Source organism: Populus nigra, chromosome 1, assembly GCF_951802175.1.
Source record: "Populus nigra chromosome 1, ddPopNigr1.1, whole genome shotgun sequence".
NCBI classification, from domain to species: Eukaryota; Viridiplantae; Streptophyta; class Magnoliopsida; order Malpighiales; family Salicaceae; genus Populus; species Populus nigra.
Genome location: NC_084852.1, coordinates 43,360,093 through 43,431,025, shown reverse-complemented (window position 1 = coordinate 43,431,025; position 70,933 = coordinate 43,360,093). Strand labels below are relative to the sequence as shown.

Genomic DNA, 70,933 nt, shown 5'->3' with positions numbered 1-70,933 from the left:
CGACTCTTAAAACTTGAAGTTAAAAAATTAAATATAGGCACTTCTTACCTGTAATTTGACAAGGCAGATTTCCTTACGAATTCTATCCTGGCGAGATGAAATAGGCCCGTGGATGGATCATGAATCCATTGGATCTTCCAGCAAATCTGAAAATTTAAAACACTGTCTTGGGCCGCGAAGCCTATTAAATCCATAATTATCAATGCTATATTTTGTGTTGATTAATTAATTTACCACACAAAAAAATAACTAAAGGAGCTTCTCTTTATGTTTTTTGGATTTTGGGTTAATGAGTTCCTACTCTGGACTCGAACAAGTAGTTAATTATTATCCATTTGAATTTTGCTTTGTCGCGGGCTAGTTTTTTTTTAATATAAAAAAAGTAAATATAATAACATAAAAATCTCAATCATAAAATGAAAAATTGATGTATATATTTAATTAAATAAATCAAAAATTATTTGTATAGTTCAAAAAAAAATATAAAACTCGATTTTTAGTCAATCAAAGTTAACTAACCAAACTCTTGATCTAAATTATAGATTCAATCGGGTTTAATATTTTTTTTTCATTTAAAATTGACACTTGTAAAATTAAGAGCCAATTAAATATCAAGGTGTTTGTTTAAAATTACGATAAACCTATAAATATCAAACTAGAACAAATTACATTTCCTAATGAAAAAACAACAAATTATTAAATGATGAAATTGAAAAAAAATTAATCAAAAAAATCAATAAAAATTCAATTGTGAAATATCAAATTGAAAAACAAAACAATCAAAAATGAAAAAAAAAATCTAAGCATACATATGCCTCGACGTAAGAAAAAAATGCCCAGGTACGCGGGCATGAAGCAACCCACATGCCCAAACATATTTAATTTATATTTTTAATGAGGCAGACAACCTGAATTATTTTAATAAATTTGTAAGCAACATGTCATATACTTTGCCCATATCTCAAATGATAAAAGGTTGTTGAAAAGTTGAGTCACTAGTATTTTATATTTTAAAAAATTTATTTTTAACTATTTTTTATTCAAAAGCACTTTAAAGCATCATATATACCTTGAAGAATCTATTTATATCCTCAAACAACCAAAAAAAATAATCAAAATCTACCTAAAATTAAAAAAAAATAATTAAGCTCGGATCTATCATCTCAGACAAGGTTAAAAACAAATAACACTTGGACTAAACTCTTTTTTTCAAATGAAATCAATTGACACCAAAATCATTTTTTCTTTGCTAACTATCATGAAACCCATCTCATCTTATGGAGCTCGTGAACACCAATTAAACTCATTTTACTATCCAAAAATAGAGTAAATAATGACTCTCTCTTATCATTGGAATCTAGCAACCCCTTCTCTTTTACCTCTCTAATCAGGCACTGAAAAATAACACAAATAAAATCGTGTATCAAAATTTATTTTTTAAAATTTAAAGAACCTAAATTGTATATATTGTGTTATTTTTAAATATCGAAGACTTAAGTGTATTTTCATTTAATCATTGGCGTGCCATCCATATTTGACATCCTTTTCATTTCATCCGCTTCTTTCAATTTAATCATTGACTAAGAATTTAGAATCGATTAGTCTTTAATTATAATTAAATCACACAAAAAAAATTTTGATAATCAAAATAAATTATTGAAAAATACACAGTATGTCCACAATGTTTTGTGTGCATGTGAATAGTTACAGCTCAACAGTAAACACCAATTTTTATCATAGTTATCAAATCCGTCCTAGGGGTTGACTTAGCCAAGGGGTCGGGTTTTGGGTTATATGGGTTGACCCGGGTCAACCAGAAAAAATTAAAAAAAATATTTGAAATTTTAATATTTCATATAAAAAAAATTAAAAAAACAATCTATGTGAATATAGATTATACATGCTGTAAATAATGAAATTTAAAAGATTTTTTATCCTACATTGAAAAAACATAACTTTTTTCTTGTGAATATAGAGTATATATACCAAAAGGTTTCAAATTTCACATTGAAAAAAAATAAAACATTCTTTTAATATTTATATAGTGAACTTTGAAATAGTTTAATAACCAACTGAAAAATATAAAAAGAGAGAGGTGAGAAAAAATGTATTTGAAAAAATAAAAATAAAAACAAGTTTCTATTTAGTTTTGTTAGGTCATCCAGATTCCGAGTTGACAAAAAATTAGAGGATTTTTTCTAAACCAATTATTGATCCGGATTTTGAATACAACAGACCGGATCAAGGCCTCGAGACACCCAGCCAAGGCACAATCTAATCAATGTATAATTTGAAGAAAAAGTGTCTGAAAATTAAGTGCTGGGCACATTAAAATAATTTAAATATATAAACAAAATATGTAAAAGGATGCGGTCACCAGGTTGGTATTTTGTTGATGTTAAAAATTGCCCTGGCTCTAGGAACCAACTTTTGTCTTTCTTACCTGTTAAAATTGCAAAGTTTACCGTTTTTGTTACAAATTAAGATTCTTGGAAACTTTTTATGCATAAGATCCTCTAAATTTATCGAATAGGGGGTCTAAATTGAATTTCTAGGATTCTAAACCTAAACATAGAAATAGAAACATTTATTGGGACCTGACTCGAAAACGAAAAAGTGGACCCATCATAATTTAGTTATTGCGTCACATCAAATTCCCCGCGGTCCCCCACGAAAACCAAGTGGACCCCTCTGTATTTCGACTCCCAATGAACACACCAGCTAACGCCGTGTTTGACGGAAAGCGACCCTTCTAGTCAAAACAAATTACGCTCTCCCTCTTTGCACATCACAGCCAATGGAAAACATGCACGTGGACGGGAGATTTCAAGTAAAACTTGACTGTCCAATGCTTCGGTGAAATTGTTATTTTAGTTTTTCTTCTTATTAATTTTCCACATAAATTATCATCTTGCCTCGAATTTTACAGAAAGTTGAAAAGGGAAATTTTTCATGTGCACGCAGCGCGTGTGACTAAATTCGTTAGAGAAAGGAACTTGGTATTTATTTCATTTACATGTTGACTTATTTTTAAATTTTAATATGGTTCTTAAATATTATTATTATTTTCTTAATAGATTTTTAGCAATTTATTCTTAAAATTATTATGTCATGGATATGACAATAATAATAATAATGTTAAATTACTCTTGAGAATTTGATTAAAATTATTTTTTTGTTATTGAAATTTTTAAAAAGATTTTGGACATGATTTTATTGTACATATAATTTTTTAAGATTTCAACTGCATATAAAATATAGATATACTATTTCGATATGTATTTTTAAGTTTTCTTCAACAATTATGAATTGTTTTTATTTAAAAAAAAACAATAATTTAAGTTAAGAAACATGTTTTCACTAAGATAAAAGATAAACAAAAGATATAATAATAAAAAAAAATTAAACTTGAGAAAGATATGTTTTATACTTTCTTTTTATGTTTTAAAAAAACCCCTAGCATAGCAATGCCATGCTATCTAGTTTTTAATAAATGAACAGTGAATAAAAATTTAAATAAATGTTCTAATAAAAAAACATTGATAAAAAAACAAAGAAAGTATTCGACACTCTCATATACAAATAAAAGAAGGTTTAATTATGAAAATTACCGAATATATCAAGGTATATATGTTCAAATAATAAGAAAGAGGTTAAAAAGAACTCAAACCTTAAACTATGTTCCTGGGATCGTTGAACTTGATGGCATTCGGTCTTAAATCCGATGCATGTGCAAGACTCGTTTAATTTTATTTTTTTGGGATAATTACAAAAAAAAAAACCTCGTACAAGTGGAACCAGATTCATTTTTAAACAACACAGCTTCTTCTTTTTGTGTGACTACTTTAACTAGATTGCCTCCCCAGTCCACCAATTTGCGGCCATACAAATGAACAGGACATCGTAGGCTGTCTGCAGAATCGCCCTCGGTTAGCCTAGATATGCTGGAAATAACTTTTTCCTTCTTCAAGTTGTAATTAATGACGGGAGCATCGGAGGCATGTTCACAAGAAACTCCAGTACTGTCCGAGATATTATTAATTGCAATAGAACAGTCTTTTCAGATTTTTTTTTTTAAAACTAACATAGTTTTAAGAAAGATAATAAGAAATAACAAAGTTTGAAAATTCTTAAGGAAATGATATATTTTATAAAGAATAGTAATTTAGAATCATGGTTCTTTAACAACTATGATTCAGAATAGTGATTTTATAACAAAATTGCAATTTAAAATTATATTTACATTGTATTTATAAACATTTTTTTTTATTGTCGCCGCTTTTTAAAAAATCCCCCCTAAAAACTAGAAAAAACCAAGAGAAAATAATCTTCAATCATCCAAAAATACCGTATATTTTTTATTCTTTGTTAAATATATTTTTTCAAAATATATTTTATTATTGAATTAAATAGAGTTGATTGATTGAATAAAAACAAATATTCACTTCACTATATTTTATTTGGTTCGCTTTTCTAGAACATTGCTCCAGCGACCCAAGCAGCTTCTTTCGAGATCATATTGCATCTTTTTGTAGTGGAATTTAAACTGTCTCAATAAATTTTTTTGATCATAATTAATATTCGCGATGGAATGATGGTGAGTCTTCAATGATCCTTTCTTTTTTCTCTCTACATGTATGATGATACCAATGATTTATTTTTTAAATCAATTATTATTAAATATTTTTTTAACTATTTATTTGTTATTGTTCCATTTAATTTAAATCAAACTATTAAATTAATTGATATTATATTATTATATACAATCAAATTAATGACTCAAGTGGTGAATTATTCTTGTTTTTTTTTAAAAAAAACACTATCCATTCCATTCCTTTTTTTATGTTAAAAACAAATTGAATGTGCCCACAACGGATGGCGGTTCCAGACTTCCAGTCTAGTAGTTCCTAATTATAATCTGTCTTGATGCAGGGGGGTGTGTGTAAAAAAAAAAAACCCTTTACTAGGCTAGTTCAGCAGTGAAACTTAACGTGAAGAAAACGTTAAACTATGTGTTAAGTGCGTTATAATATATATATGTGTCAGTAGTGACACAGCGACAGAAGGGATTTTTGTCTTTAATCCAAAAGGAGTGCAGATGTTGGAAGCCAAGGAAGCAAAGCAAAAAACTCGTGGCTAAAAATGGCGGCACCGCTCCACCATAACTTTATCAATAACGCTTGCAAATCCAAGCTCACAAACAGAGAGAGAGAGAGAGTTTTGCAGACTTGCACCGGCTAGCGTGAGTTCTAAGGCTGGCTTTGTTTTTATTTTCGGTCCAAGTCGTACTAGTGAAAGAGCCCTTGGCCCTTTTGTTTTCTTCCCTTGATAATATTATGAGAAGTAGTTGGAGTAGGACTCGTAGTGGGGTTTTTGTGGATGATACTGGATTGGGTTTAAGGATGCAAGATAACCTGGAATCTTGTAGTGGTAGTAGTAAGAGATCAGTGACGGCGATGTCTTGTGATCATGAACCAGCAGCTCATGAGTTATCATCTTCTTCTTGTAGAGGTGGTGGTGGAGGTAGTGGGCCACTGTTTTATAGCACAAGCAACCATGTTACTTGTCTTGGTGATATAAACGACGTTGTAGCTTCCCTTTCTGCTTCTGGGACTGGTACTCCTGATGCAATAGCAGAGTCAAAATCGTTGCAGTACCCCTACTTTACCTCTGATTCTTCTCTTTTTACCTTCAATTCCTCAGGTAAAGTCTCCTCCTTTTTTAATTTCACCTTTTGTTTCCTTGATCTAAGATACAGGGAAGACTAATTGATTTAATTTCTGCTGTGCGCGCTCGCTTGTGTTGTGGTGACAGGAGAAATGACACCATCTGTGAATGAGAGAGTGCTTTTTACAGCTGCTCAGTGGCAAGAACTTGAAAGACAAACCACGATTTACAAGTACATGATGGCTTCTGTTCCTGTCCCTCCTGAACTCCTTATACCCACCACCAAAAATCAATCAAATGTCCTTCCTCCACAGTCTAACAGTAATATCACCAACAGTCTTTTTGTCAAGTTCACATCTTTCTGCATTATATTAGATTAAAATTATCACAAATGGCTCTTATTTTACATGTTTATTAGTGTTAACAGGTTCACTAGAACTGGGAATTCCTAGCCTGAACTCATCAGATCCAGAACCATGGAGATGCAAAAGAACTGATGGGAAAAAATGGAGGTGTTCAAGAGATGTGGCACCTGACCAGAAATACTGTGAGAGGCACTCTCATAAGAGCCGTCCCCGTTCAAGAAAGCCTGTGGAATTACAGACTCATGACTCCCCGAGGACATTGACCAACAACAACTCTAACACCAACAATAACAATTACTCCACTAATCCACACCTGTTTAATCAAAAACCTTACTTTCCAAGCCATTTATTTATGTTTTCTAGTGCCATGGCCCCTTCTGCCAGCTCATATGATCAGCCCAGGTGAGAGTTATGATCTTTAATATTCTAATAAATTGTTGTGGATCTTAGGACCATGCATTGAACAGACCTCTTTTACGCTGCCTGACAAAGTTCACTTTCATAATTGACACACCCTTTGTTCTTATCCATTATTCATTAACATGAAGTTGGTGTCTTTTTTCTCTTTTGTGCCGTATAATAAATAACTGATGATTTGTTTTTAACCTGTGAAGGAGCTTGGAATGGCTCTTGAAAGGCGAGAGTTTACCCGTTGCCAGTAATTACAGCCAAGAATGGCAGCATTTGAAGAGAGACAGCATCAAGGGTAATGGCAAAGTGGACAACTTTTATGGAGAAGAGCAGCCGCTTTGCTCAAATACATATAGGGGTGGCCATTCATTACAAGCTCAGAGGCTAAATGATCATTGCAGCGTGTTATCAAGTCCCAAAGCAACTACTTTGGAAAGGGCTTTAAGTCCTAGCCTGACCCAAGAACAAGAGACAAGGCACTTCATTGATGCTTGGTCAACTAATTCATGGAGAGACGACATTGGTGGGATTGGTAAAAAAAGTTACGTTTCTTCAAGTGAGAAGTTAGTATTGCCACATTCAGCTCTTACATTGTCAATGTCATCTGGCACTGGAAGTGAAACTAATAATGAAGGAAATGGGAGTGCTCAACTGAGTAGTTTTGGGATCATGGGATCATCAGATAGAGATCATCAGAATGCGAGTGGCTTGAGACCTCAGTGGATGATGAGTCATGGTGGTTCATGGATGGTATCACCACCTGGTGGACCATTAGCTGAAGCCTTATGTCTTGGCATTTCCAGCAATGCAAAAACTGCTTCCAATTTACCATCCCCTTGCAGCAGTAGCTGTGGCCCCAATGTCAACAAAAACCAACCGCTGTAGTTTGTGTTAATTCTGGCTGGGTAGAGGCCAGAAGGTAGAAGCTAATGTGGCCCAAACTCATCCCATTCCCATTTCGTGTCTTTTCGGCACAAGAGGATAGTTTCTGTGCGGAATTTGAGCCTCGTGATGGATTGTCTGGCCTGGTCCTTACAGTGTCTCGGTTCCCCGATTGAATGTGTAGATCCTTTCCCTATGTTACAAAGTACAAGTAGCGGTTGATGGGAAGTTATAACACGATATACAATTCGGTTATCCAACTAATTTCCGTTTCATAGTTGATAAATTATGACTATCCTTTTACACGATCCAAGTCGATGGATGTATTCGGTAGGGCCGATGTAGAAATCATGTGGAATTCACCATCGGACCATCACTTTGTGAATGCGGGTCGATGAGCATGACTCGTAATAATTTCCCGACGTGCATGGAACTCATTTGCATCTGCCGTTGGTCTTCAAACAATTCGATTGTGTGTGAGATCTTCTTGCTGGGATGTTTTGCTCCTTGAACAGCTACTGCGTGCGCGTGTATTCAGTTTCTCATGGCATGGTTTCACAACAATTCTCAAGGTGAACAACACGCTTCATAATTCACCCTTCACAGGAGGCCCGATACAGTAGGAAAAGGGGCTACACCATGATATGTTCCAGAAAGAAAAACAAAATGAGGCCCATCTATTTCGAGCCTCCTAACCCACAGAAACAGACCACCAAATGTCCAGTTAAAATGCCTATCTCTCTGGTCTAGCTTTATTAATTTGAATTTAATAAAGAGTCTCTTCCGCTAGCAGCAAAGGTGAGAGACCCTCTGGTAAAAGGAGGGAGTCCTTGACTCCAAACCATGTCCATCATTGAAGCCAATTTGCACAGCGATCCCCTCCCTTGAAGCTGTGGCAAACGCGAACCTCCCAGCCTCTACTTAGATACTCCCAAATCTCGATCATAAAAGTTGGCCTCCTGATGCCATTTTTTCACCCTCATCAATTAGTATTTCTTGTCCCTGTTGGTACTGAATAAATTTGTTGTGTTTCAAACTTTTCGTTGGATAAATGGATGCTAGCAGTTTAACCCTTTGAGGCCTTGATATTTGAGGTTCGGAACGAATGTCCATATTTTTTTATATATATGTAAAAAAAAAAGGTTTTTAGGAACATGATGCTAGCTAAGCGCCTCTAATTATGGATCAGACAAAGACTACGATTTCGTGAAAGAGTGCACTAAAATGTTCTTATAATTGAAATACTAGGATTTAGTGTTCTAAGATTTTGAAGAAAGTATCGACAATGAATCATAAACTAAAAAAAAACCTTAATTTTTTGTTCTAGTTATTTAGAATCTTCCTTGTGTTAACAGTTTATTCAATAACATGATGTGATTGTTAAGTTGACTCAATAATAATATATCATCCAATTAATCTATTTATTATATTTAACTAGAAATGATCATTTTCGATTCGATTCGATTTTTATAAAAAAAATATAACAAAATTGAATTTTTTAAAAACCGAACCGAAACCGGTTCAAACCGACCGGTTTTGGTTTGGTTTTTTTTAAAAAAACTGGTTTGACTCGGTTTTTTGGTTTTGGCTCTGTTTTTTTCCGGTTTGGCTCGGTTTTTTTCGGTTTGGGTTTGGTTTGGTTCTATTCAGTTTTTTCAGTTTCAAACCTATAAAATCAAAATCGAACTAAATTGGTCGGTTTTTTTAAAATTTTAATCAGTTTAATTAGGTTTTTTTCACTGTTCGGATTTTTGGTTATTTTTTATGGTTTTCTCAGTTTTTTTGCTCACCCCTAGATTTGAGACGGACAAGTGGAAATCAAATCATGATCAATATCTCTCTCTCTCTCTTAAATCATGAAACACAATCATATATTAAATAAATAAAAATTTATTAATATTAATTAAAAATTAAAGTTAAAATTAAATATAGATCATGATATTTGACTTTACAACTCAAATTTTTAACACGGTTGAATTTAATAACTTTATTCACAAATATCAATTTTTTATTTAATTAAGTGATAATAAAAATAGATACATATAAAATTGATTAAATAAAATAAAAAATAAAAAAATATTATGTAAAATTACACATATTAAAAATATTATTCAAAAAAAAAATATTTTTAATTTTCTTAAAATAAATTTCATATATATAAAAAATAAAAAAATTATTGATGAATTATAAAAATATCTAAAAAAAATAAATGTATACAAGATAATTAAAAATAAATTTAAAAATAGGCTATTTAAAAGAAGCTAGATAAACAAAATAAAAGAGAGAACGTGTATTAATTTAAATATAAATTTAAAAATTATTTTGAATTAATTAAAAAAACTTTTTTTTTAAAAAAAGTTAGGTATATATTGTTAGGTTTGGCAACTTGTCTAGATCATCTAGTAAGAGTTCGTACACTAGCCTTTTAGAAGAGACCCGCGTGCTTGGGTCCTTAATGTTTTCTATTTTTAATGAGGCAGATAGCATGTTGTTCACCTTATTTTTTATAATAAGTTAGACAATGTATTGTTTATCAATACAGATAACACGTCGTTTGATATTGCCCAGTTCCGCCCACAATAGTGGCTGGAAAACCGAGGAAAAAGTTTTTTCAACCAATAAAATGATTTGCAACCCTTTTTTAACCTAAAAACCCTAGAAAACACTCCAGGAAACTTAATAAATCTATTAATGGCCTAAAATACCCTAAAAAACCATCTCAAACTCGAAATAAAATTTTTTATTGAGCTCAAATATGTTTTTATGCAATTTCAAGATTAAGAAAAACCTAACGTAAACTCTCTTCATCAAATGAATAAATTTGACACCAATATTGATTATTTTTATGATCGGAATTGGTGCCAACAAAAATTTATTCTTTTTAATGCCGGATTTTAGTGACTTTCTTTTACCTCTCTCAAACTACGAACAAAAAAAAATAATTTGTGATCAAAATTGATTTTATCCTTGAATTTCAAAAAGTATGAAGGTGACAATAAGTATTTTATTCAAACTTTGTTAAAGCCATTCATTTCCTTTGTGTTTTTTTACTTGAGTTTTTTATCTTTTAATTCCATCCTCCCTTTACAAGCGGCCTACAATTTAGTTTAATAGGGGCTAAAAAATAAGGAAGAACAATAAAAAAAAATATATTATAAACAATTCATCAACAATACTATAAGAAAGTATTCACAATGCATTTTACATAATAAACTCACGAATTTTAGATTTATAGTTAATAGTTAATAATATAATTTATAGCAAATGACAAAGTACTGGATCTACAAATTAGATTCAAGGATTTAATCATATTTTTTTTTGGGGTGGGCAGACTTGGAGGTGGTTTTCTAATTCAATCCACTCCATTTATCTGGGCCGAGTAGTTTTATTTGACGGGCTTGATTCTTTCCAATGAAAACCCATCCACAGAACCCTTATAGAACACAAGCGGCAAGCAAACCGACTCGCTTGGCTTCAGAATAAAAGTAGCCGCGCAACAACTCGTAAATTTTGAAAACGCTTCCAAGACCTGAGATTCATCGTCTTTTAACGATCTCGGCTTTCCGTTTCTCTTCCTGCCCCCCCTTTTTTTCTCTTCCAGAACCCATCTCTCCCATGCTCTCTAACGGTATGCCCTGTTTTCTTCTTCTTCTTCTTCTCCTTTTTCATTTAATAATTTTGTTTGTACAGTCTTTGTTTTGGTTGTCATTATTGATTGATTTATCTATGCTGCTGTTTTTATTCATGAGATGATTTTTTCAATTTCTTGATTGGTTTCTGGTAAATAATAATAATAACAATCATCATCATCATCATCTAATGAAAGAACATAAGTGATAAAGTAGAATGGAAGAATTATTTTATTTTATTTTTAGAGTGAGGTTGTGATTGCTATATACAGTGTTGATTTCGGGTTAAATAAAAAATGATGTCGTTCTGTTCAGATTTCATTGTTAATCCATGTGCTTGTGCTTGTGGATCTCACATGCGTTTCCCATCAGTTGCGTCTGTCTTTGTATTTTGTCTCCACATACAAGTCAATGTGCCCATTTAAACCCCCTGCTTATTGATGAATCATAAATTTATTTGTAATGTAATTATTGCCTCATGGGCAGGTTTCCTGTTAGACATTTTTCATTTGCTTTTAAATTGCTATTTTGTTACTCTGGCTTTTATAAGATTTTAGTACAATTTCGGTGGAAAATGAGGGGTGATAATCTTCTTTCTTCTGGTGAGATAAGTGTACTAATCCACATTACTTGCATATGTTTTTATTTCATGGACGAATGACGGTCCTCCTAGCTTTGGTTTCTATTACATGATGAAATTTTTGAACATGTGTAAATGAGGATGCTATTTAGCTGTCAAGTTGTTGCCTTAAGACTATTTTTGTTGGTTTATCTGTTTTTTCTGCAAAATGGTGAAATTGTTCTGTAAAGTTAACTTGGTTTGTGCAGAATAGGATGGAGGAATGTGCGTTATACAATGTCTTATTATGGTTTCTCAGGTTTTTTAGATGGAGAAAGAAGTAAAATCTTCTTCCAAGACGTGTCTAAATTCCATCAAAGGTGGAGCCTCAGCATTGGGACAGTCCAAGAGAACTGGGAAGTTTAAAAGAAGTAAAGGTAAGGGAAGCCTTTTTATTTATTTGTTCTGAAAGGTGGAAATTCAGCTTTTTTGGATCTATATTGATCAAATTGCTGTTCCAATGGTTCAGTAGCTTCTGTTTTCCACCTAAATGTGGAGAATGCCTCTAATTGGTTACAGAGAAATCAATCGAGGAGTACTGCAGCTGCTAATGACTCAGAAGATCTTAGTGACATCGATGATGCTGAGGTATGCAATATTTCATTTTTTAAAATTGCTATAGGAGCTCAATCTTCCGAATGATGTAAACAAAAGGGTAATGAGGCTGGTTTAATTCCCATAAAGGAACTTGGATGTGCCACCTGATTGAAAGAACTTTAATGTTACAAAATTATTGTTTTCTTTGATGCGTCTCTTGTAAGCCCATCCAGCTTATGCCAACGTAGAAAACTGCCAATATGAAAAGCTATTCCTCTGGCTTGAATGCCTTGTTTACTTAGGTCTTGTATCCCTAACATACAACCGATCCAACTTCCATTTGATGTTGCTTTCTCCTACCTATAAAGACATGTGTATTAAAGTAGTATATCAAGTTCTTTCACCAAGCTCTGTCATAAATTAAAATTGTAGATTTTTTTTCCTCTAATGTCATGCTCAACTTGGGATGTTGACCAAGTTCCAAATGGCTCGTAGATTGCTGGATACCTTCTTCACAATGAGAAAGAGATGGAATTCAAAAGAACCCTTTGGGAAATGATGAACAAGAAATATTTGAAGGTAATCTCTTCCCTGTGATTTCAGCCATTTCAAGTTATGCAATCTGTAGATATCTTGGCTCACGTCCATTTTAGAAGCTGTTGAAGATATATTGTTTCTATCAAAGGAATGCCTGGCCTACCACTATTCTTGTGTGGCTACCAGCTTCAGTTTTTGATATTCTCTATCTTGGAGCTTTATTGGCAGGGGAAACAACTGAAAGGAGCTAGAAAGGTAAAGAAAAGAACACCTTCTAAGAAAGCCATTAAAATTGCTGGCCAGACAGAGAATAAGACGGTAAGAATAAACACTTGGTGGAAAGATGAATTAACTTAAAAAACTAAAAAATCAGGACTTTCACATGGTGCTTCAGTATTCATATTAACAGTGAAGCACATAGCTTTTTTTTTTCCTTTTTTTTTCAATTAAATCCTCTTACTGTCTAATTAGATGAAAGTAGATTCAAAATTATAGTAAAAATACTAAATTAAAAGATAATGATGATTTTTCTTTAAAAACACGGCGAGATAGGCATATCGGGTCTGGTTTTGATTTTTTGGATTTGGTTGTTTTTCATTTTTTTAAGTCATTTTGGGTTTGTCGTGTGGTTTATATTGGTTTTAATGGTGATTTGAGATAATGTTTTTGGTGAAAATAGTTTGAAAAAAGAATTTTTAGTGAAAAATTTGTACATTAATCTTTTTGGTGACTGGAGTCTAGGCAAAAGAGATGACCTGTTGTCTAAAAAAAAGAGTAGATGACATTTTATTCACTTGATACAAATAAAAACAGTCCAAGCACAGGCCTAGGCTTCTAGCCCAGGTGTACTTAGGCTTTTTAATTTAGACCATGTTCTCGTGCTTGATATGTTTTTATTTATTTTTTTGTTTGGTTTTTCATTAATTTAAATTTATTTTTTTAAAAAATTAATTAATTTAAAATATTATTAAAATATTAATTTATTAAATTCTTAAATTAAATAAGAATATATTTTAAATGTTATTTTATGAAATATGATTCAATTCTTACTTTGATTTTGAATAATAACAATCTATTAACAAACAATCTATTAACAAGTGCTTTTTACAACCCACCATTGTTTTTTTAAAAAATTTATGCTATTTTTTTCAAATAGCTTGTATTTTTTTTATTGTTGTGTAATTAAATAAAAATTATTTGAAAGAACTGAAATCGTGGTTTGATAGATAAGTTCAAGTTGATCGAGATAAGATGTCATTCTCTTGTTATTTGAAAAAAGAAAAAAATTATATACATAAAATTAAATTTTGAGTTCATAATTAAGTAAATAGAAAATATATTGCTAACAATGCATGCACTTTTTTCTCATGGTTAAAAAAAAATTTGGTACGATGCGAACGAAGCGCAGATGAATTACTCTTGGGGTATCTATTTTAATTCTGCTATCTTCCAGTTTTATCCTCAAAGCAATCATGTTTCTTCTTTTTTTTCCCCCACGATTATTCAAAATAAGCATTTTATGCTTATTAGGTTTTTCTACAAGTCAGAATCGATTTGAAAACTTTATGGTTTTCACGTTTTCAAGTTTTCTTCCCAACAGCTTTAATGTTAAATCTTTGCCCATCATGCGAGAATTTGTGGCCCTCTTAGTAACTTCTTGTGTTTTTGGATACTAACGTTTTGTTTTGTTTGGTCTTTCCAGAGATCGAGTTCGAAAATCAACTATGATGTCTTGAAGAAGCTATTGGATGATGAGCCTGTACGTTTCTCTACTTCCCTTTTTTTTTTTTTCTGGATGAATTTCCCCACTTTATGTTTCCTCGGAAGAAAAGAACAAAAAATAAGAACAAAGAAAAAAAAGGAAGCTGCTCTCTCTGTATATCTTGAAAAACTTAACATAGGGATCGGTGACATAGAGCTAGTTGTTATCAACTTATTATCGGGGACAAAATTTCATTAAACCTTGCAGGAGCACTTCATTTGCATCATTTTATTAGTATAAATGACATTTCGATTCACAAAAATAATACAGGAGTGATATTTTAAGTAAATGAACTCTAAGACATGTTGAGTTAAATAACCACCTTCTAAGGGAGAAAGTTGACTTAATACTCTCTGCAAATTGAACCTGCACCTATCATGCAAACTATAGAACCATGTTATTCATCTGCAGTGTATGATTGTGACATTGGTGGGTTTCTTTTTTTGTTACCATCAATGCTTGGTTTGAATTATTTCCGCTTTTTCATACTTTGAGGGCTTTTATTTTCTTCAAAGATTCTATTCCTAATGGTCGTAAGTTAATATATGCTGTATGATCACAGGAGGAGGTTCCTGGAAAGGTAGAAGACAGCAAAGACTCTAATGCCAATTATGCTGACTCACAGCAGGTGGACGAGAACTCCATCCCTGAAGGACACAGTTCTGGTGCTAGTGAAGAAAATGACGAGCACGAACATGATTATGGAGAGACTGATGCCGGCAACAATGACTACTACAATGATATGTATTTTGAAAATGAAGAGGATGATTATCACTACGCTGAGGATTATGACTGAGGCATGCTAACACATAATTTTTTTTTGTTGATTGTAAGATTTCGACACATTCATTCATTTATGGTCAATATTCACTGGCTACCATTAGTCCTTTTGATTTCCTTTCCCCCACCTTGATCATTTGTATGCTGTTTGTATCATTTGAGATATACCAACACAGCCCCTTTTCTATTCCGTAGAGTTGATGAAGCAATGCTAAAACCTAAGTTACGAAATATTTTTTGTTTTTATAATAGATTTTTTATAAAAGTAAAAACAGTTTGTTTTTTAGTCATGTAAAACTGTATTTTATTTATTTTACATCTAAATATTTATTTTACAACTTTTTTAATAGGTTATATTTTTTAAGAGTGTTTTACAATATCAAACCCACACAAACACTATTTATGCGTGCATTAAAATAATATTTTTAAATTTTATTATTTTTAACATTAATATATTAAATTTATTAAAATAATCTAAAAATATATAATTTAATATATTTTAAAACGAAAAGTATTTTCAACCCAAAAACAAAACTCTTCCTTGTGTAGCCCGTCGAGCTAATGGTCATCTTTGGATTACTGATGCATCATCATGAGGCGAATGTGATCTGAGCTTATAGATTGGGCCCCAACTCATGCATTCTCAACATAAGGTGTTGAGAATCCAGTGGGTGTTATTAGGATAGGCCCCACATAGCTGACCAGACTCTTATCCACTGCACATATCTGTCAGATACAAAGACCTTTGAAAATGTTTTAAACCAAGTTTCATACACTGTCCAATAAATGGAAAAGTCGGAACGCATATTCAAGAGGCTATCTTAAAAAGAAAACTGTCCCAGAAAGACTTTTCAAATTTGAGCGTCTGCAGATGCTTCTTCGTTCATTAGGTGGGAAGACGAGCGGCAGTCTTCGTATTACACGGTTGCAGTGTACGAAGTCTGAGCAGCCATATTAGAGCGTCTTCAAATGCTTATTCGTGAACTAATTATCTACGATCACGAGCAAAGCAATCGGAATTTTATAAAAAATTAATTTTTTATAGATTAATGTTTGTTTTAGATAGTTTTGGTATTTTAATGCTAAAAAAATTTTAAAAAAATAAAAAAATTATTTTAATATATTTATAAATAAAAAATATTTTAAAAAATTACCACTACTCAGCTGTTAAATCCGGCAGTAGCAAAGCTTTCGGATACAGCTCGACGTTAAAAAACATTAAAAAAAAGGACTAATAAATGTAATTTAAAATATTTGATATTTTCGACCATTTCACTGATTAGTTAATACTGGTTACATTACCCGCACGATGCCGCGGGTCAATGGTTTTTGCATAAAAAATATCAAAAAAAGTTAAGATCTAAAAGTATTAGGTCTTTTTGCAAAGCTACACCCAAGAGTCTTGTGTGTGGCTGCAACGTCTGATCCAAGAGTAATATTTATAATATTAATAATAATATTAAACTTGCATGACTCAAGTTTAAGTGGGTCTGACTGCAATATCAGACCCAATAATCTTGGATGTGGGTCTAGCTGCAAAGTCATATAATAAAAGTATGATAATTAAATAAATAAATTAAAAAGAAAAAAAAACCAAAACGAAGGAAAAAATTAATGAAGAAAAAGAAAAAATATCTGAATTAACTGGATTAACCCGTCAAACCTTGGATTCATGTCGTGAAAGTTTGATAACTAAATAGAAAAAAAATTGACGGGTTAACACAAAATTAACTGGGTTAACCCGTCAAACTCGGGATCCGTGTCATGAAAATTTGATAATTAAATAGAAAAAAAATTGAACATTAACAAACTAAATTAAATGAAAAAAATTAATTAAAAAAGAAAAAAAACAAACAAAAAGACATCAGCTTTTTCACTGTGGACTACAGTGTGCAGTCTACAATTAAAGGCATAAAAACAGCAAAAAAAAAAGAAGAAAAAAAGAAAAACTAAAGGCATTAGTCGATAACTAAATAGAAAAAAATTTAATATTGATGAACTAAATTAAATAAAAAAATATTAAATAAAAAGAAACAATAAAAGAAAAAAAACTTATAAGAAGAAAAAAACTAATGAAGAAAAAGAAAAAAAAATCTAAATTAACTGGGTTAACCGGTCAAACCTGAGATCCGTGTCATGAAATTCTGATAACTAAATAGAAAAAAATTTAATAATAACAAACTAAATTAAATAATTAATTAAAAAGAAAAAAAGAAGGCATCAATCTTTTTACTGTAGACTGCACTGTGCAGTCCACAATGAAATGCATAAAAAAAAGAAAAAAATAAAAATTAAAGGCTTTAGCTTTTTCACTATGGACTGCATACAATATTAAAAGATGAAATCGAAAGAACAAAACTAATGAGAAAAAAAAAATCTGAATCAACCCGGTTAACCCGCCAAACCAGGTTAACTCATCAAACCTGGAATTCATGTCATGAAAGTGTGATAACTAAATAGAAAAATGATTTATTATTAATAAAATAAATTAAAAAAAAGATTAATGTCGAAACTGGGATCCATGTCATGAAAATCTGATAATTAAATAGAAAAAAAAATTTAATATTAAGAAACTAAATTAAAAAAATAATTAAAAAAAAGACAAAAAAAAACTAAAGGCATCAGCTTTTTCACTGTGAACTGTATTATGCAATCCACAGTAAAAGGCTTAAAAAGAAAAAGAGAGAAAAAAAAGCATACGCCACGGGTTAATTTTTTTTCTTTCATAAAAAATATAAAAAAGGCTAAGATTTAAGAGTGTTGGGTCTTTTTGCTAAGATATGTCCAAGAGCTTTTGGTTTAGCTGCAACGCTTGACTCAAAAGTAATATTTATAATATTAATAATAATATTAAACTTACATGACTCAAGTTTAAGTGAGTCTGGCTACAACACCGGACCCAAGAGTCTTGAATGTGGATCTGGCTGCGAGGTCGTGTCATAAAAGTGTGATAATTAAATAGATTAATTAAAAAAAGAAAAGAAAACCAACAGAAAGAAAAAAACTAATGAAGAAAAAGAAAAAAAAATCTGAATTAACTAGGTTAACCCTTCAAATCAGATTAATCCTTCAAACCTGGGATTCGTGTCATGAAAGTTTGATAACTAAACAGAAAAAAAATTTGACGGGTTAACCCGTCAAGCCCGGGATATGTGGCAAGAAAGTCTGACAATTAAATAGAAAGAAATTTAACATCAAAAAACTAAATTAAACGAAAAAAATAATTAAAAAGAAAAAAAAGCAAAAAACAAATTCCGGGTTAACTCGTCAAACTTTAAAAAAAGCAAAAGAAAAATCCAGGTTAACTCATCAAACCCAGGATCTGTGTCATGAAAGTCTGATAACTAAAAAAAATAACATTAACAAACTAAAATAAACAAAAAAAATCATTAAAAGAAAAAAAGCAAAAAAAAAACCCATAAAGGCATAAAAAGCAATAAATAAATAAATAAATAAAAATAAAAATAAAAATAAAAATAAAAATGTAGCGTTTCACTGTGAACTATATAGTGAAATACTGAACAGTTTTAGTATATATTATTAATTAAAAAGAAAAAAAAATCCAGGTTAACTTGTCAAATCAGGTTAACTCGTCAAACCCGGGATCCGTGTCATGAAAGTCTGATAACAAAAAAAAACATTAACAAACTAAAATAAACAAAAAATTTCATTAAAAGAAAAAAAACACAAAGAAAAAAAGCAAAAAAAAAAATCCCATAAAGGCATAAAAAGCAAAAAAAATAAATAAATAAAACAAAAAATAATAATAATAAAAAAACAATTTAGCGTTTCACTGTGGACTGCACAGTGAAACACTGAACAGTTTTAGTATATGTTATTAATTAAAAAAAAAAAAATTCGGGTTAACTCGTCAAATCAGGTTAACCCTTCAAACCCGGAATCCGTGTTATGAAAATTTGATAACTAAATAAAAAAATTAACGTTAACAAACTAAATTAAATAAAAAAAATTCATTAAAAGAAAAATACACAAAGAAAAAAGAAAAAAAAAACCCCATAAAGCATAGAAAACCAAAAATAAATAAATAAATAAAAATGGGAAAAAAAAAGAAAAAAAAGAAAAAAAAACGATTAGAAAAAATTACTTACCGTTTTACTATGAACTTATAAAGTAAAAAACAGAGCAGTTTTAGTTTTTTTTTAATATTGGATGAGTCCCTGGAGTTTGTGTTGGATGGGAAGTGAGTTGACCTTCAGGTTATGACCATCTTGTACTTGAAAATAAGTTGCGGGTATTTTTTTTAACGGTTGTAACTTCGCAAGACGGAAAAAGAAGGAAATGGCCTCACCAACTAACCAAAATTGAGAACAGTGCATCCAAAAGACTTCTATCGCTCTCTTTGTATGTATTTAAAGACAAGCCTTTCATTTCATTTTAACTACAGCTCTAAACTCTAAAGGGACGAGGCATTCCTTTTCCCAGAGAGAGAGAGATGGGATGGAGTGTAAAGCTGCTCCATTCTTCAGTCTTCGCTATCTACTCCTGCTGTCTTCACTTGTTCATCCTTCTTTCAGTCTTTCACTTGTCCAACGCTCAAAACGCCACTACTGATCCATCTGAAGGTACGTATCTCTCTCAGATCTCCTGAATTCTGCAGTACAAGAGTTAAATAATCCTCACGAGGGGCAAATGGTTCCAAAATAATCCATGTGAATTTGCTTCCATAAATATCCATCTTTCTTGCATCTTCTTTCCTTTCTTTTTACTCTTGCAATCTTCGCGTATACGGGGTTTCATTGGTTTTAGCTATGAGGGTGGGTGACAGAAATTTATTTTCTCACCGCGAGAAACTAAGGTATGCAGTTTGGTTGATAAAAAAAAAAAAAAACAAACTACAGATCGGAGATTTATATACAAGAAATATATATATAGCTCTTAATTAGCTTCAAATGATTTTAATAATTAAAATACGTACGTTTTTTCTTATCTTGTTTTAACATTCTTAAAATTAAGCTGGGTTATAGTCTTAAGGCAAAGTATATATCATATGTAAAATCTGACTGAAACTCTTACTTTTCTTTCTTGGTATGTTTTCATCCATATTTCATGGAGATTAGAATTTTGCCTTTTTAGTAGGAGATTAAAACTAAAAAAATGCTACCTATGTATGTGTTTGATGATGTTTTTGTTAATTTTTCAATGCATGTTATGATTACACGTACAAAAGTAGCTAAATAACAGTTTGGTGCTGTTTTTTTTTTAATTAATATTTTATTATTATTATTATATCATTGCGTCCAGTTGGCGTTAAAAATAAAATTTTTAAAAATAAAAAATATAATAATTTATTGTGTTTTTAAATAAAAAAAACCCCTCAGCCGCCCCACTCCAAAGTTGGTAGCGAAAAAGATATAATATTTTTTTCACTCGTGTCCATACCGCATACCGATGGCTTAGCTGGATATGTGTGGGGGGTCACAATCAATGCCCACTTGAAGCGCGCACACACACATATATTTTTGATGGGGTATTTTGAAATTAGAAATCCTCGACTGTAATTTCATCACCTTGGAGGTTTTTTCTCTTCTTACAATCATATATCACCTCGGAATTTTCATATAATCCATGCAGACAGTCAACTAATACACATGTTTTTTTTTTTTTTTTTATAATCAAACTTTGAATGTAAGTAATTGACTTTTCTACTTCCAACCTTTGCTATGGCGATTCAAAAGTTTGATCAATTTCTTAATAATAAACCCGTTAATCTAACTTGAAGTGGGGTAAGTAATTACATATGTTACGCAGCCCTTGGATTTTTTCAAAGATTCGTTTAGATAACTTAAGATAAAGTGATATATATGTACTTAAAGATTAGGAAGTCCACCCATGATCATCAGAAAATAAAAAAACTATGTCATTGGTTGGTGGCAGTGGCGGAACCAGGGGAGGCTGACAGGGCCCGGATCTCTGCAAGGAAATTTTTCCCAGCCTCTTTGTAAAATAATTAAAATTTTATTCTTTTTAAAATATTTCTTTTAATTTGGTTCTTCTTACTTTTTTCTTCTTGCTCCGCCCCTGATTGGTGGAGTAATGAATCCCTTCATACAATTTTTGTAATACTTGTTCGTTCGATCTCTTGAGCCTTTAATTTGAAGTCGAATTTTGATACAACGTCACTTTTTTAAAATCAAAATCAAAACAGAACCTTATTAAAAGATTTTTTGATTTTTTCATTGCTTCATTTGATTTTTTTTCCAAGTTTTTTCAGTTATTTTTTTTTGTTAATTTTCTCTTAATTAATTTTTTAGTTTTTGTTTTTTAACAGCCTTAGTTAAAACTAATTATGAAAGTTGTTTTGTGATGGTGAGACAGTGAGTGCATTGAACTCATTATTTGAACAATGGGACACGCAAGCTGTGGGATTATGGAACTTAAGTGGAGAGCCATGCAGTGGATCTGCCATTAACGACACCGCCTTTGAAGACCCTGCCAACAACCCTGCCATCAAATGTGTCTGTACCTACAATAATAGTGCAACATGTCACATTACTCAACTGTATCCCTCTCTCTCTCTCTCTAAAGAATTTCGATTTTTCGCATGAGCCCTCATTAATTTTAGGGCAGTTGGCATTTGTTTGGTCTATGTTTTAGTCTACGTATAACTTTTGAACTATTTTCAGGAGAGTGTATGCTTTGAACAAAAGAGGGGAGATTCCAGAAGTAATTACGGCTTTGAAGTATCTTACCCTTCTGTAAGGAAACACCCAAATTATTAAATTTTTGTTGAAAGATTCTATGCTTCTTGCTTATATAGTTGAAGGAATTTTGCAGGAAAATTGATCAAAATTACTTCACTGGTCCATTGCCTGCATTTATTGGAAATTTAACTGCATTGCAGAGTTTGTAAGTAAAGAAGTTCTTTCCAGAACATTTTATTACAACTGACACACTTCTGTTACATAAAAAGAAAAAAAATTGAACCTCGACAGCTCATTGACCTTACTTTTTTTCATGTGACTAGGTCAATTGCGCATAATGCGTTTTCTGGGACCATTCCTAAGGAGCTTGGAAATCTAAAGGAGCTAACCTTGCTGTAGGATTTGCTTTTCAATCAAATTTTACGTCGTGGAATAAATTATCAGCATATATCCTCATTCTGGTCTTAATTTATGGACAGATTACAAGATGAAGTATTGTACAGGTTTTAAGCACATAGGCAATCGTATTTGGATGATAATCTTCTAAACAAGCCTTATTTGTTACATGTTCAACAGGTCTATTGGTATAAATAATTTCTCAGGAACACTCCCTCCAGAGCTGGGTCAACTTGTCAATCTTGAGGAACTGTAAGTTGTAGCACGTGTTCCCTGTAATGTAACCAAAGACCTCCTTTCTGTAAGTATTTGTACCGTATGTAGTTAAATACAGGATTTTGATATCTGTTTGTTTTGCAGTTATGTGAATAGTTGTGGATTGGGTGGTGAAATTCCCTCAACATTTGTTAACCTTCAAAGAATGAGAATCTTGTAAGGAAATCACATCCTATAAGTTTATAGCAGTTTGTTCATCTTCAAATCCAAGGTTAGTGTACCCCAGCATGGCTCACCTTCGCTTGGCTTGTTTATGTTCAGTTCGGCTTCAGATGCTGCTTTCACAGGCAACATACCTGACTTTATTGGCAACTGGATAGGGCTGACATCATTGTAAGCCATAAAATCTTCTGATATTTGCATTTGTTAGACACAGCACTGCAGTAGTATGTTTACAGCTACAGGGAAGAATGATTTGTTTGATTGGTTTATGGAATGTTCCTGCAGGAGATTTCAAGGGAATTCTTTTGAAGGTCCTATACCATCCAGTTTCTCCAACCTGACCTCACTGAACTCTCTGTGAGTTTTTATTTATTTATTTATAACTCTCTGTCTTTCATATGTTTGTCCACATGCAAAAGAAAATTAGTTTCAGTAATGTGTAAATGCACATTACTGTACAGGCGAATCAGCGATTTAAGCAATGTGAGCTCTACTCTTGATTTTATCAAGAACTTGAAGAGCTTGACCGACTTGTAAGTAGTTGACTAGTCTATTCCTTATTTTTATATGCATCCAAATATGCACTAATTTCTCGATTATCTTCTCCGAAGGACTCTGAGGAATGCATTGATTAGTGGTAGTATTCCATCTGATATTGGAGAAATATTCCAGACTCTAGATAGACTGTAAGTTCTAGATACATTTAGCTTAAAAGGCCAAAGCCACCCTTGAAATCTACTTGCACCCGTGTGTTTCTTATGTAATTTTTTCATCAATTTTTCAGGGATTTAAGTTTCAACAATTTAACAGGCCAAGTTCCAAGTGCTTTATTTACTATGAGTTCTCTCCAATACTTGTAAATATCACTAAACCTTCAGAAGTGCTTTGATCATTTTTTTGCTGTTCTGACACTCTTGCTGAACTCTTCACTTTGTTACTTTCTCTTTCTATTCTCTTCCCATACTATTGCAATGGCCAGGTTTCTTGGAAACAATAGTCTAATCGGAACCCTTCCTAACCAGAAGAGCAGTAAACTTCAGACAATGTAAGTCCTCGTACCAAAGAATACTACTATACATTGCATCTGTTGGCACTGCCCAAGCAGCGATTACATAACAACTTCTGAAGCAATGTTAGATCATATCGTGACACCATTATTTTATTGGACTATATCCTGAAACCCTTTTGATCTTTATTTCCTTCTTTTTTGTATCTGAATTAAGTCAGAATCTAATTTTATCCGAACTCATTTGTTATCATGCGCCTACTAACCCCCGCTTATATAATTTTATTTGCAGAGATTTGTCTTACAATTATCTGTCAGGGACTTTTCCTTCATGGGTAACCTCAAATATACAATTGTACGTGTCCCAAACCATGACGCTTTCTTCACGTATCTTTGTTTTCTGAGTTTAACACTACGTTTTGAACACCAAATAAATGAACTACCTCGTAGAAATCAATATCGCCTTATTCTGTCATCATGAGTCTTTACTGAGTTTTACAGCACATATTTGCCAGTAACCTTTGTGAAACTATGCAGGAATTTAGTGGCCAACAACTTCACTTTTGACAGCTCAAATATAAGGTGAAGTGATATGTATTTTCAAAGCCCTTATAATTAACAGGGTGCACATCAAGCAAAACTGGTGCAATATTGATCCTGTATTTGGAACCAGTCCTTTCCTTCTTTCTTAGTTTCCCATTCTGATAAGCAATAAATGTTTTCCCATGTAGCGTTCTGCCAGGATTGAACTGTCTACAGAGAAATTTCCCATGCAATCGGAATCCTCCACTCTGTAAGCTTCTTCATTCAGCAATTTAGTTCCTACAAGAACTTTTCATTGTCTGATTCAATATGAAATGCGCCTTCCTAGACCCTGCCAGTAATCATCCTAGTTTTGTCTAGCATGTCTAGACTTCCAGGAATTAGTTTCATATAAAGGTGACAATGGCTTCATGCTTCAACAATTTGGAAGCGAATCATTGATTTCAGTTCTATCTTGTCATCTGTTGCAGATGCAGATTTCTCAATCAAGTGTGGGGGTCCAATGATGAGAACTGCTGACGGCACAGTTTATGAAGCTGAAAATTCATCTATCAGTGCAGCATCATTCAATTTAACTAGCACTGAGAAATGGGCGGTGAGCAATGCAGGCTTGTACGCTGATAGAGAAAATCCTAGTTATGTTGAAAATAACCTGAAACAAGTTACCGGCACCAACACCCCAGAGCTCTATCAGACTTCAAGGATATCTCCTGGCTCACTTAGGTACTATGGCCTAGGTCTCCAGAATGGGCCTTACACTATAAATCTGTTATTTGCAGAAACTAGATTTGCAGCTCGAAGCTCACAAACCTGGGATAGTTTAGCACGACGTGTTTTTGATATCTATATTCAGGTAAAAAAGGTTTAAAACCAAAATGCATGTTGTACAAATTTCTATAATTAAAATTCCATTTTGTGTGTTCATATGTTTCTTAGGGAAACCTCGAATTGAAGGACTTTGACATATCAATGGAGGCAGGTGGGGTCGACAGAGCAATTACAAAGACTTTTAACGCTACTGTGTCAGAAAATCATCTTGAAATTCACCTGTTTTGGGCTGGTAAGGGTACGTGCTGTAACCCTGTACAAGGCTACTACGGACCAATCATTTCAGCCCTCAATGTTGTTCCAGGTAACATGTCTTAACTTACTAATCAAACTTAGTATGTTCAGATTGTGCTTCTCTGGTTCTCACTGCCATTGCTAACTGAATTTACTGCACAGATTTTACACCAAATGTTAGTGGGATACCATCCAGTACTCGAAAAGAGAAGAGCAGGACGGGGGTGATTGTTGGTGTTTCCATTTCTGTTGGAGTTGTGAGCTTGATCCTGATATTTGTACTTCTTTACATCAGGTTGAAAAAAGACAGCGAAGATGAGGAAGGTAAGACCATCTAATAATCAGACAACTTGTACTTATTATAGTTTGTCCAATCCAAACCTCATCGATTCTGGAATTGGTGAAGTGTGATGATTCCAATAGTGAGCAGAAGCTCTCCTCAAGCCTTCAACTCTCTCATATGAGTGAAGATGTACTTGATCCTGGTACACAACCAAGGACCTTCAAATTTTCCTTAAACAGAAAATGATTTTATGCCTTGAATCCGGGTGTAATTTCTTTGGAGGAGGTTAACTCTGCTTGGATGCTTCACCATTTCCTGTCTAGAACTTTATATATTAAGTTAACATGATCTGTACAAATTATGTTATATAAAGAAAGGTATCCTAAACTAATGACTTAATTTTTTCTTGCTTAAATCTGCAGTGTTGCTTGGGATGGGTCCTAGACCAAACACTTTTAGTTATTCCCAGTTGAGGACTGCTACCGAAGACTTCAGCCCTTCAAATAAGCTAGGGGAAGGAGGATATGGACCTGTGTACAAGGTAAGAAACGCAAGACAATTACTCTACATTTTATGAACAAGATAAGCTGGAGGTTCAAGATTTTTCTGTTTACCTAGGACAAGGTATGCTTTCTGATGGGAACAAATCAAATTATGCTTTACGTTACTAAATTCTGGTACTTTTTAGGGTATGCTTTCTGATGGGAGAGAAGTTGCTGTAAAGAAGCTTTCAGTAGCATCTAACCAGGGAACAAATCAATTTGTGACGGAGATCGCAACCATATCGGCAGTTCAACATCGCAATCTTGTGAAATTGTATGGATGCTGCATTGAAGGAAATAGACGCCTCCTCGTTTATGAATACCTCGAAAACAAAAGCCTTGATAAGACACTCTTTGGTATGAAGATGCCCAAATGCTTGCATATTTCCCTTACTAAGTAGCCATAGAAACTTGATTCTCTACACTCATCTAGAGGATCGAAATAGACAGGATTTACTTTTGGTTGCTGAAGAATGTGAATAGAAAAGGCTTGCATCTTGGCTGGACAAATCACTGTACTTCAATAAGATACATGTTCAGCTTTCAGGCTTCATTTTGGTAATGGAATGGTTTATGTACTAAGCTTGCATCTCCTACTTATGCAGGAAAAGATGGCATGCATCTTGATTGGCCAACCCGCCTCAATATATGCCTGGGAACTGCTAGAGGGTTAGCTTATCTCCATGAGGAGTCAAGGCCAAGGATTGTACATAGAGATGTCAAGGCCAGTAACATTTTGCTTGATGCAAACCTCTTCCCCAAAATATCAGATTTTGGATTGGCAATACTCTATGATGACAAGAAAACTCACATCAGCACTCGAGTTGCAGGAACCATGTAAGACCTCCTCCAACCATGTCCTTAAATCATTCTTAATTTGCTGATTATGAACCAAGCTATAGTCAATACCAAAGCGCAGCGTTCAGAAGCCACATGTAAAATCAATGGAGATTATTTGAAGGGATTCTTGCAATAAACCTTCTCACCACGCAAATTAATTTTCTTGTAGAGGCTATTTGGCACCGGAGTATGCAATGCGTGGACATCTGACAGAGAAGGCTGATGTTTTTGGTTTTGGTGTGGTTGCTCTGGAGATCCTGAGTGGGAGAGCAAATTCTGATTCTAGTCTGGATGAAGAAAGGGTCTATCTTCTCGAATGGGTAAAAGAAAAAAACTTTGTATACTTTTTTTTTACTTGCCTATTTACCCTTGTTAATGAAATCAGTCCTTCTCAAAGTGAATTGACGGTATAATGTTTCTAGGCGTGGAAATTGCATGAAAGTGGGCGAAGTTTAGAGCTGATGGATCCAAGTGTAACAGAATTCGATGAAAATGAAGCTCTTCGAGTTGTAGGAGTAGCTCTCCTGTGCACTCAAGGGTCACCAGCTATGAGGCCAACAATGTCAAGAGTTGTAGCAATGCTTACTGGAGATATTGAAGTGAGTGCTGTTACATCAAAGCCAAGCTACTTGACTGATTGGGATTTTAAGGATATAACTGGCACCTTTTCGACTGAAAATACTCAAGCATCCACTTCATCCGAAGTTAGCAAGAGCCAGAATCACAATCCAATTGATCTTATTCCACGAGGTGATCAAATGCACTCTCCACTAAATATCACTGAACCAAGGCTCAGTGACCTCATTGGGGATGGAAGGTGAAAGGCTAGTTAATGCTACAATATCCAGCCGTATAGAGTCACACTTCATGTGTCTATTTCTAGGCAGTTGTATGATTATTCCAGACATGAAAGCTTTATACTCAAAACATTTGTACAAAATTCTTAAAAAGGACACACATCAAATGAGAAGTTGGGTTGGTCTTTAATTATAGGTTAAAATGAGAAAATAAATATTCATGTAATTAGTCTATATATAAAATCTTAAAGTTGTCATATTTTAGGGTTACTACTTATTTGTAAGTGTCTCCATTCTCTACATTTTGATGACCAGAAAGAATAGAGAAAATATAAGTTTTAGGGTTACTTTAAGATCTTCGATAAAATAGTAATTTTGTGTGACATCATTTTATCTTTTATTTTCTTATAATGAATTTCTATGATCATCTCTCCTATGAAGTAGGTCTAAGATGCTAAACCATATAAATTTGTTATGACTTATTGTGCAATGCATTGTGGTTCATTTATATTTCTCTACTTGTTAATTAGTTTAAGATTCAAGGTTTTCTGCAACAAACTGGTATCAAAACTTATATAATTATTAGTTGGCTTTTATAATGACAATAAAAATAACATTAACAATGAAGTTTGATGTAGATAAGTTTAATGGTAAGAATGACTTCAATCCATGGCATGTTAATATGTGCTTTGCTAGTTCAATGAGGTTTATTTAAGACACTAAAATGTATAGATAATTTGCCTAAGAAAATGGATGACGAGGAAAAATAAAATCTCATAGAATGTTCGTATAATGCTATTCAGCTTTGTTTGTTCGATAAGGTTTTGAGAGAAGTTGTTAAGGAAACTATAACTACTAGATTGTGGAAAAAGTTGAAAACTTTTTATGTGTCCAAATCTTTGATGAACTAATTGTATTTGAAACATCAATTATATACTATTTGGATGAAAGAAAGTATTATGATAAGAAGCCTAATTTTGCAATGCTAATCTAATCAAACAAATTTTGGAAAAGTATTATGACAAGAAGCCCATTAATTAGTTGTATGATACTTTGTTCTTGAAAAAAAAAATGTGACCTTATAAGATATCTTCTACCAATCACAAATTAAACTTGCAAACTCCCAATTAGATTCACTTGAAAGATTATTATATTGGGTTTCTCGTTGCTTAAATTGAGAAAATACATCTTTATAAATCAAAGCATTCTAAACATCAAATATGTTGCATTCCACCTTGTTGAACAATCAAGAACAAAGCTTTTAGTTATATGAACAAACATGATAAGAATTTTCCTGAAAATTTTCCTTTTTTTTGGATGGACTTGTCCAATAAAGTACACTCTCTCTAGTTTTCTCAATCCCACTCTTAATTAGTTTCATCCCATGTTTCACTATCAAGCTCAAAATATGAGTACCAAGGTTGTCAAAAACGATTTTTTGACATGACATGAAATATATAATATAAACTTGGATCGTAAACTCGAATCGTAAAATCATAAAATCATAAGAAAAATATTTTAACTATTTATATAATGACAATTTCAGTCAAGTAGTAAATAATAATATAACACAATTAAAATAAAAGTGAAATAAACAATGCAAACATTCAAACACCTTAAAATACATAATTCAAATAAAAATTCATACATGGTTTAAATAACTTAAAAATACGAAAAGAAAAAAAATAAGATTGAACAACTATGTTTTATTGATAAAGTTTCAGAACATTTTATAGAAGACAGGTCTTGAAACATACTGCAGGCAACTAGTGAAATGATACAACATTCTAAGGTATATCACCAACTTCAAAAAAAATTAACAAAGACCAATATCGTGAACCCGTGACAACGAGAAAAAAAACATACAAAATAACATCAATTTAATCTCATGCCACCTCACCTTGCACATTTTTTATGTTAGTAACAAGTCCTAGAAATAATGTCCAAATATCCCACCAAGCAAGACATGTATTTCAAGTTCTCTTTGAGTCTTTGTCGTCTCTTTGTATAATTAACAAATGGTTTGTCTAAAACATAGTATTTCTCTCTATATAAGTATTTCCATCTCTTATTTTACTCCTTTGATTCCTTACCATCTACCTCTGTCTTCCTATGGTTTCGATCCTTCAATCATGCCTTTCTGGCCTAAAATACAGTATAAGGCTTTCCCATACCCAAGATCCTTTAATGCTGGTGTTAGTCTAGGGAGTGGGGACTATGTAGTGGAGTGTCAGGGGACTCGGACAGGGAGGTAGTAAATTTTTTAACTTTTGCAGGTTAAAAATCGAAATCGGTCAAACTCGTAAAAGCGGTCCGATTTTACCGATTTTAACCGAGTTTGACCGATTTCGAGTTTTAACTTGATTTAACACGTTATATACATGTTGACTTGTAAAATCATAAGATTTTAAGAGTCAACTCATAATTTTAACAAACTTGATGAGTACAACACCTCATATGAATAAAATCATCGTTTAATATCAATGAACTAACTTGTAATTTATCTTTCAAATTAGATATCAATGCATCATTAGTTGAGCAATTATCCAATGTAATAGTTGACAAGTTAGTATTAACATTCCAATCCATCAAGGACTCAACCAAAACTTTAGCTGGCACTTTTTTGTGTGTGGGCATGACACATAAACAAACCTAAATCAAATAAAATATTAAATATGCATAATAAGTAATTGTAAAAGCTACTAACAACATATATTAACTTTGTAATTTCCATTTATCATAAATGGAGTATATTGTAATAACCATGAACCCTCTTTTTTAATAGTTGGAAGTCTACATATCAATTGTAATTGCTACTTTACCATTATCATTCTCTAACTTGTGTATTAACATTGCTCTCTTATAATCATAAACTTTTAAAATGTAATTTTTTTTATGGTATTTCAACAAGAAACCTTAAACAAAAGTAAAGTGTATTCGAGTATCTTCGAAATCCAATAGGGTCCATTATGAAAAATGAGTTTTGCTCTTCCTAAACAAAATCATTTAACTATTTATTGGGATCAAAATAATCTTTTCATATGGTTCATTTGTTATTATTATATTGATTGAAGATAAATTGGTCTTTTTATATTTTTTATGCGCAATTAAATGACTAAAATATCCTTAAAAGCAAAATAAAAATAAAAATAGGGTCCATGGGCTTTTTGGTCTTTTACCACTTTGGTTGCAAAATATAATGACTAAATTGCCATTCAAAGTAAAAAAACATTAAAACTGACATCCAAGGGTATTTTTATCTTTTCATGATAAGTTTTTTTTAGCTATAATCAATTTAAATGAGGCAAAATTCGATCTTTTAATAAATATAAATATAATTGAAAAATAATAATGGCTAACGCGTGGTACGCATGCGCTTTTGGACAATGCATGCAACACCTCTCAACAGTCAAACGTTATATTTTGCGATGATGTTGGAATTGTCATGACATCCTTTTCCGCGTGGTCAGGCGTGTGTGCATGATAGAGAAGCGGTAGGGATCCAATGGATCTTTTTTCTTTTCCCTCCTTTTTTCTCTCTCTTTGCCTCAGATTTCATGTCAACACTTTTAAAAATCAAATGTGCCCTGTTAATTTATAATTGTATCAAATTTTATCATTGTTCTTTTAATTACTATTTGTTTTGCTTTTAATGCTTTTTTGAAGTTGATTTTTTATTTAAATTTTATCATTTGACATTTGATTTGATTTGATTTTTATATCTAATTTGAATTTTATTCTTTAAATTGCTGTTTTTTTCATTTTCTTGATTTTTCTTCAATTTCATCACTCATGATTTTATTCCATTTAATTTTTATTTTCAATTTGGTCCTTATTCTTTTGATTGATTTTTATTTATTTTATTTTTTATTCTAGTCCCTTTTTTTCATTTAGTTTTTATACCAAATTTTGTCCTCATTGTTTTGTTTTTTTTTTTTTTAAAATTTGGATGATTAAGAATTTTGCTTCGTGATTTTTTCTTGTATGCCTTCTATAAGGTAATCTTGGTATCATGACTCGGGTTATGAATTTTAAATATTAGCCCAATTTAACTTTGTTTTTTTTAATTTATTGTTTTAAAAAAAAATTGATTGTTTTTTCAATTTCATCATTCAAAATTAGATTATTAGGCCTTGAGCTTTGTAATTTTATCCACTTTTCTTATTATGCGTTTATCCCAATTTCATATGCCGAGTCACGAGTTAGTTGAGTTAAGATGAGTTGACTTGTGTTTTTGTTAATTTAACTTTGGTTTTTTTTAATGATGAAATTATTAGCCCAATTTAACTTCAGTTTTTTTAATCTATTTTTTTTAAAAAAAATTAATTATTTTTTCAATTTTATCATTCAAAATTAGATTATTAGGCCTTGAGCTTTGTAATTTTATCCACTTTTCTTATTGTGGGTTTATCCCAATTTCATATGCCGAGTCACGGGTTAGTTGAGTTGACATAGGTTGACTTGTGTTTTTTTTCAATGTTTTTTAAATTAATTTTTTTTCCCTTCTTGATTTTCATCATTTAGATTATTTGAGATTTGACCTTTATTGTTTTGTTTAATTTTTTACGGGTGGAGTTTTCCTGGTCTCATGACGAGACCTTGAATTTGACATGCTGACACAAGTCATGTTTTTTTATCCTTTTTAAAATTTATTTTTTTTCTAGATTGTTCTTCGACGTTTGCTTTGCTGATAATTAAGCTTTAAATTTCTTTTATTTTCTTTTTATGAGATTATCTCGTTCCCATTAAAGATTCGCTTTATTATCGAATAAGATCGTTGTGACATTTTAAAAGTATTTAAAGGGTATCTTTTTATTATATTGGCAAACATTTTTTTTTCTAGTAATTCATCAGACGTTTTAGTCATATTATTAAATTAACAAAAATCATTGAACCCATTAGAATCAATGACTAAGGTTCTAGATTTTTCATGCTCCTTTAGAAATGTTATTATCATCTGAGTATTTTTTATTATGTTAGGAATAATTTGACCTAGACTACAACGTAGCACATGCCACATATCTAATAAGACCTGTGGTTTTTTTCACTATATCAAATTCATTGTACAAACACTATATATTTTCTTGAATTTCATAGTGGATTGGAGCATTGCCAATCTTTTTGTTTTGATCATGAAATATTTTTCCCTCTTGCATTGCATCATGTCTAAACTAATGAAAAATTTCTTATAATTTGCTATACAAAGACTTAATTACAAAAAAAAAAAAGAACATAGAGAAACCAAGTGGTTAATAAGAAATTGTTATGAAAAAGTTCACTTTGGTCCATCTATTTTTTTTTTTGGATTCATTTTCAATCCCTTTAGTTTTTAAAATTTTATTTTTGGTCTAAAACTTCATTTTATTCATTTTTAGTCTTTAGGTTTGAGAGATGACAGATAAAGTTATCGATTGGCTTGATTTTGGCAAAAAAAATAATCGATATTGATGTCAACATGTGTCCTTTTAAAAAAAGTAGATCGAGATCGGGACTTAGGAAGTTTTTGAAAATCAGGTTGATTTTCATTCTTTTAATTAATTCAATGCCAATTTAAGACCATAAATGAGTTTATTAACAAAAACTCTAAACCCGTCGGAGTTTAACTATAGCTCAAGACACATTATTATGGATTACTAAAGTAAAATTACCATGTTGCCCTTAAGTGGAAAAAGATGAAGCCTTAAGGGCAGTGATGTTTTACTCCTTTTCATTGGCCCATTGGTCACTAAAAGATTCTATGAGGGTGTTTGTATCTTTTTAAAAATTTCAGCACAGTAAAAATATGCTTTTACTCCCACAGTTAATAAAATTTAAAATTGTTGGCCAAAGTCTTTTTTGAATTGCTATAAGCTTCTTAACATGAAAAGTATTTATTTGCCCCATGGTTAAAAAATTATTAGGCTGCTGAATAAGAGTTTTTCAGGGTTTTCAAATATATGTGTACAGTGAAAGTATATCTTTAACTTCGAAAAAAACTAAAGATAAGCTTTGCATTTGGCAATATTTTTGTACTTTCACATGAGTATTTTGTGTAATTACTAGAGTCATGGGGGACATTTTAGTATTTTTGTATTTTTTTAAAAAAAATTTAAGGAGAAAAGTTGTTGGCACGTGTTCAACATGCACTAGTGAGTGGGTGGCATCTGCAACAGGCACACGATGGGTGTGTTGTTACCTGGTGTCCAAAACCGGCCTTCCATTGTCTCCATTGATGCTCCACCATGTCCTTTTTCGTGTGGTGTGGTGCGTGACAACTTATAGTGGTCAAATTGTCGCCACTGGTCGTTTGATATTTTGCCTCATTCTTTTCTCTATCCTGACAGATAATGTACAACATTTTCCTCTTCGTTTCTCACTTTTCAATTTTAGTCTTCATTCTCTTAATTTTTTATTTTGTTCGTTTTCCATCTATACAAGATTTTTTCTTTTCAATTTAGTCCTTCAATTACAATTTCTTATGCGTTTTTTTTTTAATTTGAGTGCTCCTTTTAATTTCATATTTTATTCTTATTCCTTTTATATAATTTTTTTTCTTTCAATTTAGTCCTTAAATTGCAATTTATCATATGTTTTATTTTTCATTTATGTACTTATTTTTTTTATACATTTAGTTTTTTTGTTTAGCACTTTTGTTGAAGTTTTTTTTACTTTTAATTTCATCATTCAACCAATTTTTTTTGTTGTTTTATTTTTTTTAGTTTGACCCTTATTCTTTTGATTTGTTTTTCCTTTTATTAAAGTTATTTTTCAATTCAATTTAACCCTCCAATTGAAAATTTGTATCCCTCTAATTAATTTTTTTTACCTTTATTTTTTTAGAACTTTTTGTGTAATTGATTTTGATTCATAATTTCATCTTTTGATATTTAATTTGTTGGGGATTTAGCTTTGTATGATCTTATCATTTTGCGTTAGTTTTTTTAATAATATTTTTGTGATTATAATCAAGTTTTTTCTATGGGTTTTATCGGTGTCATGACCTAGGCCACCATTTTACATGCTTTTTTGAATACAATTTTTTTTTAGTTGTTTTGTTTCCATTTGATTTTTCAAGATATTAATCTAATTCATCTATAATGTTTTTCTATACAAATGAAGTTTATTTTTTAAAATAAAAAATATTTATTTTTAAATAATATTGTTGATTTGTTCGACCTTGCGTTATATTATTTGTGGCGTGAATTTATTCAATCAATTTCATTTGTATTTATCTTTTAAGTCACGAGTTTTTGGGGTTGTGGATTTATGTTTTATTGATTTAAATAAATAAGTTCAATAAACATAATCTAGTGAATGTGTTATTTTATGTGAATGAATATCTTGATCTTCATTCATCTATGATTTTCTTTTGTTTTTTTCTTGGTTATTATTAACGATCTTTTTTTTATTTACATAGATAATTATCAATTCATTTAATTAGATGCCCATATAGGCTTTTCAATTTATACTTTGATTTTTTATGTTAAAAAAACACTTTGAAGAAGCCTACATACTCAGTACTTTTTAAAATATTTTATAACCATAGTTTTAAAACCCGGTCTGGCCGACTCGAGGTTGGAACCGAGCTGGGTTGAAGAAAAAATAGAGGAAGAAAAAACCCGGTGTGACCTTGTAAGACCCGGTCAAAAACTTGGTTACAACCCGTTGACTTTTGTTTTTTGTTTTTACTAAAATAACGTCGTTTTGATTAAAAAAATTTGACCTAGACGACTCGATGACCCGGTCAAAACCTAGAACACGGGCCTTGGATTGAGCTGACCACTGAGCTAGGTCTGAAAACTATGTTTATAATCCACGGTGAAATACAGGTTATAATGGCTAGTTAAGATGTATATGGTGTTCTTTAGGCATTTTCATGTACAAAAGGGTTTAAAACTAGGTTTTTTAGGTTATGGAAATCGATGTCTCTACTTTTTGATCATTGAGGTGGCTGAAATTGAACTATAGATGACACCCGTTGTTTGGTTTTTTTAAGGCCCAACTTAGAAAAAAATAATTATGGGCAGACTTATTGGCTTGCATTTTTTTTTAAGGCTAAAAGCAGGGCAATTAGGCCTAGAATCTCAAGATCTTTTATAAAGTCTCTTATTTTTTTTTTTTAGTTTTTATTAAATCTCATTTAATTAGAATAATTACAATTGTTTTCTTAGAAAATAATCCTATTAAATATCATTTAATTTTAGATTTCTTTTCAAAAGAGATTATGATATATTTTATAATATTAGCGGGCTCCCTTCTTTTACAACCCTTCATAATTGTTTTTTTCTTAAAGTTAAATAAAAAATAATTATGTTTATCTATATATTAGATGATGGGGTTTACTTGAAAGGAAACCATTTTTTATTCTTATTTCAAAACCTCTACATTTTTTTTATTAATTCTAATTGCTTATGATTTTTATGAGACTAAGAACCTAGGAAAAAAGTATATTTTTTTTATTGAAAAAAACATAATAAAAATGAATGAATTATACTAGAAAATTATATTTTTTTCAATGGAGTGAAAATAATTATTTTCGTTACAAGAAATAATTTTATTGCTATATAATTAATTTTTTTTTTGAAAAGCTCCCTACATAATGCAATTAAATATCTTAATATGCAAATTTATTTTAATTTTAAACTTAATCTTTGGTTAGCATTTAATATTTATAGATTCATATAATTACATAATATTTTTTTAAAAAATTATTTTATCAATCCCTACATTTTTTATTGAGTTGACAACAAAATTTTATTCTAGCCCGCAACGCTTGTAACAAGTGCTTTGCTAGACCTAGTAGTGTGAACATCTTGTTTCTTGAGATTATTAGTTCAAGTCCTTCCGCCTGCCTCCATGTTACTGTAGCTGGCCAGGTATTGACCAGGCTCGTGGACAATATGGGCCGTGCCTGACACTGGCCTTACTGTGCTGGGCTCAGGCCGCCCATGGGCTATCCGGCCCAATTGAATACTCTACACTAGCTTGATTGTGGCACATGATGAACAAATGCAATCAGTTTATTCTCCCATGGAGCACATTAGTTAGAATAATCATGAACAACCTCCCATTTTTTCATTCATTCATTGATGCAAATTCTGGAGACCAAAGTGGCAGCACTCTAGTCCAAGGCAAACAGAAGTCCAGAATATTTGACAGCAGTCAAGCTAGTTCGTAAAGGAGTATATTTTATGGAGTTACAATTCCAATGGAACACGTTGGCAAAAAGGAAGAAGTTACAAACCATAACTGAAGAATAAATGAAGATAATCTTATAATTCCAAGTGGCAGGAAAAGTTAATTGTAACTGTCATTGTTCTTATCTTAGTTGGTTATTATCTAGTAAATAACTGTATCATATATTTCTATTTAATGTGGAATGTATGTCTGAATGAGGTAGATTGTAATGAAGTTCATAGTCTTTGGTGTGATTCCAAAATGAGAGTGATTCTCTTGAGTGGTGTGAGGCTACTTGTTTTCTTTTCTTTGTAATCTTTAAATTTTCTGCAATAAAATATCAGTTTTCTTTCCTTTTGTCAATTCTTTCTTCGGTTATCTTTTCTACTAGAACCAAAATTAGTGAATTTGGTTCTGTGTTGATATCGCTCGGCATTAATTGGTATCAGAGCAAGTTTCGATTTCTGTTCTCCCATGCCTGGAACCCGTAGTGGTAATTCATATAATCCCAATCAGGGATTACGGGATCCTGGTCCTTCCCAATCCCATCCCTCTCACCAAACACTTCCACACACTGATCCCTTACAACAAACAACCCCACAGAACCCGTTGAACTCCCCTCAACCAATACCTTTTCCATAAAATATTCCCAGACAGCCCCACAGAACCCCCCCATCCAACACCTTTACAAAATGAACCTGTTTCCTTGTTACATCAGTTGCAACATCAAATGGAGTTAGTTACCAGTACCCTGGGAACTATTGTTGGACGTCTGGAGCATATTGAAGAGAGGAGTAATAATGTTGATCACAGAAGGGGCAGAGTTAATCAAGGAGGCAATGTAGCAATAGATGCGGAAGAAGTAGGAGAACATGTGGGCGATTATAGAAACAGAGATGGCAGGATCTTTGATGAACTTTCTAGAGGAATAAGAGTAGACGTGTCTGATTTTATTGGGAGACAAGATCCTGATGTTTTTCAGGATTGGTTGGTGTCTTTAGAAGACTATTTTGAGTGGTTTTCAGTACCTGAAAATAGGAAGGTCAGATTTGTTAAACTAAAATTAAAAGGGGCTGCGCGTGCATGGTGGGGAAATATTGAAGAACAACTGAGCCGCACACACCAACCTCCTATTCAAGATTGGTTAGAGATGAAGGCTCGTCTAGAGACTAAATACCTTCCGGCCAATTATGAGCAATTGGTGTATGAGGATATGCTTCGTTGGATGCAAGAACTGACTATGTCAGTAGACCATTACACCGAAAAGTTCCATGATTTATCTGTGAGAAGTCAAGTCATGGAAACTGATCAACAAACTCTTGCTAGATATCTAAGAGGTCTGCGTAGTGATATCAGAAGAAATATGTTCACTGCTAAATTATTTTCTGTAGATGAGGCGTACCAGTTGGCTCTGCAATTGGAGAAACAACAAGCAATCGATAAAGGCAAATTGTCAAGAGAGTGGCCTGGAACTTCCAAACCAATATCCTTACAGAACACTGATAGGGGAAACATGAATGCTGTCAGAAATCCACCTTCATATGGAGATCAGAGTACGACCAGTACCTATACATCCGGACCACAATGCTACAAATGTAAGGGTTTTGGACACTTTGTAGCAGTGTGCCCTACAAAAGAAAAAAAGGTGATGTTTGCTTCTGAAATGAATTCTAAAACAATTCCTGGGTCCTCAACTGGAGATCAAGAAATTGGGGAAGCAGAAATTGAAGAGTTTGAAGAAGAAAGGTTGCAAGCTTCTGAACTGCCTTTGTGTGTAGTCCACCGAATGTTATCCAATCAAGCGACTTCTACAGCACAATTAGAGGAGGAATGGAGAAGGACAAATATTTTCATACCAGGGTAGCATGCAAGGGCAAAGCACTAAATGTGATTCTTGACAACGGAAGTGGCCTTAATGTAATTTCCACCGAAGTTGTGGAGAAATTAAACCTACAAAAAGAAAAACATCCTAGTCCATACAACGTTAGTTGGATCCATGATAAACATCCTGTTATGGTCCAAAATCGCTGCTTATTATTATTTTCTTTGGGAGGTCATTTTCAAGATGAGGTTTGGTGTGATATACTTCCCATGACAGTATGTCATGTGCTTCTAGGTCGACCATGGATGTATGACAGAAGGGTGAGTTACGATGGATTTAACAACACTTATTCGTTGATATTCAAGAATAAGAAGTTGATTTTGGAACCGCTCCCTATCATGGATTTTCCCCAGAAGTCCAACGTTTGAATCCTCAAATTACTTCACGCTGATATTCAACATTACTTGCCTGAGGCAAGTTGCTTGGGGAGTGAGAAAGTTGATGCAAATTCTGGAGACCAAAGTGGCAGCACTCTAGTCCAAGGCAAACAGAAGTCCAGAATATTTGACAACAGTCAAGCTAGTTCGTAAAGGAGTATATTTTATGGAGTTACAATTCCAATGGAACACGTTAGCAAAAAGGAAGAAGTTACAAACCATAACTGAAGAATAAATGAAGATAATCTTATAATTCCAAGTGGCAGGAAAAGTTAATTATAACTGTCATTGTTCTTATCTTAGTTGGTTATTATCTAGTAAATAACTGTATCATATATTTCTATTTAATGTGGAATGTATGTCTGAATGAGGTAGATTGTAATGAAGTTCATAGTCTTTGGTGTGATTCCAAAATGAGAGTGATTCTCTTGAGTGGTGTGAGGCTACTTGTTTTCTTTTCTTTGTAATCTTTAAATTTTCTGCAATAAAATATCAGTTTTCTTTCCTTTTGTCAATTCTTTCTTCGGTTATCTTTTCTACTAGAACCAAAATTAGTGAATTTGGTTCTGTGTTTGTGTTGATATCGCTCGGCATTATTCATCCATCAAACAAAACCATATTTTTTTTTTAAAGTGAAAAGGATAATCATGCATATAATTCTAAATAGAAGATAAATATTCAAACACTAGTGTCATGGTGATCATGACCATCCTCTGTAACTTGCCAGTAGAACATCCAGTACACACAATACTAAACGACTCAAAACCACTAGCATGCATCTTGATAACAATTACAGGAATGCTTACCAACAATTCTGAAATGACAAGCCATATGAGTGCAAGGAATATTCCAAGCAAGATGGCCATCTTATAAATTAGCCTACAACATTCAAAACAAAAGGTGACTCAAACTCTTTGAATTGTCTATAGTAGGAGCATGATACAAATCCCAGATAGTGAACAGGTCAGCTCAAGAACATAAAATGCATGATAAGCAACCAACCATGGACCGTTCCCCTATGGATCAATCTAATAGAAATACATTGAGACAGTCTAAGCAACTAAGTCTGAAAGAACTACCGCCAATCTTTGCCAAACGATGAAGGAAACAAAAAAATCATCAAATCAATTTAAAAAGTGAAGGATTATATAATTGTTTTGTTAACAGGAAATAATAAAAGAGTTAGTTGGTAATAACATAGACTTTACGAGAGCTTTATTATGAACCAAGTCTACTATAACACTAACAAAGAGCGATCGTTCTCCTGGCTGTAAGTGCCAAACTCAGAGTAAAGCCATCATAATTCAAAGAAAAGCATGCATCTTGCTGAACACTTACCAAAATACCATGTGAACGAGAAATCAGTCACAAACTGGTGATCCATATTCCCTTAAACCCACCAAAATAATATCTTGTACGACAAATCAATCTCCAAATACCAATTCCAAAAGTGCACACATTCTATCACATCTGCATCATTGCCATGTTATTCACCTAAATTCAACACTTGCATGCTAATTAACACAAAAAACACAAAGGGACTAAACACAACACATTAGTCAAAACAGTGGCTGATTTACTTTAAAAGCTTGTACATACTGTTGGATATCCATTTTCATGGAGATACATGAAATTTAAGAGCCTACCCTATTAACCCAATAACAAAAATAAGGTACAAAAACAAGAGATTAAGAAAACCACATAGTAAATCATCCCATGTGTGCAATATTAATGTGGCAATGATCAAGTATCTACCTCAAAATCTCTCAATTTCTTGACACGCCATCTTCTTTGATCTCAAAATTAATTACAACTCGAACTCATCTTCTAGCTTCAAAGCCTCAGCCGCAGCCTCTTCCTCTTCATCATCCACAACAAAATATGGATTATGTGCTTCCGGCTTAAACTTGTACCCAGTAAAAAAATAAAACGCCAACGTAGCCAATTCTCCAGCCACCACGCTCGTCCACAAATACTTATATGAAGTAATGGTCTCCAAAGCATAAACCACAACCCTAGTAAAGTAAATATAACAGATCACCACAATATAATACTGCCTAAACAAAGTCAACTTCATCAAATTCACGGCTGCCTTCCCATCTGTCCTCGCAGCTTCCCTCAAATTCTTAATCGACCAAACAATTGGAAACAAAACCGCACAACAACAGACAACATCAACCAACAAAAACACTTGTTTCCAAGTAATCCAATCCTGCCCATACGGCCCAGTCTCATCAATCACAACTTGGGCAATATTGGCAACAACCTGTAAGGGAATCACAATCATCAAAACCTTCTTTTCTTTACCTTGTAAGTATGGTTTCAAGAACGACCACCCGGTACCAATCAGAACAATCAAAGTAAACAACGTGATTCCCTTCAGAAAACTAAAAATGTAAAACAAAACATCCCATCCATGAGCATAACCTGTTCTCTTAATATAGCTCTTGTCCTCAGCTTCGCACAACAAATTCATTCTCTTTAAAATGACTACAGCAAGCATGAAGAAATGAATTCTATAAACAGTAAGTCGTTTCTTATATAAAACATAAATCCAAACCCCAGCTAAACCGAAATAAATCAGCGACAATAAGTAATAAACCCGCGGCAGCATAGTTTTGCCTGCTGATAAATAGTCACGAGCTTTACCGCCTTTATCGAGATTATACATCGCCGACTTGACGTCCATGGAGACTTTCAGCGACGTCAAGCAATTGGCAAACACAAGCGTGTACTGATCGGCATCGTTATGGGTGAGCGTTTTGGAGAGGCTAGTTTGGTCTTTTACGAGTTCGTTGAAAGTGAAAACGGGTTTGATAAGATCCGATTGAAGAGCGCACGTGATTTCACCATCTTCGAGTTGGTTAATAACGTGAACCAGGAATCACGAGTGCAGAGGAAGAATCCGATTTTTGATCGGTCAAGATCGGGGTTAGGGTTTGAGAGGTGGATGTTTGTGACGTTGAGTTCGAGTCGGCCGAAGTGGGTGAACCCGAATTCGTCGAAAGGGATAATTTGACGGTCGTCGGATCGGATCTCGGAGAAATGGATCTCGGCGAGGGAGAAGGAGAGTAGAAGAGAAGTGAAGAGGGAGAAGAGGAGGAAGCGAGAAGCCATGGATCTGAGAAAGAGGGGATTAGATTGGAGTTTGATTATGATTTTGATCTGTGTTTTATGATGGTTGGCGTTGGTTGAAGGAGAGAATATATTTCTATATTTTATATTTTTTTTTATTGTGTCTGTTGCTATTTCTTGTTGTTCGGTATTTTGGTGGAAAGTCAAGAATATTCTTTATTTAAAAATATATTAAATAATTATTTTAAAATTTTTTTTATTTTATATTAACACAAAAAAACATAGTAAAATATTAAAAAAAATTTAATATTTTTTTATATAAACATAATTTAGAATTCCTAAAAAATTTAATTTTTTTTACTAAAATTTAATTTAATTTGTATGTTTTGAATTGTTTTGATATGCTGATATCAGAAATAATATTAAAAAATAAAAAAATTATTAATATGTATTTTAATATGAAAAATTATTAGAAAAGTAATTAATACCATACTATTAAATACACTTTAAAAAAAGTTAAAAAAAAATATATTACACATTTCAGCACACCTGAAGTGTAAGTGTAAGTTGGATACTATGGTGCGGAATCATTTTAGCATTGTGATAAGTTTTATTTTTAATATTAACGTATTAAAAAATTAATTTATAATAAAAAAATTCAATTTTTTTAAAAATATTTTTTTACCACAAAAACAAAATAATTTTCAAAAATACTTTTTATAAGTAATTTTTTTTATTTTTAATATTAATATATTAAAACCATAAACAAAAACATTAATTAAATATTTTTTCCATATAAAATACACTTAAACACAATAAAAAAAACCTTTTATTTTTAAAAAGGTTGTAAAAGTAAATCTCACTTGGGGGCAATTTACAAGCAAACGTTCATGATTGTTTTTTCTTCAAATAGTTTTATTTATTTAATATTACTTTTACCTTTCTAACATTACCCGGTAATATTCTTAAAAATTATACTGGTAAAAATCAAATTCAAATTTTACTAAAAAGTTAAAATATCTCTAACTTTTTTTTACTCTCTTTATTTTTCTTTTTAAAAACAAAATATTATCACATAATTACAATGATGTATTCTTTATATCAATCAACTATATTAACAAAAAATATTTTTTTAATTGATAATCTCATAATTTATATTTAAAAAATTAAAAGAAAAATGTTTTTCTTAACTCCAATTTTAACTTTATAAAGTATCAAATAGAAAAGTTAATAAATTTTTTATTAAAAAATTATCTCAGCTCAATAACTTAAGCCACTGTAGATAAGGTTCCAGAATATAATTTATATTATTTTCTAATATTTTTAGTATGAGATATAATATTTTTTTTGGATTTTATCCTTTGTGTTCACAAATAAATTTAGATATATTAATGTTTTATATTAAAGTATCTATGTTGGAGAAGTCTAAATGCAAGTGGAATATATATATATATATATATATATATATATATATATATATATATATATATATATATAATCATGATCTAAACAATTGTTTTTCTCCACAAAATATAAAAACAAAGTAGTTTAAACATAAAAAATAAATTGGGCTAAGATGTCCCCTGATGGAATAACGAACGATTATTTAAAGACGGGAAAGTTTTGGTTGAGAATACGAGATTGGATTAGGTTTTCTTAGAATTACCGATTTGCCATCTGAGAAGGTTGCGTGAATTAGGAAGGGAAAAATGCTGGGGAGTTGAAGATTCGATGGAGATCATTTTGCTTTATGGGTTGTTTAGCAACTAAAAGAGTTTAATTTAGTGGTTAAAGAAATTATTTTTTTAAAAAAAATTATCTTGGTTCGATCTTGAATACATCAAATCAATGTGGAATTATATTTTTAAAATTATTAGAGAAAAAATTAGTTTTGATTTATAAACAAGATGGTCCGAAGGTATTTTTACTGTTGGAAAAAGTTGATTGATAAAACAATAATTTTATAAATTTCTATTTTTATTCGTTAACTTTTTTTATATTTTTATTTAAAATTAAAAAATAAAATAAAAAATTCAAAGTCTTCTCTTCTATATTTGCGTGTTGGTTTGAATTTTGACCGATGTTGATTTCTAGGTTGAAAGGTATTGATGATTATTTCAATGTTTGATTTATTTATTTATTCTAAGCTCCTGATTTCTCCGCAAGAACAGTAGAGCAAATGATTTTTTAAATTATTTTGAGCTGTGAATTCTTTATTTTTAAGGTTAAGCAAATAAACCTCCCAGGAGAACTTTAGGCGAATGCTATTAAATGTTGACGTGACTTGTTCCTTCTCGTGTTTTGGTGCCCAGATGACTAGTAATAGTTCTTGCGTTGCCCATGTCACGAGATAGGTTCTGAAGGATTTAGCAGGTAATTATTGCTCGAGTCGCCTTACCTTCTTCATGGATCATGTGGATCTTATGGAAATGAAATGACCAAATCCAGCGATCTGGAACTAGAGTGGCAAGCATGATGCTCAATCTTAAATGTACTAAATTGCTCTCTTACAGCTTTCGTCTACACGACATTACATGAGATGGTGGGAGGTGCTGTTAATTTTTGGCTGAGAAGAAAGCGAGAGCACCAACAAATGGTGCGTTGATATACGTAGCTGGCTCGGATTGCTGATAGTTGTTTCGATCATCAGCGAAATTGTCTCTGTTATCAGGGCCGCCTATTATGGCTCCAACAAGGACATTCGGATTGGGAGAGCTGGAGTAGAGGAACTGAAACCCATCGTTGCAGGAAATGCGATTCGGGTGTGCGTGTATAGATGGCACCGAGGAACCCCTGTGATGAACATGTTGCGGATACCTATTACCGAATCCAACCATGTAAGACATCCTTGCTGGATTATCACCTAAGATATAGTCCACCTGCTTCTTCGCCTGTGCGATGAGCGACTCTGCTGTCACGGTTGAACCACCGCATCTGGCAACTCCTCCATTTGAGCCAAGATACTTGGCATATGTCAATAGAAGGAAAGTTGTGGAGGTTACATATTGCAAATTGCTTTCACTTGCTTTGTAAAAAAGCCCCCCTGCAAAGCATAAGGAAATGCTGTCATTTTCACTAGCATCAACATTTCTAGTAAGGAGCACAGAAATAGAGAACACATTGCTCACCGGGTGTGTATTGGGCCTGGAAACTAGAAGTTCCTGGAATTAGAGAGCATATATAGTTGTCTGAATGCGATTTATATAATTGAAATTCTTCAGTAGTTTTCTCCAAGAATTCCTGTTGAAAATCCCACAAAGTTAAGGCTTTATTTGGTTTCTAATATTTGTGCTGGTGAGGCGGGGATCTTTATAGAATAGAACCTTGGAAAGAAGAATCTTAGTCCCAGGTCGCTTGTCATCCCAACTAAAGGAGTAGTCGTCATCATCAGAACCCATCGTGTGACCATTTGACTGGATGTAAGTCAAGTATGACCCGTTCTGTGACGCTCTATGAATCCATGATGCACCCCAAAGAAGCTCATCCTGAACAGACAAACTTAGTCAACAACAGTGATGGAACTTCAGAAAACCAAGAAGCTGAAGACTATCTCACTTGGTATCCCGAGTAAGAGCAGTAAAATGGGCAGACTACTGAATTGAGGGAGTTGCTATAAGAACCTCTATACCTGTCTGCAAAATCGAATACCTGCATAATCACAATTAGGTTATTTGTAAATGGAAGTGTAGAAGCTGAGTAGTAGGCAGTGGATGTAGTTTCAATAGTGAATGTTTACTTTCATTGCCGTATGAAGCAATTTGGTAGAGTAAGAAGGGTCAGACTCTTTGAAAACAATTGAAGCTGCAGCCAATGCAGCAGCTGTCTCGGCAGCCACATCAGATCCCGGGTTCTGAATGGTTACTTTGTACACATTGCGTGGTGTGTCCATGTCTTCTGGCCTCTCCCAGCACCTGTGATCCATGTTTGGATCTCCAACCTGCACCATCCAGCGCACACCCAAGTTCCATTTCAAATTATCAAGTAATGCAGAAACCTACTATGCTACTGGACGCTGCTGTCATCTAAGAGTTCAATATTCCTGCTTCTGTATAGCCATTTTACAAAATTCTTCAGTCTATTTTTAAGAGAGCAGGCGCATTTTTCCTTATGAAGGTTTCTGCATGCAAAATTTATAGTAGAATTTTGTTATGGATGCTCACTTGAACATATAGTGTGTCAGGGGTGGCAGTGGCTGCTTTTAAAAGGTAGTCAGTGCTCCACCGAATGGCTGCTTTGGCATTTTCAATCTGATTCTGCATCGAGCTACCGAATTCAATGACACTCCATGCCAACAATGTAGTTGTGAAGGCCATTGGAAGGCCAAACTTGACATTATCACCCGCATCATAGTATCCACCAACTAGGTTCACCTGAAATCCACAAAACAGTAAAACCAGGATTAATCAGTCCTGTTTTCTTCATTTTAAAAGGAAGTTAATTTATAGTAGAATTTGAACTAGTACGTGATAAGTAGAACCGTCAGACAACCCAGAGTCCCCCCTCCATGTTAGCCGTTGGTTAGACGGCAATTTGCCTGACCTCTGACCCTCAAAAAAGAGGATAGATTTCTCAAGAGCATTAGCATAGTCTTGAGAAGTGAAGGCGAAGCTAAAATAGCTCAGACAACAAAAAGTTAGGAAGAAAAACTGCAACATTAGTGAAAATGTAGTGGCATTAGCCATTTCCCCCCCTCCAGAGCTCCACACTATAGAGTCTTAAACTATGCTTGCTGCAATGTATAGCAGTCAAGGGGTTGTGGGTCTGAATTATATTAAAGAGGAGCTGCCATTTTATAGACAGGAAGTTGCAGGAAGTTCGATTGTTCGTTGGTCGTTAAGAGAGAGATTAACGCTGATCACGGAATCAAGTGCGCAAATTTGGACATTTTGCGTAGAGACAACATACAGAAACTTCATCCAAAATGTAAAATATGATGGACCTGAAAGTCACTGACATGACATACAAAAAAACACATCAAAAGGCAAAGATCATATTTTATGCCCTTGATAGTTCTCGTGCTTTTTTAAAAAAGCGGAATTATCTGGGAGAGGAGAGTAAATTACTATTAATCCATGACAAGGTCTCTTAAAGACTGCTTGAATTTTTAAACCTCGGATACCGTAATCAGTGGCTGGAGTATGGAATGTGGTAATGAATTTTGGTGGACATGTACTTTGTCTTTAGCAATGAAGTCACGGATACGTATATATAGTCAAAAATCACGAGACTCAACAGAGCAAGGATGAGGCTATCACACACAAGCAACAATTTGTATAAACAGTTTTATTAGTTAAAAGAGTCTATCTAGTCCAACCCTAATTCCACAAGTCATGTGATTAGGACATAGAGGTATGCATTTCTTCTGTTGGTTTCAGTATCGGTACAAGTATATCCTTAGGCTTGCTTTATGCACTGAGATTATTCCTCTACTGATAAAATTTAACCCATGATGATATTGTGGGACTTAATTACCAGCTGAGCCTTCCATGTCAGAATCTCACATAGTTCGTCGAAGATTTGACAATTTTTCGGGCAGGAATTACCATCTCCTTTGCAATACTTGCGGCTTGATTTGGGAACTCTTAAGAGAGCACATGAGCCTAAAGATTGGACTAGTTCAGAGAAAAACCTTTTGAGCTAGTGATTATGGATTCACGTGTCATCTTTAGACAAGGAGACAATGTTCTTTGAGTAACTGTTGTTACTTGAAACTAAATTTTAGCCCCAGAGAAATTTGAGGCACCTTCACATGGAAGTATTAAAACACTAAATCGTGCCATAATTAACTCTTGTCCTTTCTCATAAACGTAAGTTTTCTGAGATCAGGGGGTGTTGTTACATTAATTCAAACTTTTCTGCTAGAAAGTAAATGATCAACAGAATTCAAATATGGTAAATTCATCTGCTTAAGAAAACGGCCATTTCTTGTTCATATTTCACCCTGTAATAAATAATAATCCGTACAACGTTTCTTTCTATACAGAGAATGTATTATTTAATAACTAAAATTTGATTATTTATTTATTTATGCTGTTATGACTATCGACAACTTCAGGCAAGTAACAGATTTTTTCTGGTCTTCCATCATCAGCAATTCCCAGGTTATTGCCAAGTAAATTAAAGAGCTGATTAAACTTGATGTTTACCTTAAAAACTAAGAGAAAATGTCATGACTCATGATATTTGAATCCTCGTCAATTGGTCACTATATATCCAACACCAAAAGTAGCCAATCATATGCAGCTATTTTAACTCAATTCTTTTTCATGCACAAAATCAAATTATCTTCTTATTGCAAACATATTCCAGCTAATAAGCTGCATTCTTGGAAACTATCGTACTGAGTGTAGAATATACACTTAACCGGTTGCCATGGATGTGACCATGGCTTATAAAAAAGCAGACTATCAGTTAGTTTGAGATTTACAAATTTGTAAAGATGAAAAAAAGAAGCTGGTTCTGGCTAGGTTTTACAGAAGACTTTTATGTCCAGTAATGATAAGACCGAGGTTGATGGTTTGAAAGGCACACATCAAATACATGATTCTTTTACAATCAAGTGGATTGAGAAGCAAGATCATTTCAAGCTTCTAACTTGGGACAAAAACTTGAGTTGGGACTTGCCATGGTGCCTGCAGAGGATGTTATAGTCAGAACCAGAAGAAAGTCTATCAGCCACAAAAGAGAAGCACTGGGAACTTACAAATATCTGCAAGACAAGGCTGTTTTACTACTGGATCCTCTTCAAATGGGGGTGGAACTTGGCCGTAAACCATTTCGCAACTCATATCTTCAAAATCTGCGAGCATAAAAATCCATTTATGATACAGAATTTGGTGTTTGCTTCAAATTCACCAATGCTTCTATTGATATCGTGCATAAATCGCAGTTTGAAAGCATAAACAAAGACTTACTAGGTATCATAGTTAATGGAAGCCCGAATTCATTAGTGAAGAAGTCTTGAGTAGGAATCTTGCACATGTTCACACACATTCCTACACATCCACTATTCTCAAGGTACCTTGACGAGAAAGAATTTTTCAAATTTACAGTTAGCATTGGGAAATTTGTTCAACATGATGAACTTATTTACTGTGCCTAGTTTTGTTGCAGCAGGAGACAGAAAGAGGAAGGCTTTAATAATTCATGTTACCATAGTAAGATTTTGTTGAGGAGATTAGAATTTCTACCTGCATTTCTTTATATGTACTCCACTTTTTTGCTTCTCCCCATTTACCTCCACTTCCACAACCTATTCAATTAGAACATATAAAATGCAGAAACTGAAAGCGTCAATTGAAACTCTCAAGTAGCTTGCATTGTAACTGATAAAAAACAGAGTTTCCTTTGGGCAATTAGGCTCAGAAATAAATCTAAATAAGGAAATACATCCTTGATCCTTTGTGCTACACTTAAAAGTAGTACACTTTGGTAAAGAATTTCAAATTATTGACCAGGTAGCATAACTTTCAAGAGGGAAATTAGTATTGACACTTTCAGCTGTGACAAAACACCTGATCAGAAGGCAGGGTTAGATTACCTCAGACGGCCCAACCAACCACTGGAAGAAAGGAACAGTCAATGCAGCATTGAATTCTGCAGCCCATTTTGTAGGTGGAAACAATTTCTTGAACTGCAATAACAGAAGCTAGCTAGGTAAGCTTTCTGTGTTTGCAGGACAACAACTAGATAAGCTATGTTATGCTAAACAACCCCATACATCAACTTCAAAAAATTCTCATATTAATCACAAAAAAAATAAAAATTACTCATAGGTTTCTTCACGATTTAATAAGTACTGTATTGCTGCTGCCTCTCAAACATTGGAATTTTAAAACATACTGAAAAACAAGAAAAAATGAAGTAATAATAGTTTAGGGAGGAAGTCCACCTGCTCAGGAGCACCTGGAGGGAGCATAGACAAGAGAACCTCACGAACCACTTCTTGTTGCTGCTTGCGATTTCTTCCTTGCATCACTCTCTTTGAAACATCAACAAAACTCTCATAATCATAATCAAACCACCCCTTCTCTTTACTCGCAGAACCATTTTTTGCAGGAGCCGCAAACTTCTCCATCTTTCTAGCAAATAGAGTCATGAACGCTTTCTCAAAGAACCCATCAATGTATTTTGTTTTTTGTCCTAAAGGGGCCGGTTCTCCTGTTGGCTCTGCAATCCTACACTTGATGAAACTTCTTGGTCTACATTTATGTAATGAAAGATCTTGTGGAGGTCTAAACTGGACAACTTGGAGGCTGCTTAGAGCCACCATGAATTAATATGCTGTAATGTGCTTTAATTCTTGAACTTTCACAAATGTTTTTGAGTTCTGTTTCTTTTTTTGTTTATATTTATGTTGTGCTTTGGGAATTCGAGAAGGAAGAATGTGTGAAGGTGAGAGGGCGTGGTTGGCTGGTGTCCCTGCATTGTTTCCATAGAAAAATTTAAAGCCATACGTTATATTTCTGTGAGGGATTTATTATGTGCTTTATCTCTTATTCATTTGATCTATAGAATTACTAAAAGACTCCCATCCAACTTTAGAATTACTAAAAAGCCCATACAAAAACAACCCAAAATACCATAAAATTATAGCAATATACTAGATAACTTGCACGCGCTTCGCTTAGGGTTGATCTAATTTTTTTGAAGCGTAAAAAAAACAATAATAAAGTGTTGTAAGTGTATTAAAAAAAATTAATGGCTCCACATCATAGAAAGAGAATAGAAAAAATACCGATCGTCAATTCCCAGGAATCCAAATGATGAAAGAAAAAATCAAGAAAGAAAATCAATGAAAAAAAAGTAAAAAAAAATATCAGCAAACCTGGGTGATGAAATTGAAAAATAAAAAAACAAGAATATGAATTCAATGATGAAGTTGAAAAAAAATTAAAATTTGATAAAAGTATCAAGAATAAAAATTTAAAACCAAAACCTAAAATACCATCTAATATTGAAATGAAATGCCAAATTGAAAATTCTTAAGTTCATAAATTCACAAAACAATCAAAAAAAAAAATCAAGTGAGTGAGGACCATATTTAAATAAAGGAAAATATTGAAAAAATCAAAATCAAAATACATGATCAAAATGCTCGACCTGACGGGTTGACTCGTGACCTGGAAGATCCGGGGCATAGGTCGGTCTGGGTCTCTTGGTATCACGTGTTTTTTTTTCAAAATGAATAGAAAATCTCACGGGAATTGGAAGAAAAAAGAAGTAAGAAAATGTTTGAGAATGAAACAAAAAAAAACTAAGCTAAAAAAAAAGAAAAAAAATTAAGTAAATCTCAGTGAACCTTCTAAATCCAGATTAACCTTCTAAAGTTGCAAACCATTAAATTTCAAACCTAGACTAAACTAATAAGCTCAATATAAAACAAATTCAATGTTGAAAGGTGAGATAAATTAATTTAATTAAAAAAAATCTTGTTAAAAGAGTAAAATCTAACAAAGATCACTAAAAAAACCGAGGCAATACCAAACTAATTTAATGTTGAAGGATGATATAAATTAATTTAATCTAATTACAGCAAAGACAAAAACAAAAACTCGATATAACCCATCTTACTCTAAAAAATTCATAAAAACCCATCGAAAGTAGGAAAAAAATACCGGATGATAAAAAAACTCGAGTTAAACCAGCTTAACTTTAATAACCTGTGACTCAAGATATGAGATAGGTATAATCTTACAAAAAGAAAATCAGAACAAATCATGAAGCTCAAGGCCTAAAAAATCAATGTCAAATGATGAAAACAAAAATAAAAATTAATTTTTAAAAAGGATTTTAAAAAATAACAAAACTTAAAATGAGTTAATAATTGAAACTAGTGGACCGAGTCATGATTATAGAAGACAAACATGAAAAAATAACGAAGCAAAATTCTCAATCATAAAAAATTAAAAATAAAAACAAAAACAAAAACAAAAACAATGAACACTAAATCATGCACAAAATATAACTGAAATAAAATAATCAGGGATTAAATTTAAAAACAAAATAAATGAAGAAAATGATTAAAAAAGAGCAATAAAAAAATGAGGACTAAAATTTGAAACAAAACAAAATTAAATTAAATTCTAAATGATGAAATAAAAAAAATAATGCAAAGGATAAAAAAAATAGCAATCAAAAGAATGAGGACCGAATTTGATATAATTTTTTATGAAATAAAATGCAGAGGGATGAAATTGAAACAAAAACAAAAAATCAAAAAGTCTTAAAATCAAAACAAATAAAAAAAATAAGGATCAATTTTAAAACAAATACAAATCGGAGGACACATTTGAATTTTTAAAGAATCAACGTAAAAACCAATGCACATGAGAGAGAAAGAGAAGGGGAGGAGGAAAAACCTCCATCGCTGCTGAATCTCCACTAACCAAGCCAAATGCTCCATACCAACAGTTGTGCCGCCAGTTGAAGTGTCGAACAACACGACAGTCAATAGATTTTGATCATTTTAATACGTTCCACGTGCCACCTGTTTGGAGAGGGGATAATGATGCATAGATGCGTGTCAGCCTTTTATATTAATTTTTTAATATTTTAATAATTAGAATTACTCAAAAACTCTCAACGACATCCTAATATGACAAAAAAGCATGCAACAAAGATGAAAATGCCCTCCGTAGGCTTAGATATTTTAAAGTCAAAGTTTAAACATGTCATTTCATTGTAAAAAAAATAAACAAAGATAAAAAAAAAAACCCCTATTAGCAATGCCAAAACTTTTGAATTTTTAAAGGTATCATTGTCCTTTAACTGTGCAAATAAAGTAAAAAAATACACACTTACCTATTTTTTTTTTTAAATTCCAATGGTGATGAAATTTGCTTAACTTATGAAATTAACCCCAATCAATTGACAAATCATTGTGATTTCCTGTAAAAGACAACTCTACCTCCAAAACCAAGGTAATTATTTAGTGCGTTAAAAGACAAAATAATCAATAGACTACTTGAATCCATAATATTTCTCCTCACGTATTATTGGAGAAAGCTAAGCGCTATTAGTGTTTTTTTTTTGGGTAACACACACACACACGTATAGTTATGTAACCATATCTATAGATAGATAGGCAGCAGACGTCCTCAATGAAGAAAAGGCTCATCATGTTGATTTATTCAAATTGTAGATAAAAATAGCCTATCAAAGGAAAGAGAAAGCAAGCAAAACAAAACCATCTCTAAGTTGCTGAGTTGATAAAATAGATGAGGTTAAGAAACATACCTTCTATGTGGTTTTAAGTTTGATTCTCTCTGCTCATTAGTATTAATAGTCACGAATCGCAGGATGTAAATTCTGTTTCGCAAGCATTGCTCGAGGTGCAAGAATCTAATTCGGGGCGTGGATTTGAGCCCAAGATACCGTATATATATAAAGTAAGCAAAACAAGATGCGTTTTTCTGGATAAAAACAGCATCCATGGTCTTAATTAGAGTGGATACATTTACGAGTTTGCTGTTAACGAAGATGAAGCCCAACTTTAGCTTATCAAAAAGACATTTTTAATGAAGATGTGTTGTCCATTTCTTGTGCAGATGGTCTCGCTCATTTTGGCGTTACTTTGGAGGAGGAGAGTTCTTTTTGGTAGGGCTAGTGCTGAATATGTATGTGGGTCAGTAAGCCCAATATGCAATTACCTAAAGCAGGCCAGCTCAACATCTCATCTATTTAAGAAATCACCCTGCAAGCATTAACACAGAGACCCAGAAGCAAGATCCATCCAAAATTGAACTCGATCTCATTGCACCAAAGCAGGGAGAAACTAGCTAGCTAGCTAGCCTGTCTAGTGAATTTGTCCAGCCCAAATGACCCATCTTTTTTTAATTGATCATCAATTGTCATTATGACATGAGAAGATTAATTATTCTAAAGAAAATCATGGTAAGGGTTCGCAACTGATGAAATTATGTTGAATATGCAACTGTTTGATCATATTAGTATTGAACAAATAAAGAAAAGCTAATGAGTTGCAGATTAGCTCACATTAATGTTTATACAAAGAGATTTCAAGTTTGAGGTTTTTTTTTATTAAAATAAATAAAGGAAATCCCTCTTTTCTTTACCAGCTGCTCAATGTCTTGGCTGCTTGCACAAAATGCACAGAGGAGAGGTGTCACAAGAAGCACAGCATGGATACATAAATGAACAAAGTAGATACATCTCACGCGGTAATGGTTAAGAATTCAACACCGACTTGGCTCTTAACTCATTTCTCCTATTTCCTGCTTCGATAATAGTTTAGCAGAGAGCCCATATCCTGCTGTCGGGAGGCCAGGTAGACTGAACCCCAGACATGGCCTCTTTTAACACTCAACAGCTCATCTTTGCTTTCAGTTTTTTCAATGGGCGGAAATCAACGTTTACGTAATTAATACTGATAGCAGTTCATGTCTTCATGAGAACTATAGGGTTTCCAAAAAAAAAAAAAAAAAGGCGGACAAACCAATAACAAGAAGCTTCGGGAATGCAAAATTATGACAGTATTGGAAGTCATGGGTCGCGAAGAATTCATCAGACCAAAATTTAGTTGGGGCTTTGACTTTTGATCTCTCATGCATTCAACTCTTTCTGGGCTCAATTCGAAGGTCAACGGCTGCTTCAATTTAAGAGCCGTTTCTTTTACCTTTTCTTTTCCTTTCCTTTTTTAGTAATTACTGGTTCCATGTGTTGGTGGTAGTTTACAAAGAGAATATTGAAGTTAATTCATAGAGTAGTGCTGGTCGGCTACTCGGCTTTGTTTTCTTAGATCATTCACCCATTTGTCAGAATTAATTTTTATTAATGTAAGAAAAGTTCAGAAGTTGTTAATGTGTGTTTTTTTAGCTGAAAACAAATTCTATTCATGGAATCAAAATCTAATTCAAATCGGACTAGATTCCATTTTTATTAATGTAAAAAATAATGTCTAGTCATTGCTAACATATTTTTAGGTTGGAAAAAAATTATAATTATGAACTTAAAATCTAATATATATATATATATATATATATATATATATATATATATAATTTTTTAATATTAAAATAATTATATATTAAATTAACTTGAATCAACCCGTGTTATCCTATTAAATTTACAACGAAATTTTATGTAAGGAAATTTAACAATAAGATGTGTGTCTTGTTAGTTCAACGAGGTTTTATTTAATGCACTGAAAGATATAGACAATTTGCTTAAAAGGATGGATGATGAAGAGAAACAATATTTCATAGAATGGACATATAATTATATTCAGCTTAGTTGGTCTGATTAGGTTTGGAAAGAGATTACTGAGAAGACTATAATTGTTGGATTGATCTCAGGTATCAGTTGTATACTCTCCAGAGAAAAGAAAACATGCTTATTAAAGACCATTGTGATGAATTCAATAGAATAATTTTAGATTTGTAAAATATTAATGTTAAGGTTAAAGATGAGAATCAAGCTTTGATTATACTTTGTTCATGGCCTTGATTATTTTATTGATACATTACTATATGGATAGAAAAATACTAGTCCAAAAAATGTCAAAGCTTTCCTCTATGAAATTGAAAAGGTGAGTGTTAGAGAGTCATAATAATAACTATATAGAGGGCTTAACTGTAAAAGGTAGAACAAATAATAAGAGTTTTGGTTGTAAAGGCATAACAAGATTAAAATCAAAGTCTAGAAATATAAAATGTTTTAAATGTCATGAAGTATGCCATTTTAGAAATAACTATCCCAAATGAAAAGATAAGGTTAACAAGGAAGAAACCTATGATACTGCAAATGTTTCTAGTGAAGAGGAAATTGCTGATGACATTGAATGAAAGTGTTCTAGTTATGCCTATTAGTAGGGCAGGTGATGAATGGATTCTAGTTTTAACTTATACATTTCATACTTATCATAATAAAATTGGTTTAACACTTATAAAGCAATCAATGATATTGTTTTATTAAGAGATAACAAAAAACTTTATGTTATTGATATAGATATAATTTATAATAGGATATATGATGATATTGTTAGGACATTAAAGGTTCAACATGTTCTAGAGATGAAGAATAATTTAATTTTTTTTAGTTTTTTTAATTTCTAAGATTATGGTGTAAAGGTATTCTTATTATGAATTTCTCTAGTGAATTTTATATGACACTTTATAATTTTATATTTTTTTATAATAAATTTTTTTAATTATCTTTTTTATAGAGTAGGTTTAAATTGCCGAATTAAATGTACACAAGTTGTGTGATTGTTTATACTTATCTTTATATGATTCTATTTACCAAATGATTTGAGATTCTATAGTTGTTTCACTGCATAGCTCCTAGATCTCGACCTCAACATTCTAAAATATCAAAAAAAACAAAAAGAGAAAAAGTAACAACTTAACTAGTGATTCCATTCCAACCTAGCTTGATGACTCCTCTGCGATGCTACTAGTCCTTTCTTTTTACAGTGATGATAATTTAGTCATTCGAAGCTCTGTCCGCTCTTGATCGATCTCAATGATAAATCAGACTTGTGCGTTCCCAAAGTTATTTTTCACGTTATGAGTATCTTGGAGTCATATTGTATATTAATTAAGGTAATGTTGAGGAACGTGATTCAACTCGTGTTTTTAAAAAATTTAATTTTTTTTTGTTAAAATTTAATATGATTTGTATATTTTGGATCGTTTTGATATGCCGATGTCAAAAATAATTTTTAAAAAATAAAAAAATATCATTAACATGTATTTTGGTACAAAAAATTATTTGAAAAGTACCAATAACTACATTGTCAAACAAGCTCTAACTAGTTAGTTTGCCGCTCTTTAGATATATTGCCGGTATTGTGGATTACTTTTTCAAGAGTAAGTTATAATCTTTTTGGATTTGTGTTTTACTTAGTACAATGAAATTACTAATTTCTTTTTTATTTAGGGTAAGCTATAGTTTTTAATGTTTTTTTTTTTAGGGTCGAGTATGGGGCTCATTTCAATACACACATACACTAGACTTTTCAAAACTAATATAATCGGGGATAGTGTGCTTTAGAGCTAAGAAGTTCAAAATGGTAGCAATTAAAATTATTTTTTCGTCGTCAGGTCAAATTCCGATTATTTGGGCTTGGAGATTAAATAAGGAAAAAAATTGCTATGATCTAACCCTTTAAAGACTCTCATCTCACGATGACTATATAATTAATCATACCAATTACTTTACGACGTAGTTAATTAATGGCCACACCATAAAATTAATTAACAAAATATTATATTATAAGAAACTGTACACGTAGTGGGCCAAAACGCTGTTCACTCTTACACTTTTCACTGTAGATTTATTGTGGTAATTTTTTTTATTTTGTTTCTCAATTTTTTTTTGTCTATTGTATCTTTTGAGGGTCAAATTAAAGATCAATTGCTTTAAATTTCTTAAACAAGGACAAGATTGAAAGAAAAAAGAATAAAGTGAAAAAAGTGGAGGAAATGGGTGCGGGTGCAATTTCAAAAATAGTAAGAAAAGTTCAGTTTAGTCTTTTTATTTTTCAAGTTATAAATTATTCGATTCCTCAAATTTTAAAAAATATAATTGTAGTCTGAAACTTCTTTTTTTTTTTAATCTTTTGGTCCTTGATTTGAGAAAGCAGAGAGAAAACAGTTAGATTATGGTAGATGAGAGAAAAAATTTCAGTTGACATCGATTTCAACCATAAAAAATATTGATTTTGGTGTGAACTAGTTTTTTTCAATAAAAGAAGTTTTACCTGGATATTTTTTTATCCATCTCCTTGTCTAAAATAGTAGGCTTGAGCTTATGGAGTTTTATAGTTTCAAGTTGATTTTAGATTTTTGAGAGAATTTTTTAGTTCTTTGAGATCATATATAAATTTATCAAGGTGCGAGGGATGTTTTATGAGTGTTTTGGATTAAAAATGAATTTTTAGGTCAAAAGAGCATCAATCCTAATTTTTCGACTATCATTATGGTTGGAATATGGAAGTAAGCAAGCAACGTTTTGTCAGCTTTTTTTTTCCAAAAAAATAAGAGTGGATGACATGTTTTCACCATTTAATAAACAAAAACATATTAAAATCAGCCCAAGCACGTAGATCTATGCTTTTTTTAAGTCTAGGCTAGGCTTGTGCGCCTAGGCCTTTTTTGCCTTTTTATTTTTCTTCTTGCAAGTTCATCCTTTATTAGCTTTTTTTTTTCAATTTTAATATGTTTTTTTAAATTATGATATTCTTTTATTGAATATGATGTTATTTTTGCTTAATTTACGGATAAGATTTCATCATTTCATCTTTGTTAGGAGGCATTATTTCTTTGTAGCCGTACTTAATTTTTTTCTCCTTTAATTTTATTCAATTGCCTTTCTAGCTATACATATTTTTTTATTATCATTTTATTAAATAAAACATTGGAATGTTATTAAATATAATCGAGTTTATGATTTGTGCTTCGAGATAAAATGTCTACAACCATATTTATGTCTTAACTTTTCAATTTAATCTTCAGTTAAATATCATTTATATTTTACTTTGTTTTCATGTAAAATTATAGCATTTTTTTTAATACTGCAACAATATATAATAGTTTTTTTTACTTTATTTAATAGCTTTTCATGTTTGTGCATGTTTTTATTAGTTTAATTAAATAAAAAAATATTCTAAAAAAAGGTATTAAATAAAATTATATACATGATCCATGTTACGAGATCAAATATTTTAATCTACATTTATTTCTCTATTTCTCAGCTTAGTCTTTAGTTATCTTAATGATTTTTTTTAATGTTTTACTAGCATATATGGATAATCATTTGAGTAAATAAAAAATTTATTTTAATAAACAAAGTTATCAAACACAATTGGGTATATAATTCGTGTTGTAAGATTAAATATCTTGAATTATATTTATTTATTTATTCTTTCATATTAGTTTTTATGTATCAATAACGATTTTTTTTATGTTTATTGACACAAATTATTGCTGATCTATTTAATTACAAGCATATATAAGTTTTTTAAATTATAATGGAGAATTTTCATATGTTAAAAAATATATTAAAAAAACTCACGTATTTAATTTTTAAAAAACATTATCTAGCTCTTTACAAATCACATATCAAATAACCAGTTGAATGCTATTGCCTGTTGCCATCGTAGTACATACGGCATCATTCGCTCTGAATTGACAAGTATAAGAGAAAAAAAAAGAGAGGAGAAATTGAGTTGATGTTAATTGTGAAGTTAGCTGTAGATCTAGTTGTCTTATTATCAATTTCTTAGTTCCTGTTTCCACGAATTAGTACGTGTTTGGATAGTAAGAAAAAGAAGTGTTTGGTAAATAATATATTTTAAAGAAGTATGCATATTATTTTCTTTTTTTTTAAAAAAAAAGGGGGCAAAAATTGATTACAAGCGAAGCATATGTTCCCTTTTCGTTGATAATCATATAAAAAATAAATGCGTGTAATTAAGATATTGAACTAACAATCGATTAATAATTTAGTGATTTCCTCCGATGATAAACATATGATTGCGCACTTAATTAATCGTATAAATAAATATCACAATACGAGTGATTGAGGACGGGCCGTACCAGCGAGTGTCTTTCAAACACGTCGTGTCTGGAGGTTGATAAATGTGGTTGATCGTTATTAAGTACACTCGCCACACGTTGATTTGTTAATTCTCTTTCCAACATTTGGTTGCCTGTCATTTATTTCCTTGGTTTTCATTTAGCCAGCCACATCTGATATTGCGGTTCTGATAGAGATTGTTTAAATGTTCTTTTGAACTTTAATAATTTTTTTCAATTATTATGCATTTGATATAAAAATAATAATATTAATAATAATTTTTTCATGAAAATTCAATCCAATCCTTTTGTTCTTAAAAATTTTAAATAGATTTTAAACATGATTTTATTATATTTATGATATTTTAGCTCCTAGTGACACATATAAAATATGGACATACCATTTTAATATTTTTTTAATTTTTTTAGCAATCATAAATTATTTTTTTTTATTAATGGAAAGAATGATTTCTCTTTTAAACCTTGCATTTGCTAAGATCAACAAGATATATATACATCAATAAAAAAATTTATCTCAATTGAAAAATAAAAATTCAAAACAACTATATTTTCAAGTGTAATAACAACGCCAAAAATTTCTTGGAGATTTTGACATTTATATTTGTGTTTTAAAAAATTTTGGTCCCCTCCTACTATAGCAAGAGCATGCGTCCAAACTAGTGATGCTTTAAAAAACTTGGGGTGCAACCAACTCTTTCATTGTTCATATGAAGAGTGAATTAAGGAGGTGGCCTCGTTTTTCCTTTTCTTTTTTCATTCCCCCACTCTTTTCTTTTCTTTTATTTTTATATTTATTTTCTTAATTTTATCCTTTAATATTTGCTTGATTTTATATTTATCTTCGTAAATTATTTTGATATATTTTTAATGAGATTATCACAGTATTACATAAATATCTTAATATTTGGTTTGTACTTGGATTTTATGAGTATCTATTTCTGTTATTGTATAATTAAGTAAAAATTAGTTTTGAGAAAACAAAGTTCTTAAATTTAGTGCATTCAATCATCTAGATCGCGGATTTGGAGGGTTAAGCTACAAAACCCGATCGATTCGATCCAATATATTGCCGTCTCAATATATAAAATTGATCATCTTGAATTTTTTTAAGTCAAATTAGATTTTTTACCAGTCATCTAAATTATCTTTAGATCCGTTAAGTTTAATAGATCACATCGAAGTAACTCTTATACGATTTAATTTTAAATTTCTAGCTAAGCAAAGAATCAAGTTGGGAGATTTCAAGATTCAACCAAGTTTAATAACAATACCAAATAGTTTACCATAACATGAATTTTATATATATATATATATATATATATATATATATATATATATATATATATATATATTGAGTCTTGGTGCAGTGTAGTCATGTAAACTAGTGAAAACCAAATTAATTTTACAATCAAAACCCCATTTCAACCCCATGTAGTTAATTCAAAATTTCACATCTTTGCAAATCAAATTCATGGCCTCTCCTCCGTGCACGAAGGTGAAATTAAATTATTATGTTGTCCATGTTGAAAACAATAAACACTAAGTATTTAACATTTCAAGATCTTATTCATTATTGATATTCAAACACACACGAACACAAACATAAACACAAACACCCTAAATTTTGAAATCATGCTCTTATATTTATGGAGAGATTATAAGATAAAAATAATCTTAAAATATCTTATTCCAATAAGAATTCTAAATACTAGTTTAATAAGGATTCTAGTTAACTACTTAAACAAGAATTCTAAACATATAATTATCATCATCATCAAAAAATATTTTTAATCAACAAATCATTTTCTTATCTCAACAATCCCCCTTTAAACTGATGTTCTTAAACACTCAATATAGCAATAAAGGACTCTCCTCTAAATAAGTTTTTATTGAGTTATACAAGTAATTTTATGAGTTTCACAAACGATTTCAACTTTAAGTTAAGTTCTTCTATATTCCCCTTGTAAAGGATATACAAATCTTCAATATCTAGCAATTGCATATGAATTGTGAATATATTTCTAAATTGATCTTAATCCAGTAATCTAAATATTACTAGAATCAAATCTTCTAAAGCAAGTTTTACTATATAAAGTATATCTTGCTTTTGCTGGCTAGAAATTAGAGCATTATGAAACATTTTTCTTAACTTTCTTCCATGCGTGAAATAAAAGTTATCGAAGTATATTTTTTTTTTTTATGATGATACATCTATTTTATTAGCTACAATACTTGTAGTTTCCATTGCTCAATACACTAAATTTTATTTCTCAAGCTAAGATATTTTTAGGCTGATCAGAGTATATTTTTTTTTCCCATGAACAAATAATAAACTAATTTTAGCATTCCTTTCACCTTGTCAATCCCGAGTTAGTCAAGTTTTATTTGCTCATCAAAAGACTCTCATATTACCTCATTTAAGATCTTTGGCATTTCTTTCACCTTGTCGATCACAAGATGGTCCAGTTTTACTTGCTCCTAAAAAAACTCTCATATTATCTCATTTAAGATCTTTAATGGAGAAAAAGCTGCATGAGCATTATATACAAAGAATGGAGGCTTGATAATTACAAAATTATCTTCTATAATACCAGCTCCAAACCAATCATTCAATAACATATTATGTACATTGATGGTTGAGGGTTTATTTTTTATATCAACATGGAAGATAATTAAGTTGTTGTGTTCTCCTTTTCTTACACATTTTGATACTAATTGTTGAAAATATTAAACACTCAAGTATTTAAACTTCTAAAATATTATTCATTATAGATATCTAACACACAAAACACAAACATCGATCCTAAATTCTAAAAACATGACCCTAATATTTATCGAAAGATTATAGAATATAAAGATAAGTTCAAACTATAATATTTCAATAAGAATTCTAAACACGTTTTTTTCAAGGAATCCTCCTAAAAAAACTCTCATGCCGCCTCGTTTAAGATCTTTAACAGAGGAAAAGCTACGTGAGTATTATATACAAAGAATGGAGGCTTGATAATTACAAAATTACCTTCTTTAATACTAGCTCCGAACCAATCATTCAATAACATATTATATAGATGGTTGAGGGTTCTATTTCCTAGATCAAAAGGAAGATAATTAAATTGTTGTGTTCTTATTTTCTTACATATTTTGATACTAATTATTGAAAACACTAAATATTCAAGTATTTAACCTTTTAAAATCGTATTCATTACAGATATTTAACACACATAGAAATACAAACATTCTAAATTCTAAAAACATGACTATTATATTTATAGAAAGATTATAAGATATAAAGATAAGCTCAAACTATAATATTCAATAAGAATTCTAATTATTTTTTTTCAAGAAATCCTTTTCCTATCTCAAAAGTAAAATACTAAGTTTGTGTCTTAACTTGTATTGGTGATCACCATATACAATTTACAAGCACAAAGTACGATTGCTAGCTTGCTAGAATATCACCTGACCATCAAACAAAAAGTACTTTATTAGAACTAGGATTCTGTCATCTACCCGTTTTCATCCTCCAAGCCATCTATAGATCAAGCAAGGGATTTTATCATTTATAAGGTCACCTCAGGAGTTAGGACGGTGGCGAGGATCATAATAGTTTCTACTACCTACGAGGATGGAGTCATGAGGGCAAGACAGCCTGCAATAAATACAAGAGGTTCGGAGGGAGCTGTTCAATTTTGAAAAATAATCCTTACATTAATGCGTTAGGCGCATATTTCTGATCAAGAGTACTAACAAATGATGGGTTGTAACTTGGTAGATGAGAAAAAAACTATAGTAGTATTTCTCAAGTGCAAGAAAGAGATCTTTTCTTCTCTACAAAAAATTCGTTTCCTTTCCTTAAATTTTTTTAATTAGAGAGAGGTTCGGGTGTTTAATTAATGGTGTTATTTATTCATATTCATTTGAAGAGGCAAGGAAAAGAAACTTAAATGTAGTCTTATTATTTGCTAAGAAGAATTGTTTCTTCTCCTGTAGGGGAGGTTCAACTACCACCTAACTTTTTTCCTTGGCCAACAAACAATGTTTAATGAAACAATCAATTCCATTATCTGCTATCTGTAGTAGTAGTGTGTTCCCTCTCTCCCCCTTTTCTCTCCCCAATACGTCTTAAGAAGGTAGAAAAGAAAAGTCCTCACGCTTTCATCAAGTGAGGCACATTTTGGAAGTGGTCAACAAGTTAGGGAAACATTGTTTCCACAACATTTCCGAGAACTCTAAATCAAGAAATCAAGACTAAGAAGAGAGGCATGCGTGCTTAATTTCATTGACATTTTGGATCTATTAGGAACAAATGATTTCCTTAAAACTTCCCCCTCATAGCTAGCTTCATCTCATTATTCTTTCTTCTACATGTCTTTGTATTTGTGTCTCTGGGGTCTAATCAACTATTTGAAGGGGGTAGTAGTGATGATGCCTCTTGGTGAAATGGCTGTAATGGGAAAAACCATGATGGTTTTAACATTAACAGGCAGGGTTTTACATGATGCTGTGAGCTTCATTGTCTTCTCTTTTCTAGACATCCTTGATCTCGTTCTTTGCTTTGCATTCAAAGCTGCGGATTTCATCATTGAAGCTGAATGGAAACCTTGTTATTGTGCCTCAGCTAAGGAAGCCATAACTAGTGGTGGCAAGATCTTGGTCTCTGAACAAGGTGAGTCCAAAATTGTTTGCCTTACTTCTACCAAGTTAAGGTTAGAAGAGATCTCGGACACTCTTTACACTCGTACTTCATTAGTGTCTGAGATTTCAAAATCAACGGTTAATGAGCTCAAGCGAATCAAGGTGGAGGGTAAGTCCAGTACTGTCACTGTACAGACATCCGAGAAGATCAAGAAAGGAACTCTGAGATCCACATTAACTGTCAACTCTACCATTGTTGAAATGCTTCAAGGGAAGATTGGAGGCCAGCACTTACATCCCATTTCAAGATGGTCTGACTGCGATTGCAAATTTTGCACTTCGTGGACCTCTTCTAGCAAAGAAACCCTCTTCGTTAGGGCTGAAGGACCTAAAGGTAATAAATTAAAAAATAATAATTATCTTGATTAGTAGCATGTAGTATATACTAGTTATTCATTTAGTGTAATTAATTCTAATGTGTAATAATTAGCTTGAGTCCTTGAAACTAGCTAACATATATTGGGTTTGTAATATGTGATCAGATAAGGGAAAAGGAGATGTCCTCTTCATTCATGGATTCATTTCATCTTCAGCATTTTGGACAGAGACGTTATTTCCAAACTTCTCACATGCAGCTAAATCAACCTACCGATTATTTGCCATCGATCTATTAGGGTTTGGGAGGAGCCCTAAGCCAGCTGACTCCCTTTACACATTAAGAGAGCATTTGGACATGATTGAACAATCCGTTCTTGAACCATACGAAGTCAAATCCTTCCACATTGTTGCTCATTCTTTAGGCTGTATTTTGGCCCTAGCACTTGCCGTGAAACACCCCGGCTCGGTCATGTCCTTGACCCTCCTTGCACCTGTAAGTTCATATTTTTTTTCCAATGTTTTTTTGCTGTTCTTTTTCAACGCTTCAATTATCCAAGAAAATTAATCACAGAATCGTTCAAAGTTTTGAATGCATTGATTACCGATTAGTTCATGTGATAATGGCAGCCATATTACAAAGTACCAAAAGGTGTCCTAGCAACACAGCATGTGATGAGACAAGTAGCTCCAAGGCGTGTTTGGCCACTGATCACATTTGGTGCATCGATAGCGTGCTGGTATGAGCACATCAGCAGGGCAATTTGCCTTGTCATATGCAAAAATCATCGGTTGTGGGAGTTCCTTACCAAACTCGTCACAAGAAACAGGTAAATTCTCATCAAACCTCTACCGCCTTAAAACCTGTCCAAAGAATTCAAGTGCCGTGATAAAATTCAAACATCGAGACTTCTCCTTTTGTTCATAATAAACGCATTTTCATGCTTTCGTGCTCAATTTCATAACTAACCACCAAACTTATTATTAATTTGGTCTTAATTTCCCTTTTCTTTTTTGTTTTGCTTATTTGAAATAAGTATTTGGCCTTTTATTCTGAGCTCTTTAAATCTAATTTCTCTTAAGGATCAAGGGCTCTAAGTAATTTAGGATCGACTCTTAATAAGATCTTGAGATTTTAGAATAGCAAGAAATGAGTGAGACCTGGCATTTCACTAGCCTGCCAGTCAATTCCCAGACACACAACGACAATGACGCCCCAACCACATTCACATACCTTCTATTACGGGGTCTTTTTTTTGGGAAAATGGCACCACCAATATTGTTAGATTTTGAGCATTTTAAGCCTTTAAATCACTATATACTATAAAGTCCACGGTACTGTTAGCTAGTTAGTACCACGTACTTCACAGACTACACCCACCCAAGTTCCGGAGCCCTGCTAAGGGCCGGGGCCACGGTGCACCGCCACACAATTGACAATTGTCATATCCGAATTAAAAAAAAATTTTGCTTGCCTATAGTGTAATTTTTGAGATCCATGACCGATCACAGTATAGGTGTCCACCGTATTAATTTTTCCGGCCCTCAACTGCCCAGCTAGAAGATCTTTGACTGTTTTACGGCATTGGCGGTCGTTCCAAGGAGGGTATGGTGCTGATGACTGATTTGGTACACCTACAACAGTTCAAACGGTGAAAATTGCAAATCTTGGTTTGACAAATGTCCATCCCTCCTTTTAAAATCTGGTGATATGAGATTTCGAAGCTACACAAGTTAAAATATGCTATTTTGTTCCAAATAATGCATTATGGTAATAAAATTGGTAACTTCTAGATCTTTTAGCTTTCTAAATTTATTAATTTGGGGTGGGAACTTAGGGAGGATGTGGAAATTATTTTTGCTTGACGTAGATTTTAAGCAGCAAATTAATAAAGATTTGGAAAAATCCTTCTTGACGAAATAGATATGGAAAAGTAGGAGTAACCATTAATGAAATACACTATGATAGGTGAATCGTGTAGTAAGTTACCCTAAAAACACTGGTCAAATGTCCATCAGACTAAGTCAGAAATGATGGGGACAGCTACTGCTTGCTTGATGTGTGTGAATATGTATTGTCTCTCCTACCTCTGCTTGAATTTAATTATTCCATGCATTATGAAAGAGACATCTCTCTACTCTCCTATTGACATAAATGCAAAACTTTGAGAAAAAAAATGTACAGGATTAAGACATTCTTAATTGAAGGGTTCTGTTGCCACACCCACAATGCTGCATGGCACACCCTACACAACATCATTTGTGGCACCGGCAGCAAGCTCGAAGGGTACTTGGATTCAGTCCGTGACCACCTAAAGTGTGATGTCAACATCTTCCACGGAAAAAAAGATGAGGTTATCCCAGTTGAATGTAGCTACAATGTTCAACATAAAGTCCCTCGTGCTCGAGTTAAGGTCATTGATGATGAAGATCATATTACGATTGTTGTTAATAGACAAAAGGCGTTTGCTAGGGAACTTGAAGAGATTTGGAAGAGATCAAGTGGTTAATTAAGACCCTCTTCTTGCTCAAGCTCAATCAAAGTCGGTTGCCGCATGCATAAATATTTCCTGTCAAAATTGGGTATAATTGAGTAACCTAAGATTGGCGTTTTTTCTTTCTTTCTTTACTGCTACTTCAAGTTTGAAGTCTCAACCAGGCCATGTGAAATGCTTAATCACTATATAGGCCTGTGGATTTGATAAGATAAGCAAAATGCTCTAAATTAAATATCTATCTGCAACATTTTTTTTAAGTTTGTTGGCGCAGTTTACATTTTTTTTTCTTGGTTTTTCCTTTCATAAATAGTGTTCGATGAATTGTATGGTCAATCCATAATAGTGAAACGATGTTTAAGCAATAAATTCGAGTCACGCATTCATGTAATTCATCCTATTGCAAATCCAAAAGTTATTTATTCTCTATGCCATTAATTTATCTTAGTTAATTAATTTCTCTAAGGTTATTAATGTCTGAATACTTCTGCCGAAACGAAATGCCATCAATACTAAATCTACCTTTCACAACAAAATAAATTCTTCTTTCTTAGGTGGATGAAATGCAGCCAATTAAGTGCTGGAATGGAAAAAAAAATTAAATAATTTTTCCAAAATTGTTTATGATGATGATGATGATGATGATGATGCATTGAGCAGCTGACTGTGTGAATGGTGATATATAAATGAAGACCTGTTTTTAAACCAGTTCGAGAAGAATTCATTGGTAAAAAATAAGATTAATGTCATTTTTAAATGAGACATATTCACACACATTCACCCACTTAAATACTTGCTTAAAGAGATTTAAGGATTTAAAAAATGGGCATGCAGTCGCTAATTAAAACCAAAGCAATTAATACGTACATATACCATACATTAACTAAATAATAATTACAATTTACAATACAAGTACATGTCTCACCGGTCCTTAATTGCAAACCATCAATATATATTAAATTGTTCTGATAAGCGTTTATGTCCCTTTCGACGACTTGCTTGACCTGTGTCATGCAAGGTTGCCCATGTGTACCATCTCTTTCGTTCCATAATACCATCTATGCCGATCATGACTCGACGTAAACCGAAAAAATAATAATATTAAAAGCACAGAAAACCTCATTTCCAAACACGTTTAATATGGTTAGGAGCTTAAATATTTTTTGGCCGGAGAGAATAGCAATTAAATTAAATGTACTCGAACCGAATTCGAGGTCCAACCACTTCAATCAAGTGAAGAGAAAGCCTTCCTACCCTCAGACTGTTTTGACAAATTATCATTAAACTATCAAATTCATGAGCATGTACTAAATTGCTTGGAAATATCATAAAGTTTTAGGAATGTGATGAAATATTTTTAAAATCCTGGGATGCCAGGTCTCCCTCAAGTCTAGCTGATGCACTTCCTATCAACACCTTGTCGGATTGCCACAGGTGTCCAAGGAAATTAATGCACCGCAATATTGCAGGTGAAATCGTCTGCCTTTTTTGAAGTTTTATGCGTACGGTTTTGTTTTTTAGATTATTTGAAATTGCTTTCGAAATTGTGTCGGAGCGTCTATATTTGGTTTTAAAAAATTATTAAATTAATATTTTTTAATAATTTTAATATATTGGTGTTAAAAATAAATAAATAAATAATATTTTAATGTATTTTCAAACAAAAACACTCTTAAAAAGCACAAAATAAAAGAACCTTAAAAACTATTACTATTCAATAATAAGAATGAAGATAATAGTAATTGATTTAAAAAAAAAACATTTAAGTTCTTATATAAAATTAACAATAATTAATTTTTATTATTTGGGCCATGTGGCCCAATCAGCAACAGCCCAACCTTTTGTCATCGTTCGGGCAACGGAAACACCGACACAATTTAGGCTTAACTCAAATGGACTGCACCCCGCACCTTGTTTTTTCTTTGGCCCCGTGTTTTTTTTTTTTTTTTTTTTTGGTTTTGACTAGGGGCACCGCGCGTATTCTTCACGCACAGTATTCTTCATAATTGATACTCTTACTAATCACTGGCAACATCATTTTTCACATTCAAGGTGAAGCAAGATCTATAAAAACATTTGGTCTCCAGAACAAGCTTCTAAGTTCACAAACTTGTACTCAACATTTCCTCTTGACTTTGTATTACGCAGCAAAACTCAATTCTCTCTTGTATTATTATCTTTCTTCCATCATTTATGGCTCAAACATTAAAGAGTCTTTTCTTACACGAAAGGCTTGTTTTTTCAGGAATGCTCACATCCAAAATTAAAGCCCAGCCAACACGTCTTGGCCTGCAATTAAACTATAGACAATTTGACGTAAGTGTGAAGTTTTTTCCGGACATCAGAAGCCACTTCATTAAAAATTTCTCCCCTATAAAAATATCTGCAGCGAGAGAAATATATTGTTCCTTGAGGACAGCACAGAAACAACCACTGGCCAGATTTCAAGATCTCCATTATTGTGGACTGAACAGTTGTAGAAGAAGAAAATCTCGAATATGGTTGGGTGAGTGTAACCCAACTTTGACTGCAGAGTTTGCGAGTGTTACCGGACCCGTCATGCATGCTAATGTTTTTATGTAAAGGACCGTGGCAAGGCCTGAAACAGTATAAATGGATTTAACTTGATCTGCTTGCATACATCTTAATTGGGTGCTGTTGGCTAACCTAATCAGAGTAATATTATCCAATGTGGCTCATGCCCGCACGCCTGATCTTCATGAATTTGGTGGGAGAAACAACCTAACATTTTTGCTACTTGTAATGTAATTAAGCTAATTAGAGGACGTGAGGGATTGCCAGTCTATTGTTAAGATCTTGTGGTTACCCAAATCCACATGTCTAGCTCATGGCTTAATAATATGCAGAACTTGGTTTTTCTTTAATGCACATAACAATCTCACACACGTATTCGATCATAACCGAGTTTTTTATCCCCCTTTTAAAATATTTTTTTCAAGGAGCTAAACTTTCCTCTTGCCCAATTCAATTTGTGAAACCAAATCTCAATCTATATATATATATATATATATATATATATATATATATATATATATATATATATATATATATATATATATATATATATATATATATAAAAACTCAAGATTATTCTTTTGGAGTACCTCTTTTTTTGTTAAAAAAACATAGTACTATGCTATTGTATTTCAATTAAAAAAAACATATAATTTTTATGATACGTTATCGGTTCTATAGAATAATAAGCTGGACAAATCTATTACAGTGTTCTTTGATGCAAATTAATGGCTTCGAGGGGCATGCTGATGAAAAAGAAGACTGCATCACAACTAGAAATGTGAGGTCAAAGTAGCTACATGGCCAATCAAAACATAAAATCAGGCCTCCTGCCGATAAGAAGGCCTGATTAACTGGACGACAAGAATAAGGCTTCAACTTCAGGTAAAGAGTCCAGGCCCAACTTATTCCTCTGTAAAAGCCTTTCTTAATATGGAAGTGATCGGGCCTGGACCCAGATACCTTCTTAAGAGACAGAATAAATGTAGTAGTAGCTAGTAGCCCTTCTTATAATTATCCACGAATGAACAGATTCTCTGCTGAAAAATCAAAGCTCACAAGTATTGAAATTGTGACTCGAATC

The 70,933-nt window shown here is 32.3% G+C and overlaps 6 protein-coding genes and 1 pseudogene across 8 annotated transcripts; 4 read left to right on the top strand and 3 right to left on the bottom strand.

Moving 5' to 3' along the window:
- Positions 1–5,075: 5,075 nt before the first annotated feature.
- On the top strand, positions 5,076–7,589 carry LOC133702081 (growth-regulating factor 8-like). 2 transcript variants are annotated; one of them, XM_062126286.1, is made up of 4 exons: positions 5,076–5,703; positions 5,815–5,988; positions 6,095–6,434; positions 6,647–7,589. In XM_062126286.1, the coding sequence occupies exons 1-4, from the start codon at positions 5,337–5,339 to the stop codon at positions 7,326–7,328; spliced, it is 1,563 nt and encodes a 520-aa protein (XP_061982270.1). In that variant the 5' UTR covers positions 5,076–5,336; the 3' UTR covers positions 7,329–7,589. The 2 variants fall into 2 exon arrangements, with proteins under 2 accessions (XP_061982270.1, XP_061982261.1); XM_062126277.1 differs by having other exon boundaries at positions 6,086–6,434.
- A 3,186-nt stretch (positions 7,590–10,775) lies between these two features.
- LOC133699858 (uncharacterized) lies at positions 10,776–15,306 on the top strand. Of its 2 annotated transcripts, none has more exons than XM_062123366.1 (7): positions 10,776–10,953; positions 11,833–11,950; positions 12,046–12,161; positions 12,606–12,689; positions 12,876–12,965; positions 14,350–14,406; positions 14,972–15,306. In XM_062123366.1, the coding sequence occupies exons 2-7, from the start codon at positions 11,842–11,844 to the stop codon at positions 15,203–15,205; spliced, it is 690 nt and encodes a 229-aa protein (XP_061979350.1). In that variant the 5' UTR covers positions 10,776–10,953; positions 11,833–11,841; the 3' UTR covers positions 15,206–15,306. The 2 variants fall into 2 exon arrangements, with proteins under 2 accessions (XP_061979350.1, XP_061979343.1); XM_062123359.1 differs by having other exon boundaries at positions 10,778–10,953; positions 12,043–12,161.
- Positions 15,307–19,582: 4,276 nt separating this feature from the next.
- Positions 19,583–28,017, top strand: LOC133679533 (probable LRR receptor-like serine/threonine-protein kinase At1g56140). The gene is made up of 24 exons (XM_062102154.1): positions 19,583–19,772; positions 21,526–21,709; positions 21,834–21,905; positions 21,985–22,056; positions 22,175–22,246; positions 22,428–22,499; positions 22,608–22,679; positions 22,785–22,856; positions 22,971–23,042; positions 23,147–23,218; positions 23,297–23,371; positions 23,470–23,541; positions 23,665–23,730; positions 23,984–24,046; positions 24,229–24,273; positions 24,423–24,484; positions 24,705–25,087; positions 25,171–25,366; positions 25,459–25,620; positions 26,002–26,120; positions 26,268–26,478; positions 26,727–26,958; positions 27,131–27,281; positions 27,384–28,017. The coding sequence occupies exons 1-24, from the start codon at positions 19,643–19,645 to the stop codon at positions 27,780–27,782; spliced, it is 3,126 nt and encodes a 1,041-aa protein (XP_061958138.1). The 5' UTR covers positions 19,583–19,642; the 3' UTR covers positions 27,783–28,017.
- Positions 28,018–40,728: 12,711 nt separating this feature from the next.
- LOC133679524 (protein CANDIDATE G-PROTEIN COUPLED RECEPTOR 7-like) lies at positions 40,729–42,403 on the bottom strand (annotated as a pseudogene).
- Positions 42,404–44,527: 2,124 nt separating this feature from the next.
- Positions 44,528–46,982, bottom strand: LOC133693781 (endoglucanase CX-like). Its single transcript, XM_062115135.1, has 7 exons — positions 46,712–46,982; positions 46,409–46,618; positions 45,985–46,185; positions 45,804–45,896; positions 45,572–45,733; positions 45,377–45,488; positions 44,528–45,291 (listed from the first exon to the last, which is right to left on the bottom strand). Exons 1-7 carry the CDS (start codon positions 46,928–46,930, stop codon positions 44,804–44,806), a joined length of 1,485 nt encoding a protein of 494 aa, XP_061971119.1. The 5' UTR covers positions 46,931–46,982; the 3' UTR covers positions 44,528–44,803.
- A 1,523-nt stretch (positions 46,983–48,505) lies between these two features.
- Positions 48,506–50,679, bottom strand: LOC133696269 (beta-carotene isomerase D27, chloroplastic). Its single transcript, XM_062118416.1, has 6 exons — positions 50,140–50,679; positions 49,789–49,881; positions 49,439–49,500; positions 49,163–49,269; positions 48,952–49,047; positions 48,506–48,880 (listed from the first exon to the last, which is right to left on the bottom strand). Exons 1-6 carry the CDS (start codon positions 50,518–50,520, stop codon positions 48,831–48,833), a joined length of 789 nt encoding a protein of 262 aa, XP_061974400.1. The 5' UTR covers positions 50,521–50,679; the 3' UTR covers positions 48,506–48,830.
- A 13,229-nt stretch (positions 50,680–63,908) lies between these two features.
- LOC133704336 (probable lysophospholipase BODYGUARD 1) lies at positions 63,909–67,574 on the top strand. The gene is made up of 4 exons (XM_062129138.1): positions 63,909–64,838; positions 64,987–65,315; positions 65,450–65,649; positions 67,005–67,574. Exons 1-4 carry the CDS (start codon positions 64,175–64,177, stop codon positions 67,327–67,329), a joined length of 1,518 nt encoding a protein of 505 aa, XP_061985122.1. The 5' UTR covers positions 63,909–64,174; the 3' UTR covers positions 67,330–67,574.
- The last annotated feature ends 3,359 nt before the right edge of the window (positions 67,575–70,933 follow it).

Bases quoted from the DNA above. Each gene is read 5' to 3' on its own strand.
- LOC133693781 (XM_062115135.1), bottom strand. From the start codon at position 46,930: ATGGCTAATGCCACTACATTTTCACTAATGTTGCAGTTTTTCTTCCTA. The intron at 46,619-46,711 runs GTACTAGTTCAA...TGTGGATTTCAG, and splicing joins CTGACGGTTCTACTTATCAC to GTGAACCTAGTTGGTGGATA. The intron at 46,186-46,408 runs GTGAGCATCCAT...TGGATGGTGCAG, and splicing joins CTGACACACTATATGTTCAA to GTTGGAGATCCAAACATGGA.
- LOC133704336 (XM_062129138.1), top strand. From the start codon at position 64,175: ATGTCTTTGTATTTGTGTCTCTGGGGTCTAATCAACTATTTGAAGGGG. The intron at 64,839-64,986 runs GTAATAAATTAA...ATATGTGATCAG, and splicing joins TAGGGCTGAAGGACCTAAAG to ATAAGGGAAAAGGAGATGTC. The intron at 65,316-65,449 runs GTAAGTTCATAT...TGATAATGGCAG, and splicing joins CCTTGACCCTCCTTGCACCT to CCATATTACAAAGTACCAAA.
- LOC133702081 (XM_062126277.1), top strand. From the start codon at position 5,337: ATGAGAAGTAGTTGGAGTAGGACTCGTAGTGGGGTTTTTGTGGATGAT. The intron at 5,704-5,814 runs GTAAAGTCTCCT...TTGTGGTGACAG, and splicing joins TTTTACCTTCAATTCCTCAG to GAGAAATGACACCATCTGTG. The intron at 5,989-6,085 runs GTAATATCACCA...CATGTTTATTAG, and splicing joins CCTTCCTCCACAGTCTAACA to TGTTAACAGGTTCACTAGAA.
- LOC133699858 (XM_062123359.1), top strand. From the start codon at position 11,842: ATGGAGAAAGAAGTAAAATCTTCTTCCAAGACGTGTCTAAATTCCATC. The intron at 12,966-14,349 runs GTAAGAATAAAC...TGGTCTTTCCAG, and splicing joins GCCAGACAGAGAATAAGACG to AGATCGAGTTCGAAAATCAA. The intron at 14,407-14,971 runs GTACGTTTCTCT...GTATGATCACAG, and splicing joins AGCTATTGGATGATGAGCCT to GAGGAGGTTCCTGGAAAGGT.
- LOC133679533 (XM_062102154.1), top strand. From the start codon at position 19,643: ATGGGATGGAGTGTAAAGCTGCTCCATTCTTCAGTCTTCGCTATCTAC. The intron at 22,247-22,427 runs GTAGGATTTGCT...CATGTTCAACAG, and splicing joins CTAAAGGAGCTAACCTTGCT to GTCTATTGGTATAAATAATT. The intron at 24,274-24,422 runs GTGAAGTGATAT...TTTCCCATGTAG, and splicing joins TTTGACAGCTCAAATATAAG to CGTTCTGCCAGGATTGAACT.
- LOC133696269 (XM_062118416.1), bottom strand. From the start codon at position 50,520: ATGGTGGCTCTAAGCAGCCTCCAAGTTGTCCAGTTTAGACCTCCACAA. The intron at 49,882-50,139 runs GTGGACTTCCTC...CTGTTATTGCAG, and splicing joins CTCCAGGTGCTCCTGAGCAG to TTCAAGAAATTGTTTCCACC. The intron at 48,881-48,951 runs GTAAGTTCCCAG...CATCCTCTGCAG, and splicing joins GCCTTGTCTTGCAGATATTT to GCACCATGGCAAGTCCCAAC.